The sequence below is a fragment of the Lissotriton vulgaris genome, unplaced genomic scaffold (assembly GCF_964263255.1).
Source record: "Lissotriton vulgaris unplaced genomic scaffold, aLisVul1.2 SCAFFOLD_1139, whole genome shotgun sequence".
Taxonomy (NCBI): Eukaryota; Metazoa; Chordata; class Amphibia; order Caudata; family Salamandridae; genus Lissotriton; species Lissotriton vulgaris.
Genome location: NW_028241234.1, coordinates 236933 through 309021, shown reverse-complemented (window position 1 = coordinate 309021; position 72089 = coordinate 236933). Strand labels below are relative to the sequence as shown.

At 46.1% G+C, this 72089-nt stretch overlaps 1 protein-coding gene across 1 annotated transcript; it reads left to right on the top strand.

Annotated features, from left to right (window-relative positions):
- The first annotated feature begins 18831 nt into the window (after positions 1–18831).
- On the top strand, positions 18832–56466 carry LOC147672009 (lipocalin-like). Its single transcript, XM_086948056.1, has 7 exons — positions 18832–19226; positions 27634–27773; positions 32764–32840; positions 38971–39084; positions 40519–40620; positions 47855–47881; positions 56276–56466. Exons 1-6 carry the CDS (start codon positions 19131–19133, stop codon positions 47875–47877), a joined length of 552 nt encoding a protein of 183 aa, XP_086804182.1. The 5' UTR covers positions 18832–19130; the 3' UTR covers positions 47878–47881; positions 56276–56466.
- The last annotated feature ends 15623 nt before the right edge of the window (positions 56467–72089 follow it).

Genomic DNA, 72089 nt, shown 5'->3' with positions numbered 1-72089 from the left:
ATATTTGCCTTGCTAGTAAAGTCCCTAGTGATGTGCACTGTGTGTGCCAGGGCCAGTAATGCAAAGGTGCACGGAGAAGGGAACTCAGGCCTACAGTGTAGGGCCTGCGTGCAGTTTGCTACTTTAGCATGTTGTCCTGACAAGTGTAACCACTTGCCAGGTCTTACTTTCCCTTTTTCATACACATTGGGTACCCCCTGGGCAGGGTACAGTGTAAGTAAAAGGCAGGACATATACTAAGGAGTGTGTTATGTCCTGACAGTGAAAAACACTCCATTTCGTTTTTCTCTGCTGAAAGGGCATTCTGCCCATAGGATAGAATGGGGGAGGTTGGGTGTTTGGGTAGCCTAATTTCCTGTAAGTTTATAATGGAGAGGTGGGGGCACTAGAGGGCGAACACGCAGTATGGCCGCACTAACGTGAGGCTCCTGCTGCCTGGAACTATAATCCTTAATTTATCCTATGCAACTGGCTCGTAAAGTTGCAGCGAGTACGCCAAACTGTTGAGCTAAGTGACCTTCACCCTCTGTGAAAAATTCGTCCCGAATGGACGTAGTTTGACCTCAGCGCCGAACCGAGTAAGAACTGGCCAGAGGTAGCGCTGGAGCGGAGTGGAGGTGCATAATGGCATGGAGGGCTGGGCAAGACCGCGGCCTCATAGGCGGCGACTGGGCTGCAACTGCCGCGAACAGCAAGGGTAGAGCGTGACTGATCTGGGAATAGCTGGAGGACCGGCGGGCCCCTGAGACGCAGAGGAAGACAGAAGGCTCTGGCAAAAGGTGAGGGGACGGATGGAAGCGACACCGGGGCAGAGGTGAGGGGCCCGCAGAGCCGACGGAGCATGACCCTGAGGCAGCAGACAGCGTGATAGAGGGATTTGTCTGCAGAAGCTACCTTGGGACTCGCGAAACCACACAGGCCGGTGTGCGGTAATACCGTAAAGCGGGGCACTGCTTGAGGTTACACTTGGCTGTGGAAATGGAGGGTCTGGACCCCCTAGGGCCATAAGGAGACTGCGCGTGGTGCAGCAGGCCTTGTCGATGTGGTGTGACGGGCCGCCCCCATTCCCCCCCCACTGACACACCGGCCAGAAGAGTAAGAAGCACATTGAAGGGGTACCCAGGGCCGCCCATCCGCAGCGTGCAGAGCAGGCGCCATATGAAGTGCTTTGGATGCCCAGTACGAGATGCCATTTTGAGGTAGGAACAGGCGGGCCCCCAATTGGAGCGCGAAAATCAGCGCGGAGCCAGCAACGGTAATGGAAGCGGGCACCCAGTGGGAGGCATAGCCCGTAGTTGGGAATCGTTGGCGATAAATAGCAGCTATAACAGCGCAGAGTGTGCAGGGTGACCAATCACTTGCACCCATCTTTCCTCCCCTTGCCCCAACGACATAGGGCGGACACATAGTGGAGATGCAGCAGGGGACGGGGAACTCCTGAACAAGACGGGGCCCTGGCCCTGCAACAACCGGCAACTGCCTTTGAGTGAGAGAGAGTGCAGGATACTGAGCTCAAGGGAGCTGAACACGCTCTTGTTTTAGAGGCTGGGGATTGGTGACCTGAGGCGACCCTGCTCCCCCAAGTTGGATTAAGCATTAATCGCTGGAAGGCCGGGGGACCACCGGAGAAGAGCACCTGCTATACTTGGGGCACTGCGCTTGTGGCACGATGGGGAAACCTGATACAAGACAACCCAAATTAAATTTTGAATCAGCGAAGAAAACAAACAGGTCCGCACAAGAAGATCAAGATCATGAAAGAGGGGAGGGGCAAGAGACGGCGCTACCACACAAACCAAAGACATGCACAATATCTTGCAAGAGATGCGGCAAAGTTTTGCAACAGTAGTGGACAAAGTGGATCGAATGTCGTCTTGGATGGATGCCATAGCCCATAAATTAGATGTGCATGAGGAGCGCATTAAAGAAACTGAAAGAAGCATATCTGATAATGATGATACCACCGCCAGTCATACAGCACAACTCTCGCACATGGATAAGCTTTTGAAAATAATTGCAGCTAAAAACGAAGATTAAGAACCCCGCAGCAGGCGTATTAATATTCGGGTGATAGGAATTCCAGAATCAACCAACACTGGCAGGATGGAGGAGTATGTAGAAAAAATGTAAGCATGGGTTGAAAATTCGTTCCGCTCGCGGAATTTGCGGATTTTCCGCGATTTCGCGATCCGCGAATCTCTCGAAATCACGGTAAAATCAGCGAATCAGCGGGGACGAATTTTCAGCCACGCACTTACAGGGTTACAGCAGCAGGTGCAAAAGTTGAAGCTTATTTTTTGTAACCTTTTACAAAAGGGTTACAAAGAAATTCACTTAATCTTGGGCGCCTGCTGCTGTAAGCCTGTAAGTGCTTCCTGGCGCCTCGTTGCCTACTTGCAAATATTCTCTGACCCTGCTCTGACCCTTGAAGCAGGGTCAGAGAATAGTTACAAGTAGGCAATGAGGCGCCTGTCACGAAAATTAAACCTCAATAGGAAGCACTGACAGATATAAAAACAAGCATTTACAATGCAATAGGTCTCGCATTAGGAAAGTTTGAGCTATTGGTCTTGTAAATGACAATTTTTTTTATTTATGTGTGGGTTTTGAAAATAGGTAAATTAAAAGCTTTGTCATTTACAATGCCAATATTTATAACTTTCGCAAATGTGACACCTATAGCATTTGTAATGCAACATGTTTTGTATTTACGTGACTTAGATGTATTTATATTACAAATTACAATGGCTTTTAATTTTTTTAAATAATTAATACTTAAATAAAAGTGATTTTATTGTATAATGGCAATAGCTTAAACTTTTGTCAGTAACGTTTGTGAAGACTATGTTCAGTGTATTTTATTGTGACGAAAATCCAAGAACAGAAGTGAAATAATAACATCTTTTTGTGACATTTGTAATAAAGCTTGAAACATTGAGAGAACATATTTGAACCAGTTGTTGTTGAACGGTTGCGCAGATTGATGCTGGGGTGGCGCTGAGTGGTGCTGTGGTGGTGCTGAGTGGTGCTGTGGTGATGCTGAGTGGTGCTGTGGTGGTGTTGAGTGATACTGGGAAGGTGCTGAGTGATGCTGGGGTGGTGCTGAATGGTGCTGTAGTGGTGCTGAGTGATGCGGTGGTGGTGCTGAGTGATGCTGTGGTGGTGCTGAGTGCTGCTGCTGAGTGATAATGTGGTGGTGCTGTGTGATGCTGTGGTGGTGCCGAGTGATGCTGTGGTGACGCTGAGTGGTTCTGTGGTGGGGCTGATTGGCGCTGTGGTGGTGCTAAGTGATGCTGTGGTGGTGCTGAGTGATGCTGTTGTGTTGCTGAGTGGTGCTGAGTGGTGCTGTGGTGGTGCTGAGTGATAATGTGGTGGCGCTGAGTGATGCTGTGGTGGCACTGAGTGATGCTGCGGTGTCGCTGAGTGGTGCTGGAGTGGTGCTGAGTGGTGCTGTGGTGGTGCTGAGTGATGCTGTGGTGGTGCTGAGTGGTGCTGTGGTGGTGCTGAGTGATGCTGTGGTGGTGCTGAGTGGTGCTGTGGTGGTGCTGAGTGATAATGTGGTGGTGCTGAGTGATGCTGTGGTGGTGCTGAGTGATGATGTGGTGGCACTGAGTGGGGCTGTGGTGGTGCTGAGTGGTGCTGTGGTGGTGCTGAGTGATGCTGTGGTGGTGCTGAGGGATGCTGTTGTGGTGCTGAGTGGTGCTGTGGTGGTGCCGAGTGATAATGTGGTGGTGCTGAGTGATAATGTGGTGGTGCTGAGTGATGCTGGGGTAGCATTGAGTGATGATGTGGTGATGCAGAGGGCAGAAAGGCACAAAAAGCAGTCTAACAAAGGGCAGAAGGGCAGAAAAACAAGGGAAAAACGAGTCTAACAGAGGGCAGAAGGGCACAAAAACAGTCTGACAGAGGACAGAAGGGCAGAAAAACAAGGGAAAAACGAGTCTAACAGAGAGCAGAAGGGCACAAAAAACGAGTCTAACAGGGGGGCAGAAAGGCACAAAAACGAGTCTAACAGAGGGCAGAAGGGCACAAAAAACGAGTCTAACAGAGGGCAGAAGGGCATAAAAACAAGGGAATAAGAGGGCAGAAAGGCACAAAAAACGAGTCTAACAGAGGGCAGAAGGGCACAAAAACAAGGGAATAACAGGGCAGAAAGGCACAAAAAACGAGTCTAACAGGGGGCAGAAGAACAGAAAAACAAGGGGAAAACGAATCTAACAGAGGCCAGAAGGGCACAAAAAACCAGTCTAACAGAGGACAGAAGGGCAGAAAAACAAGGGAAAAACAAGTCTAACAGAGGGCAGTAGGGCACAAAAAATGAGTCTAACAGGGGGCAGAAAGTCACAAAAACGAGTCTAACAGAGGGCAGAAGGGCACAAAAAATGAGTCTAACAGAGGGCAGAAGGGCACAAAAACAAGGGAATAACAGAGGGCAGAAGGGCACAAAAAACGAGTCTAACAGAGGGAAGAAGGGCAGAAAAACAAGGGAAAAATGAGTCTAACAGAGGGCAGAAGGGAAAAAAACCGAGTCTAACAGGGGGCAGAAGAGCAGAAAAACAAGGGAAAAACGAGTCTAACAGAGGGCAGAAGGGCAGAAAAACAAGGGAAAAACGAGTCTAATAGAGGGCAAAAGGGCACAAAAAACGAGTCAAACAGAGGGCAGAAGGGCACAAAAACAAGGGAATAACAGGGCAGAAAGGCACAAAAAACGAGCCTAACAGGGGGCAGAAGGGCACAAAAACAAGGGAATAACAGGGCAGAAAGGCACAAAAAACGAGTCTAACAGAGGGCAGAAGGGCAGAAAAACAAGGGAAAAATGAGTCTAACAGAGGGCAGAAGGGCACAAAAAATGAGTCTAACAGGGGGCAGAAGAGCAGAAAAACAAGGGGAAAACGAGTTTAACAGAGGGCAGAAGGGCACAAAAAAACAGTCTAACAGAGGACAGACGGGCAGAAAAACAAGGGAAAAACAAGTCTAACAGAGGGCAGAAGGGCACAAAAAACGAGTCTAACAGTGGGCAGAAGGGCACAAAAACAAGGGAATAACAGAGGGCAGAAGGGCACAAAAAACGAGTCTAACAGAGGGAAGAAGGGCAGAAAAACAAGGGAAAAATGAGTCTAACAGAGGGCAGAAGGGCAAAAAAAACGAGTCTAACAGGGGGCAGAAGAGCAGAAAAACAAGGGAAAAACGAGTCTAACAGAGGGCAAAAGGGCACAAAAAACGAGTCTAACAGGGGGCAGAATGAATCCCGTCCTGCGTGTTTGTCCACGAAGATGCCACCTTTTTGTACAATACCTCTACTCAACTGGAGTACTTTCTACTGTCTAATCAGTAATGCACCCTCGTTGGCTAAATGTATAGGGGCACATTTACAATAACTGGCACATCCCCAGGGATGCCCCAGTTATTGTGCGCTGCAGCTCCGCCACCCATGGTGGGCCGCATTTAACGGCACAGATGCGTCACGCATCTGTGCCGTTAAAGCAGCGCATTGCTGGAGCTGCGTCGCAAGCGAGTCGCAGCTCCAGCAATGCTCTGGGGGGCCCTCACTCTACAATGCTACGTCAAGCCTTGCGCCTGCTTCAAGCAGGCGCAGGGTTTTGACGCAGCATTGGCCTAAAAGTGACTGAGTGAAATTTTGTAGATTTCACTCAGCCACTTTTAGGAGGCGTTCCTGCGCATGAACGCCCTCCCCTGCACCGGAATGCCTCCTGATGGCGCAGGGTTTTACAACGTGACGCATCTCTCAGATGCGTCACGTTGTTAACCCCTTCGCTGCTGATGACGAGCTCAGCTCGTCATCAGCCACGGGTGGCGTGTGCTGATGACGAGTTGAGCTCGTCATGTAACGCGGCTTTTCGCAAATTGCCGCACAGCGCAAAAATCGCTGCAGCAGCGATGCGGTTAATACCCAGCACCATGGCGCATCTTTTGTGCTGCCGCTGCGTCACAAAAGTGACGCAACTGCGGCGCAAAAGAGGCGCAAGCTGCTTTTAAATCTGCCCCATAGTGCTTTTACTACACTGTAGCTGCGTAAAGGGCCAGAAGATGTGTCTCCAGTGACCATGTGTGCCTGTGCCTGTGTTACAGGCACACATGGTCACTGGAGACACATCCTCTGGCCCTTTACGCAGCTGCAATGTAGTAAAAGCACTATACATTCACCCAATGAGGGTAAATGTAGCCAGTCGAAAGTACTCCAGGGCGCGATTTCGCGGGAAAATTCACGAATTCGCTGATTTTTTGGGCGATTTCCCGGGGAAATCCGCGAATTCGCAAATTTCGCCCATGCTTAAAAAAATGTTACTGGCGGCTATTGGGCTGGAGGCATTTTTCACTCAATTAAAAGTCGAACGGGCCCCACAGGTCCCTTGGGCCGCGGCCAACGCCAGGTAACCTTCCAAGACCCATCACCGCACGTCTGCTGAATTATCGGGATCGAGATGTGGCCCTTTGAGCAGCAAGAAACAAGCAGACTCTGACCTTTGACGGCAACACGTTCTCGATTTACCCGGACTTTACACCCATAGTACAGGGGGTGAGGTGCAAGTTTATCGATGTAAAGAAAAAGCTAAGAACGGCACAAATTGATTATGCACTATTGTATCGGGCGATACTGAGTGTTACACATCAAGGGAAGCAGCAATTTTTTACTAACCCACAGCAAGTGGAGGATTTCCTCCGCACAGTGAAACGTGTGCACCGGAGTGGTGGAGGTCATGGGTCTTAACAACAATACTATTCCACGGGGGCCGAAGAAAACTCGCAATGATATTGGCACGGAGGTCCCGCCAGGCTTCTCAAGATGATCGTGTTGGGCTTGTTGAGTATGAGTGAACTCAGTGGCAGAACATAGGGGAGATACTAATAACTGCACCGGTTGTTTATGTAGCAACGCATTCCAGGCTCCCCTCCCACCCTGACAGAGCCCGGGCGTAAAAACAGAAGAGGGCTTTAGGGGGAGGAGTGACTGTGTTGCCGTCTGGAGATGACCCCCAAAGGGTATACCCCTATAACTGAACACAGCACATGTTGTGCAGGGGAATTGGAGACCTACCTGACTCAGGTGGGGACGAGGGAGGGCAACGAATACTGGCAAGATTGGGTTGCTTCTGTGGGTGGAGGGTGGTTGGGTGGGGGTTGGGCAGTTTGGTTTTTGAGACATTTTGCATTGGTGTTTTGCCCCAGGGGGCGCAGGAGGGATTTGTTGGGGAATGTTGTGCAGCATCACAAGTACGCTACAACAAACGTATATGGTGGCAATCCAGGTTGCGAACACACCGCATGGTTAACATTCAGTACACGGCTAGAATTCGGAGAGTATGGCTGAGGCGACCTTAGGTACACTAAATATCATCACATGGAACGTGAGGGTACTGGGGGATCCCAGAAAGAGGAGGCACATACTATCATACTTAGACAGGCATAATGTGCACATTGTGATGTTACAGGAGACACACTTTACACGATAAAAGCCGAACACCTTTGCCAGTAAATGGGCGGAACAAATAATTTTTTCGTCCTCTTCCACATACGCACGGGGCACCGCGATTTTGATAAGGAGGCAGGTGCCATTCCAGCTGAGGGAAGCCTCTTGGGATTCGGAAGGCAGATACTGTCTAGCGTGGGGACGGTTGGGTTACAAATCGGTAACGTTGGCCTGTTGCTATGGACCCAAAACAGATGAACCAGGTTTTTTTGACATGCTTTGGGCCAAGATATTTGAGGTGGACTCTACCCATGTCCTCTGGGTAGGCGACTTCAATGTTACATACTGTCCCAGGATGGACAGGTCACAATCGGCACCGCACCACTACACTAAAGCGCAGGCGGTAGTGAGAGATATCATGTTAACCTATCAGTTGACCGATGCTTGGAGGTACACACACCCGCAGGCACTAGAAGGTACACATTTTACAGCGCATACGCGCTCCTGGGCTAGTTTGGACTACTTTTTGGTATCCAGAGGGATGGCACCAGCGATAGCCGGGGCGAGGCATCTGGCTAGGACCTACTCGGATCACGCGCCAGTGCTGCTGGAGCTCTCCTCCTCCAATTTTAATACACCACGTAGTCCTTGGAGACTCCATGCACCCATCTTACTTGACAAAGTGTTCCAGGAGGAGCTGCCGGAGCAGATAAGCGGGTTTTTTAAGCGAAATAAGGACTCGGTGAATAGGGTGGAGGTCATATGGGAGGCATTTAAGGTAATAATACGAGGATATTGTATAGCGAAGGGGGCTGGAGTCCTCAGGGATATACAGACTACATTGCGGAAACTGGAATCGGACCTTAAAATACTAGAGACAGCACTTGCGGGGAACCCGAGGGGCTCGACACAAGCTACCTTTAGAGAGAAACTTACGACATATATGGAAGAGGCACAGAGAGAAGCGAGGTTTAGGGGTAAATATTGGGTGGCCAGGAATTATGGAGAAGGAGATAGGCCCGGGAAGATTCTGGCGCAAAAGGTGAAGCAGCCTTGTTGCTCTATGTAATGGAAGTGGAGGATCTGGAGGGGGGGACCTATCGGGACACAACCAATATACTTAACACATTTTTGAGTCATTACAAAAAGCTATATACCACTACCAGAATAAATGTCCTCAGCTTGGATGGCTTTCTTGGGGTTGTGGCCTAGGCGGGGCTTAGTGACGGGCAGAGTGCCTTTTTATGCGCACCATTTGAGTTGGATGAGGTGAGGGAGGCCATAATGGGTCTGCAATCTGGAAAACCCACAGGCACGGATGGGATCCCAGCAGAATTTTATAAAACATATATTGATTCAAAGGCCCCCATTCTTAGAGAAGTGTATGAGGATTCACTGGAAGTGGGGCCTCTGCCTCCTACCATGAGGGAAGCACTCATACTATCGCTGTTGAAGCCGGGAAAGGCGCCCGAGCATTGCGATTCTTATAGACCGCTCTCACTGCTTAACGGTGATGCTAAAATCTTATCTAAACTCATTGCAACGCGGCTGAGCCTGCTGATGGAGAATTTGATCCTACCCGATCAATCGGGCTTTGTGCCCGGGAGAGTTACCTCCCACAATTTAAGGACGCTCTTTGCAGTTCTGAATAATGTGTCGCAGAACTTTCCTCTAGCCGCAATTTTTTTAGACGCCACTAAGGCGTTTGACTCTATAGAGTGGGATTACATTTTCAGAGTGATGCTACGGATGGGGTTCCCACCTTTGTTCCTATAGTGGATTAAACTGCTATATTGCTTGCCAGTAGCAAAAGTCCCTGTCAATGGCCACACCTCACAGTCGTTCAACATAACGAGGGGTACCAGGCAAGGGTGCCCTCTCTCCCCATTACTTTTTTGCTATCGCTGTGGAGTCGCTTGCGGCGAAACTGCGACAACACCATAATGACAAGGCCCTGCAATGTAACCTGCGCCACATACTTATATCCCTATACACAGACGATATCACCCTATATATTCGGGACCCACAACACAATTTGAATCCGATACTTCGTGAGTTCCTAGTGTTTGGGCGGCTCTCGGGTGTCCAGATAAACTGGGGGAAGTTTAGCATTTTCCCGCTAACGGCGGCCACAAATCGCTTTTCGCTGGACTATCCCTTGGAGTGGTGTGAGGAGGACTTGAAATACTTAGGGATCAGAGTTACCAGAGATAGGGAGGTACTTATGAAGATGAATTATGGGAGGCCATAACTCGGATGGCAGACAGCGTTACACGGTGGGCAGCTTTGCCCCTTTCCATGGCGGGACGTGCATCTTTGATAAAAATGGTGATACTCCCCCAGCTGTTGTACCTGTTTCTAAACATACCCTTTTACCCGGGTGTAGATTTTTTAAGACACTTAGATCGGAGATGATATGCTTAGTATGGGGAGGTAAACAACCCAGATTGAAGTGGGAGGTAATGACGCGCCCTAGTCGCAGGGGGGATTTGGCATACCGAATTTCAAGCTATATTTTACAGCAGCTCAGGCCCACTATGCGCGGTTTTGGGTAAAACAACCGAGGTATATGCCAAGGGTAGCAGTGGAACACTGGCTGGCACACCCCACTCCAATAGAAGGTGCACTATATCTACCTGTAGGGAACAGGGATAGACAGCCCAAAGCCCTTGCATGCACGATAGCAGCATAGCAGCGTATAGGACGCATGCTGGACGTACCTATGTTAGATTCGCCGTTACTGCCCCTTACTTACCACCCAAGCATGCCGCTGCTACAGGAGGCTGTTTTTTGTGATTTTAAGCATCTGACCCATATCAGCACCTGGGGGGACTTGTACAGTGATGGCCAATTTCGCACTTTGAGCATATATTTCAAAATGCACAGAAGACACCACTTGATGTCTCATTGTATATTAGGCTGAGGCAGGGGATATGATCACTCACTCCTGAATTCCCGGAAGAGCCACAAGAGTTGGCCCCACTGCAGCTCATGCTAGGGAGAGCTACAGCTAAGTGGCTGGTTTCCCTGATATATAAAACAGTACACACGCAGAGGGAACTACCAGCCACACTATCACGCACATGGTGGGATGAGGAACTGGGTATAGCCCTAACGGATGAGCAATGGGAGAGCTGTTGTCTGCAAATCGAACGTGTGTCGGCGAGTAGCAGACTCTGGATAGTGCATCATAAGTTCTAACATAGGCTATATTACACCCCGATTAAGATGTGCAAGTATAAGCTGAGATAGGATGACAGGTGTGATAGATGCCGTATTGAGGGGGCAGATTTCCTACACCTAGCGTTGGAATGCCCCGGGGTCAAAGATTACTGGGACCAAGTGTTTAATGCTTTGCAATTGATGATTGATACAAATGTGGAGCCTGCTCCCCTGCTGGCACTGTTGGATTATGTCAAGCCCCTGCGCGCTGAACATCGTAAGTTTGTTGCCATGGCACTTCTAATGGCAAAAAGGAGGGTGGCTTGCAGGTGGGGCAGGGGGCAAGCGCCTAAATTTAAGGAATGGATTGATGACCTGAGAACTTGCCAAGAGAGACTTACGACTTATGCAGAATTGTTATCCGTGGCCTCCAGGCCTGGTGATATTTGGGCTCCTTTGACCAGCTACCTGATTGCCCACCCGAGGGATTTGGACTAGTGCTTTTCAGGACCATACGAATTAGACTGAAGCATATGTACTAATACCAGGAACTAGGGGAAGGTGGGGGGATTTGGAAGCGTTATATTGTATGGCCATAATAGCTACTCGTTGCAGGGCTGAACAGGCACTTTCAAACGTATACGTATGTATATGGTTGGAAGTATGTGACTGGATGAGACACAAGGTGGGACAATCGTAGCTGGATGTAGTAATGGATAGCCCAGGTGCCCCCTGATTACTATTGTAAACTCTGTAATGTTGTACCGAAGCCATAATCTATCAGTGAGATTTCGGACTGTATGTGCTGTGGGGGTGAACCCGAACTGTACTCAATATGGATGTAAGATGCTGATGTTATAATTTGTTAAAAAAAAAGTTTATAATGGAGAGGTGAAGTTTAGTATGCATGAACTCACAGTGTCATAACACATCTTTCTATGAAAATGGTTTTGTCACCGTGTATTCGGAAACCACTCTTTTAGAAAGTGGCTGAGTTTTGTTCTTTAATCATTTCTGTGTGCCTCTGCTGAATGTGGATTGACTGTCTGGATATGAGAGGTGAGAGGAGCTGGGAGAGGTCTTGACCCAGGGAGAGGTTGAGATGGCACCAGGCTGCCCTGCATCTGGAGAGTAGGGGGAGGAGAAGCCCGGGTTGGTGAAAAGGCTATAAACCAATTGACCGATCTCCTGCTGAGTGATTAAGGATCGAGACCCCTAGTATCAAAAGGAGAAAGGTGACACTGTGAGGGAGACACCCAGAACTGATTTAGGGAGGGGTCAGGGACCCCTGAGCACAACAAACTTCAAAGACATTAAGGGGTATAACTATGAGAGCTGAAACCCCTGGATTGAAACAGAAATGGATTGAGACTGAAAAAGCTTGGACCCATGTTGTGGTCAAGAGGAACCTCTGCTAAGGAAGGAGCAACTGAAAAGACTGTTGGGGAAAGACCAGCCCTTGCTTCGTGATATGGGGCTGGTCTGCAGTTTGCTGTTCTAACCAAGGAAGAGGCTGTTGGGACTGTGCTTGGAGGCGCTGGGTCCCCCTGCTTGATGGAGACTGTGCTTTGTGCTGTGTCTTGTAACCCCAAGGGCCCGAGTGAGCTGGCTCCCTGTTTGGAAACAAAGGAACATAAACGTTTCCGGAGAAGTGTGAAGCAACGTGGTGGGCTTGTGTTGTGGCAACTTGAGACCCTCTGAAGGTGTGCCCTGTCGTCTTAGACACATAAAGGAGGATTGAGACTCGGACGCGCTGGGTGTGTGTCGTGGTGCACAGGAAGCACAGCTGAAGAGCGCCTGGCCAACTTGGGCATCGCAGGTGAAGTGAGTCTCAGACACGCTGGGTACGTGTTGTGGTGCACCGCAGGCATTAGTTAAGAGCGCCTGGTCAGCGGGTGCACCAAAGCTGTAGTGAGACTTGGACGTGCAGGGTGCGTGTCGAGGTGCACCACAGCTGCTGGTGAGGAGCGCCTGGTCGGCGTGTGCACCTGAGGTGGAGTGAGTCACGGGAGACAGGGTGCGTGTAGTGATGCACGGGAAGCGTTGGTGAGGAGCGCCTAACCAACGTGTGCATCGGAAGTGGAGTGAGTCTCCGCCGGCCCACAAGGTGCGGGTAAGGGTGCATCGAAGGCGTCGGTGAGGAGCGCCTGGTTATTGAGTGCACCGGAGAAGAAGTGAGGCTCGGACATGGTGAGCGTGTTGTGGTGCGGCCAAAGGCGTTTGTGACAAGCGCCTGGATATCGGGGCACCGGAGTTGGAGTAAGTCTCAGTAAAGCAGTGTGCGTGCTTTGGTGCATCCTGGGACTGTGGAGGAGATCGGCTGATCATCGTCTGCACTGGAAGAAACTGAGTCCCTGCAGCCCGGTGTGCGTGTCTTGGTGCCAACTGAGACTGTAGGAAGGAGTGCCTGTTGAGCATGCTCTCGAAGTCAACATTGAGTCCCATCAGAGTTGTGTGCATGGCTTCGTGCCAGAAGAGACCTAGAGGGTGGGGTGGTGAATGTGCACCCGCAGTAAAAGTAATCTCAGGGGCGTGGGGTACGTGTGTCCTGCAGCCGCCTGAGACCTTCCTAACAGTCGCGACCCGGACCGGCAGCCCTGGAGGGGCTGAGCTGCCCGGCTGACCAGCTGATGCCCATTGAGAGAGTTCTGCACGGAAGACCCAGTTCAATGAAGGAGGAGAGGAGAGTGGGGTCGCGCCCCTGGGTAACGTGGATTACTACCTGTGCGGGGTGCGGGCTCAAAGGGACACTCTCTCGGCCTCTGTCTTTTTGACGTCATGAGCCTTTGCTTCAGCTCAGAGTGGGGCCCATACTGCCGAAAAGAGGACAGGACAGGGGCCAAAGTAAAAAGCTGTACTCTGTGTCACTATTGAACCATGAGGGGGGGCAACTGTTATCGAAGAGGCTGATTGTCGTAATACACATTGTCAATATTGCTGATAACGAACTGCCAGACTGTCTTAGGACGCCTGACATTATTATTGCCTAACGAAGTACACGATTGTAGCACTACTCATTGCATTATTTCTCCCTTGCCAAGTACTAGAGTGCAGTGGCCCGCATTGCATTATTTCTTTATTGCAAAGTACATGATTGTAGCGGCCCGCATTGCATTATTCCTTCATTGCAAAGTACGTGATTGGGGTGTGAAGCATTGCATTATTCCTTCATTGCGCAGTACATGAATGCAGTGGTACGCATTGCATTATTTCTCCCATTGCAGGTACAGGGGTGTATTGTTACGCATTGTATTATTTCTCCTGTGCCCAGCACAGGATTGTACCGTTACGCAGTGCACTATTGTTTGTCTATCACAGCATGTGTGATTCTAGCATTCTAGCATTGCGGTGGTTGGGATTTGAACCTACCAGCCAGCTGAAATGAATATTACCCTTTATTCTATGAACAACAATGGTAGTAGTGTATATGCCGATCGCACATCATAAAATTGTAAGTATATACAGGGCTTGTGAATGGAGTTTCCGATTTATATGTCGTAACAAGCAATAAGATAAGTTAAGGTGCCCCTCAGGATATCTAGCACCCCACTACCATGGGTGCAAAAAGAAACTGAGACCTCAAGGGTCCAAGTGTACCAATATGTGACAAAATGAATCCCGCCACTCTAGAGTATTTCAAAATTACAAATATTTCACCATAATAAGTTTTTCTAACCATAGGGCAAGGATATAATTTCGTCAATTTATTTCATACAAAAGAGGTTATACATGTAAACTAAAAGCATCACTTATAGCAATTTTAGACAGGATCGAATACATTAAAAATAAATCCATATAGATGGCATAAAATTTCTGTCTGCCTGTCAGCCTATTTTTGTATACGCTCACTTGGATTGATGCACGTCATTCCCTATTTTGGCTTATGTATCGTGTGGTCTAATCGTATGTCTGTTTGTATAAGGTTATACTCGTTTTTATAAAACTCGTTTGGAGTCCATTTGTGGTGTCACCATGGGGTTGCTGTGGGCATTGTTGCACACACAGAAGACTTGTGCCTTGGAGATAGGCCTGGCTGCTTGTGCCATGCTTCTAAGGGGGTGAGTAGGGCAATCTCAAACAGTGTCCTTACTTGGCCTAGCATTGAGTGGGGAGCCCCGGGTAGAGCACTTGGTGACAGTAGTGCGAGACTGGGACTCCGGCTTCCAACAGTCACCCCTCTAGCAGGCCTTTGCAATCCTGAAGGGAAGGTGCTTGGTTCTAAGTGAGAGGGTGCCCCTGCATGAGCAGGACACCCCTGCAGACTACGGAGTCCATTCTCCTGGTTTGTCAGTGAAGCAGTCATGTACTATATAGAGGGGCACAGTGTAATTATGCGATGACCATCTCGAAAACGGCTGCAACAAATCCTATCATGTTTGGTATCAAACATTTTGGAATCATACCCCCAGTGTTCCCGGTACCAGCCTTCTAGACCTGGAAAGCACAAAATAGTTGCTGCTGACCAGAGAAACGATTCTGCCCTCCTGATGCTGAGCCAAGCTCGAGCAGAAGAAGGCAGAACAATAGGCATCCTGTCACAGAGAGGTGTGACCACCTCCCAGACAGGATTTAGTGTATTGGGGTGGGATGGGTGGGCGTGTAAGAGCCACTCAGTCTGTATGAATGGCACATTTGCTTTGCCCATTCTTAGTCCAGTTCAAACCAGTCCTCGGAGCCGTTGGCTCTCACTGTGGTGCAGAACTGGACAAAGGACATGGGAGTAACCTCCCCCCTGTCCAGGCCCTCCCCTGGGAGGGTCCTCTGAATCTTCCCAATGCTTTCCCAAGGGTATTTAAGGGCTTACCTGGGTGTAGGTCCCTAGATTCATCGTGGGATAAGATTCCGATCGGATACCATTACTCTTCTACTGTCTGGGCAGTCTTTACTTCGCTGGACTTCGTTTGAGCCTGACTTCGTCTCCCTTCTAGTCTGCTGCAACGTCTGTGCCTGTGCATCATACAGGAACCTTTCAAGGTCTACAAAGTATCAAAGACACTTGAAGGAATCTCCCTTGGATTGAAGGAGTCACTCCCCTGCAGTCACAGGCACTGCAACTAAGTTGACCGGTCTGCTGATCCTGAGCTCCTCTGGACTCCAAAGGCTCTGCAACACAAGTGATGGTTTTCCACAGCTCCCAAGGCCTACCCTACACTCTCACCAAGTTTGAGGAAGTATCCCTCCTGGGGGTTGCAATAACCAAACCCCTGTGCACCGTATCAACTTGCAGTTGCAAAGGCTTATTGAATTCTTTCCAAGGAGATCTTCGGGCTTCACGAAGCCCCAACCTCGAACACTTCCAGTAACCACAATCTTCAGCGACATCACATTGTGTGCATCATGGCCTGCATCTTTTGTTTGGTGAGCTGCTTGAAGTCCTCATGTTTCTTATGGGTTTCCCTGATTGCTCATGCCTGCCCTGACTACCCTGCTCTTGGTGAGTCCCCTGGACCTTGCTGGTCCCGACGTTGCTCCTTCTTCGATTCCTGCGTTGGTTGCACTTGCCAAGACTTTTTGGTGTTCCCACCGGACATCGATCCCTCAGCACTCAACATGCTTTGTGGGACAGCTTGTGTACAGCTCCTGCTCCTTCTCAGTGTTGCCTGGTCCTCACAGCTGCAGAGTCAAGGTCCTCGTCCTCCATCCTCTAACACCCGACATCAGACGGCATTCGTCTTCCAAGTCTCCTGGTCACTCCTGAGTGACATAGACTTTGTCCCCTCTGCTTGCAGGTTCCTCTCATCTAGAATCCACATTTGGATTCCACCGGACACTTCCTCCTTCTGCAACAGCGACACTTTCCTAAAGTCCCCCATTGGGTTCTACGGCGGTTTCCAACACTACTTCACACGTATGCACCCGGCTTCCCTGATGTAGGTAACGTGGGTACTAGGGTATTGACGGTTGGGTGGCTCTCCAACCTTTCTTCTTCTATGGAGTTTCTGCAGGGTCCACTGGGAAGGGTCTTTAATCTCTAAAAATCCAACCGCGACTTACACGTAGAATTGAAAGGAGCACGCAGTCGTGTTCCCACACTGCACACGCTCTCCGTGGGGTCCCTATCTACTCACCTTGGGTGGTTCCTTGGGTCTCCAGCACTTCTGCGTCCTCTCGAACCTGTCTTGATCCGAGTTGTGGTTCTTATACCACTTTCTTAGTATGTGGTTTGGTCCTCCCCCCCGGAAGCCCACTGTGTATTTCGTGCAATTTACTGTGTTTCTTTGCTGAAGTATTGTGTGCATTGTGTTTATATCCATGTAGGAGATATTTGAACGTACTAGAGGAATATGTCTCATTACAACGAATGCGTTTTTCACGCATTCCATTACAACACAGTCATTACAACGACCGCATTGTTTCAACACAAGCCATTACATCGCAAGTCGTTACAACCACTTGATGTAGGGGGCGCGCTGGATTTAGGAATAGTATTATTTACTATTCCTACTCCAGTTGTGCAACAGCAGGGAAGGTGTTGGATTTACAATCCAACACCAGTGCACTCCCCTACAGCAAGTCGTTGAAACGGCTTGCGATGTAATGGGTTGCGTTATAACAACGTGGTTGTTGTGGCGACCACATTGAAATGGAATGCGTTGTTTCCCATACTACAGAGTATTATATAATAAATACATATTTTTATAAATACTTGGTGTGGTTCTTTTCAATTAATCTGTACTTTAAAATTGCATTCTGGTAAAACAAGCTGCTTTACATTCATTCTGGATTAAACCTGAAGGCTGCTCTCCACAGCTACCACTTACAGAGCTTTATAAGGTTGTCTGAGACCTCTTAAATCACCATAAGGGTTGTCTGGACTGGTGCAAGGTGCCCACGTTCATTAGTGGACATCATATACCAAGCCAGCTTCTCTCAGGTGATCACATGTGTTCTGGTCGGTGGCTTTAAGTTAATATGAGATTATTAGTGGTGTAAAGTTTTAACCATACCATAGGAAATGGGGGTAGTGCAGGGTTGGATGGTAGGGCGGGCAATGGGCCGGTATCTCAGTTGCAGCTCTGGGCCGTTTTTTTACCCAGCATGTTGGCAGATTTGGGCTGTGTGTGCTGGTCAGATCTCTGAGTTGCAGGTGTGGGCCATTTTTTTGACCAGCGTAGTGGCAGATTTGGGCTGTTTCTTTGCTGTACAGATGCCGCCAGCGGCACAATGGAGGCCTGAGAACCTTTCTGGAGGCGGGTGAGCCTTCATTACCTCCCTTTTACCAACAGGGTGGAGGTGCCATTCCCCGTCTCTCTCTGTGCTGGCCCATTAATGTATGCAGATTGAGTAGGGACAAGGGTCTGAGCAGAAGTGGCCTCACTTATATTCAGGTGTGGGTCGCCATTGTAAACTAATCCGTGCGCAAAGAGTCCTGGCAACATATGCATTTTTCTATCTCAGTGAAGTGAGAAAATATGCCTCTGTTAGAGAACCCCCATCCTTTCTTTTCATATTCAAAACACTGAAGCAGTGTTTTGTGAAAAGGCCCTAATACGCAAATGTGAGCCACTTTTTTTAGGGTGCCAATTTTTGATCCAATCCTACCCTGGGGTAGTGACAGGATATGGCTTGACAGGTTTAAAACTGGGTTTGGAAGGCAGAATGAACAGCAAAGAGGCTAAGTTTGGTGAGCTAGAAAAAGGCGGTGTATGGAAGACTGGGATAGGGGTCCACGTGGAGGTATGCGCTATTCCGTAAGAACTGGTGGAGCAGAAGGATAAAGAAGGGGGTGCAGGGTGGGGAGAAGGCGGGTCTGAATTAATAACGGAATGGTGGAATAGTAAGACAAGTGGGGTTGTAAGGTCTTGTAGAGACGGGTAAGACAGTAAAATTTAAAAGTAGTTAATAGGAAAAATGCGAATGGCGGAGCCATTAGAGCTAAAAGGGGGGTGTTTATTTGTTTGGAATGCGGGTGTGAGGGGTAGAGTTACAGTGAATACAGTGTGTTCGTTTGTAGCGAGGGACATTGCTGTTGTGTAAGGCAGAAGGCCGAGGATGCAGTGTCAGCTTTACCATCACCCCCTAATTAAAAGCGACCTTTATCAAAACCTCAAAAACAAGTCCCTGTGGCCTGTCAACACACAAGCGGTGGGGAGGTGGACGCCGGGGAGGACACCTATTATTTTATTTGAACGTTTATACAACTGTACAAATATTCTAGAGGTACCCAGCCAGTAGAATGTTATTCTGCCCTGCCAGCAGCTTCCTCTCTCTCCCGCCCTCCCCGAGGGGGGGCAACTCGCCCCAGAATTTGTGCATTTCAAGCACTCTGAGCCTGGAACTGCCCAGCGGCTTCTGGGGACGGGGGAGCAGGGCTCGTCTGCAGCTGGAGCCGGAGTCACGCTCAGTGGGGGGTGTTGTGCGCGCTACGCCCATAAATAGGCGCCTGCCACAGCCTGGCCCCGTCAGACTTCAAGCTCTGTCGGCTCGTGCAGGCTCCGTTTCTATCGTTTACTGACTCACAGCTCTTCCCGAGGCCGCAGACCTCTCCAAGGACCCGAAGCGCCATCCCTCGCAGTATCCGCGCGCCGGACAGGGAAACATGCAGGCCACCGTACTGAGCTTGGGGCTGGTCCTTTTCTGCTGCCTGCAGGCCTACGCCGAGGTGTCCGTGCAGCCGGACTTCCAGGATGATAAGGTAATTACTGCTTTAGTGCAACCTACACACTTAGGTTGCTTTGAGTTTTTCTTCCTCAGTGTTCTGTGGATTTTCCAGCCATATCTCGAGACAAACATTACAATATTACAATATTGATGGTACGGCTTGGAGTCGAAATCTAGCTGTAAAGAAGTTTTTTGTCCTCTGGAACTTCATGGAATATTAAAAAAAATTCTGGGCGCTTCTAATTAGAATGAGGCAAAACACGAAAACGAAGTGACTGACAAGCAGCAAAAATATGATTGCTTGGTAATAATGTCAACCGCGATATCATGCATTTTTTGCAATTTCTTACATTTGAAAACCAAAATAAATCTTCTATCCATAGTGACACTTCTGGGTCAGTTTGTCTCAAAACACAAAAGTAACATTTTGTGGAAGTTCTCTGTAGTTAGCTGACGAAAGGGAGATGAAGTCAGCTGCTGAAGACCCCATTGTGGTGGCTGCAGTTTAGCATCTCTGCGGCTCTGTGATGTATACATATGTATATATTTGAGCTACAAATGGGTAAGCCTTTCGTGTTCTAACTGTACCCTCTGAGGACATCTCTGCACAATTATGTGATATATAGGCAACGCATGTGTAAGCCAGCACCTATTTTTTAGTCTGGCCTAGTTATCTCACCAGCCTCATATTTTTCAAATATTTCATAATAAAAATGTGCGAGTACATATATATGTATATATATATATATATATATATATATATATATATATATATATATATATATATATATATATATATATATATATATAATATATATATATTATAGTTAGGTCGGCATAGTTGGGGGTTGCCACATGGCAACCCCTAACTATGCCGACCTAACTATAATAAAAACGGACAAATTCAACATTTTGCTTACACGCACCACAACATACAGCATTGGGCAACAGTTCGCCCACTTCAGCCCTTTGGCTCATTTCGCTGTGAGTACCAGCACTTAGCTCAAATGCACAAACGTAGTCCAATTCTGTACTCTTAATGGTAGACCGATCTTTGCTTTTATTTAACTTACTTTTAATTTGATTTTTGCAACGGTTTATTTTTTTACAAATATTTTTGCAATTGTAGGCACGCCACCTTTACATGAGGTCATTTTAACTTTTTATTATGTTTACACTTGAAAATGTCTGGTAAATGTGCTTGAAGAGAAGAACTAACAAACACATTATAGGTTTGTGGAAAAAAAGAACTATTGGCTTAACCATGCCTGTTTATTTTCCCCCAGTTTTTAAATATTCCTTTACAATGCAAGAGTATTACAGCACGTAACAATCAGTGGTTAATGTATTCGGAGGAAAAAGAGCTGTAATGATGAGAGGTGAGAGAAGGGAGGACTGGCCAGGGTAATGAACCACGGATGAAGATGGTTTATTACAGATTAAGCATGTAGCAGAGGATGTTCTACTGCAGTAAACGATGACGTCAGTAGAGAGGAATAGGTTTGCTTGCACAGGCACAGTCCAGGAGCATCTGGACAGGTACAGGGGTATTCAGTATGGGTGAAAGTCACACCATCTCTCTTACACTCCTTTGGGGAGTCTTCAAGATCAGCCAATCAGAGGTCTTTGGATGTGAACTATAAGTGCCTCCAGCATGCCATGCACTTTGTGGCCAAGGATGAAGACAGGGATGCTGCTGTACACTGGGCTGGCCCTTGTAGGTAAGCGGTGCCGCTTTGTCACAGTTGCTGGCAGGTAAGATGTCTTTACTGTATGGCATAAGACGTGTTTAGCAGCGCATAGAGGTTGCTGCTTTTCTTTGGAGTTGCTGGATTGCCATTCTACTATGTGACAGCAAGTAGTAATAATACTGACCTGTGTAGTAGTGGGTAGCTAACCTGGGAACATGCATAGGCTGCTGCGGTACTGCTTGACACAGGTAGATGGAGTCACCCTGCTAAGGGTTGACCAGAGGATGCTACTTTACCATGTAGACCCAGAGAGGGGATACAGCTATATTGTGGACGTAGGCAGAAGACGTTGCTTTTTATGTGGCCATTACCAGGGCATACAGCTTTTTGTATGCATGCTTTCTTTTTATGAGTTAATGGCAGGTAGGAGAGCATGCTTTACTATAAGTCTTCAGAAATGTGAAACCGCTTTCTATGAGAGCAAGGAACAGACCCTGCTTTGCAATGAGGCAGATGAAGCAGTTTACTTATGGAAGCAGGCTGGGATTCCGCTTTGATGTAGGAGAATGTGAGGGGAGGAGGGTGCAGCTGTTCTGTGAGACCAGGCATGGGTGGAAGATACTGCTTTCTTCTGGGAGCACACAAGGGGATGCTTCCTTAGAGCATCAACTGCAGAAGCCTGTAGCAAGTTTGTCTAAACCTCCAGAAGTAGGACCATGTAAAGCCAGCATTGCAAATACTTCACAGGATGCCTGCAGAGCAGAGAATCAAATGTAAAGGTCTCTGTGTGATTCATAAAGCATACTGGAAGAGAAGTCTGGGATATAGGCAGCGCGTTGTTTCCCACTATAGCCCAAGCTGCTCTCCAGTATTGTACATCGCATCGGATCACTCAACAGGCCGTTGAGAGTCGAAAGAACAGGCGCAGATCACAAGGACGTTAAGGCCCAAAGCTGTGGAACACTGACCCAGACCTCGAAGGCAGAACCCAAACATATGCACTTCAGGAAACTCTTACTGTACTGGAAGGGGTGGTGGCAACTGCCCAGCTGCCACTCCCTACTCACCACTACTAGTCAAAGATGTTTATCATACTTCTGGCACATTCATTTATTTTGAGACACAAAACCGCAGCCTTTAGGAGACAAAAATGCTACATATTTGGCTGGGAAATAATTAAACAACAATATTTATACATTTTCAAAAGAGCTATAACCCCTAATTAGAGTGTGTCTGGTGATTTCCTGAAGGTGTCCTCGAGTTTATAGTCCCTGATAGCTCCTTGCTACCCCTTTGGCTGCCGTGGGGTTTAACCAGCACCCTTCCCCAGACCCTCTTCTAATCAGCAGGTTACTACCAATGCCATGAACCCATCAGCTAAGGTGGACACTTTCAATTTTATATACATTAACTTTAACCTTTCATTGATTTCACCTGGTCCTCTCCTGTATACTGGTCAAGTTAGTGCAACCAGGTGTTTCTCTGGTACTACCCCTCACCTACAATAGTTACAGCAAAGCAACGACAGAAGAACAGCTGGAACTGAATGGGTGGTGAGTGGGTAACTTGAAAGAGCCTTACTGCTTAATGTCACCTTCAGGATCAATAGGACTACGATGTCAGTGCAGGCCATCATCTGCGGACTGCATGGGCGTGGATGGTGGGGCATGGTGACACTATTGTGACCACACCATCTGAGTAAGGAGGGTGGAAATAACTTGGGGATGGTGTTGCCACCCGGCTCAATAGAAGCACCCCCAGCTCAATGACTCCCCTGTGGGGCAGAAAATCCCAATATTTTCAGACTAGCTTTGACTAGATCACAGAATTGGTGGTAGTTGGGGAGGAATATTGTTTAGTGTTCTGGCGTCGTAGACTAGTGGACTCCTGAGGTTTCATGACAGATCTTCTAGTAGGATACATGTTGTCCATTAGTCAATTAGTGCAATGTATTTATTGTTGTATGATGAATTTTATAACAATTTTACATTGAGACACATTTCTTTGCTTATACTGTCAATATTCATCAAAACCTCTCACCTATTGAATTGTGTAGGTTGTCAGGCTGATGTGCAAAGTTTAGAATGTTTTTATTATTTTTAATAATTGAATCATTCAATATTTTGAATGTTTTGTATATTTTTAGATATTTATGACATTATGAATATTTATTGCGGATTTTGCACTCTTGCACTACCAAATATAAGCTGTATATTCATAGGTTCACTGAACATATTCATAGTGTAACTTCTATGTTTATTATGCTTTTCCCACGTGCCATTTGCACTGTCACTTCTTGTTTCTGGATGGTATGGACGAGAAAGACTGGTGATATATATATATATATATATATACTAGCAGCCCGTACAGACGTTGTCTGGTTATGAATTGCTGCCGGCCAGTAGTATATTGTTTTGTAGCATTTCTTATCTGTGACAGGCCTGTGAAACGCTCTGATTCACAGTGCACTGCTGATGCACTTAAGAGTGCGCGTTCAGTAGTGTGTGAATTTGAGTTTCTCTACTTTATTTTTCCTTGCAATATTATATAGCGCAAACTCGACAACATGGCATGAGCACAATTTACATTAAAGTAGAACACATTCATTTGTGGTAGGCACGGGGAGACAAAGCGATTTGCCTGGAATCACAGGATGTTGAGCTGATGCCGAGATTCGAACGTAGCTCCCCAGCTCTAAAGTTCGCAATTCTAGAACTTGTGGCGCAAGGTGTGTCTAAAAGTGTATGTCGGTGCTGGCCATCAATGAGAAAGACCTGTGGATTTTTCAAATCGGTGGTGAAAAAATATGAGTATGTTGCTGGAGATGTGGGCCGCCGTGCCACCAATGTACTTACCGGGAGAGGGTAAACACCCATTATTCCACAACTTTCTTTCCGCATACCATCACTCCGCATACTTTCATTACAAAAGTACCATGACTCGGCAATGCCATTAAAACGCATGGCATTACATTTTATATGCTTTTACCACGCATACATTTACAACGAAATTCGTTGTAAATGCATGAATGGTAAAAGCATGTTTTTTTAAAATGTCTGGATAAGGTAAGTATTGGTATAGGGGTATATGTTTTGGGGTACTGAGGTATATGTTTTGGGGTGTTTGGGTATTTTAAGGGTTCACATATAGTTTTGGGTTATGGGGTACAGGGGTAGTTTTAGGGTTTAGGGATAGGTATGGGTTTTGGGGTACAGGGGTATTTTTAGGGTTCAGGCGTAGGTTTGGGTTTTGGGGTACAGGGGGTATTTTAAAGGTTCAGGGCTAGGTTTGGGTTTTGGGGTACAGGGGTATTTTTAGGGTTCAGGGCAAGGTTTGGGTTTTGGGGAACAGGGGTATTTTAGGGTTCAGGGGTAAGTTTGGGTTTTGGGGTACAGGGTTATTTTTATGGTTCAGGGGTAGGTTTGGGTTTTGGGGTACAGGGGTATTTTTAGGGTTCAGAGGGTAGGTTTGGGGTTTGGGGTACAGGGGCCCTTTAAGGGTTCAGGGCTAGGTTTGGGTTTTGGGGTACAGGGGTATTTTAGGGTTCAGGGGTAGGTTTGAGTTTTGGGGTACAGGGGTATTTTTAGGGTTCAGGGCTAGGTTTGGGATTTGGAGTACAGGGGTATTTATAGGGTTCAGGGCTAGGTTTGGGATACAGGGTTATTTTTATGGTTCAGGGGTAGGTTTGGGTTTTGGGGTACAGGGGTATTTTTAGGGTTCAGGGGGTAGGTTTGGGTTTTGGGGTACAGGGGTCTTTTAAGGGTTCAGGGCTAGCTTTGGGGTTTGGGGTACAGGGGTATTTTAGGGTTCAGGGGTAGGCTTTTTCTTCAGTATTTCCAATTTCTAACACTTGGGTTTTGGAACATTTTATGCATCAGTTTTTGAAAGACTGCTGCCTCTGACGCTAGTCCAAATGGCATCCTCACAAATTTGTAACACCCGAACGGTGTTATGAAGGATGTGAGGTGGCTGCATGTGGGGTGCAATGCTACTTGATGGTATGCCGAGGATAGGTCCATCGTGGAAAACCACTTTATTCCTTTGGTTTTGGTCAGCATCTCGTTAATGTGTGGCAGGGGGAATTTGTCAACCAGTATGTTCTTGTTGAGCTCTCTGAGGTCCACGCACAACCTCACCTTCCCATTGGGTTTTTGTGCCACCAATAAGGGGGATAGCCATTCCGCACTTTCAATGGCCTTTAGTATGCCTCCTTTCTCCAACCTCTCTAGTTCTTCTTGTACTGCTTCTCGGCATCGAAACGGTATGTTTCTGGCCTTGTTGCTCACCGGTTTGGCTCCTTCCTTCAAGTGTATCATATGCGTGAACTTTTGTTAATTTTCCTATCTCCCCACTGAACACTTCCGGATACCCTCTCTTCCATGCCTCTCCCTCGTATCCTTGTTCTGTGTCCGTAAGCATCACCTTCTCCGCTCCTCCCGGATTGAGTTGAATGCCCAGGGCAACTTGGTCTTTTCATCCGAACCCTTTTTCCAACACATACAGCTTACAGTCGTCTTGGCATCCTTTGAATTCAAACAATAAAGGACAATATCCCAACATGGGTATCCTTTGTCCTGTGTAGGTGGCCTGTCTCAAATCCATGGGATGTAGCTCCTTCCTTATTACCTCTTGGAATTCTTCTTCCCATACCTTTCTCTGCACGATCGTGATGGGTGATCCTGAGTCTGCCACTATGTCAATCATCACTCCTCCTATGTTCATTTTGTAGTACCGGTTTGCTGGAACCTTTGCAGTCCACATCCAACACTTGGTCTGCTATGTAGAGAACTTCTTCAAGGTACTGTTCTCCTCCTTGCGCCTCTGCTTCGTCGCCGCTACCTTGGTCGATGTACTTGACTGCTGCTCCTCTGGGTTTTCGCCTGCTGACTTTTTCGTAATGGCCAAATATGCCGCAGAACGCACACTTCGCGCTGAATGCAGGACACACTTTGTCATTGCCCACATGTGATGTACTACCACACCTGTAACAACTTGTCCTCTTCTCCCCACTCGTCTTCTGCGGAACTCCCACATTCTGCTGGTTTCTTTTCGAGTATTAGCTTCTGGGTGGTCCCAATTGTTTGGGTTTGTCCCCTTTGCTGTTCACCATCACTCTGCATACTGTCTGTTTGCTCCCCGTGTCCTTCCTGGCTGCCTCCGAGGCACCTTTTTGACAATTCCGCTTTCTTCACTAAAGCCCATACCACCTTGAGGGGCGCATCTCCATTTACCCACAACTTTTCTTGTACTGCTGTGTTTGACGTATGCATGATGATTTGATCTCTCACCAGTTCATCATGTAGAGCACCAAACTTGCATGTTAAGGCCAATTTTTGTAGCGCTGCGACGTATTCGTCAATAGTCTCGCTGCTCTCCTGCTTCCTCTGGAAGAAATTGAACCGATCTATGGCCACACACACGACGACTGGTCTATAGTGCGCATCTAGATCTTCTATCGCGTGTTGGAATACGTCTGTGTCCGTCGCTTGCCTTGTTATCTTCACTATGTTGTCGTAGACTCTTATACCTTCCGGCCCTAGATTGTGCAGGAGTATCTTCTTCCTCCTTGGGCTGGAGTATTCTGCGTCGCCCTCTTCCTCTAGTGCCGACAAATAATTGAGAAAGTACCTCTTCCAGTCTTTTGGGCAGGAATGGCACCATGCTGGTGAGTAATGTGGAGGGTGTAGCCATCCTTTCGTTGTCCCTCGGCTGAGCTCGGGCTTGCCCGTTGTCACTGGGCGGGCTTCCTGGTGCTTGTCTTTCTTCTCTTCCTCCCTCCTGGGTCTGGCTGCCGTCTTCGCTGTCTGATGCCCCTCTGGCGTCCAGGTTTGCTTCCCGCCTTTTCTCCCTGGTTGGGTTGTGAGCTCTCCCCTGGACCAGTCCGCCCGTTTGGCGCTCTTTGCTTCTGTCGAGTGGTTCAGGTTGCGGTTGCCCCTGGCACCCTCGCGACTGGGAGTGTGGAGCGTCGCCTAGCGCTGTGTGCCCCCTTCTGATGTGCTGCCCGAGGCTTCCTGTTTCTGCTCGCAGCTGGGCTTATGCGTTCCCTGGCGTGCTCCACAGCTACCTTGCCCCCTTGACCGGTGTTTGTCCTCGTAGTTGTGTATTCACTATGGGCTTGAACCTCCGTTTTTCCTTTTTACCTCCTTTTCTTTTTTTCTTGTGGATTCTCGACGTTTGTCAATCCCACTCTCGTCGCCATTTGTGGAAGTGGCCCTCACACCATAAATAACACACTTAGACCGAGGTGTGTTTAGAATACTCTTTATTTCCTCGGAGCGCCGGGGAAAACGCTCTCGCTTTCGTCGGGCTCCGCTGCTATCTAAAATGGCCGCCCTTCCGGTTCCAGTCTCCACCAACCAAGCAACACTAGACCGTCACCACCGATGGTCTAACTGATGCACACATGATACAGTAGCGGGCTCACAATAACCTAGGTTGTCCGTAGCAGCGTCCAAGTGACTGACCAGGAATCTGTCTAGAAAGCACTGCTGCATGCCCTCATTGGACAGACACGGCTGTCACTCACTTTGCCTTTCATGTGGGACTTCCGTAGCTCTGCGAATGTGCGAGTAAAAATTTCCCTAAAGACAATGATAGAGAGCACAAGTATGGCTCAGTGGAACTTGTTGCATCAATGCATTATATTTACTTGCTTACTGGTCAGTTTTGTATTTGATTCTGATTTGAAGTTTTTTTCCAATCAAAACAAACCGCGACAATGGCTCTAATTTTACTTTTAATTATCCACAGATTGTGGGGAAATGGTTCAGCATAGGCCTGGCGTCCAATTCTAGATGGTTCCTGAACAAGAAGGACGCCTTAACCATGTGCACCTCCATCATCACTCAGACTGCAGATGGCGCCCTGGAGGTCTCCTCAACCTACCCCAGGTAACCAAAACACCTTCCAGTGTTAATCTGTGTGTAAGAAGTCAACGTGAAAGCAACTCTGTGAGCTGAGACAACCACAGTCACAAGCCACTAACAAGCATTGGTAAATGCAATATGTTTCGCCTGTTTGATTAATAATAAGCTGTTTTTGTTGTAAATTGTAGCTAGGTGAGCAGTTGTGCAATATAAGTTACTGAAACTTCATTAAAGTGTCATGATTTGTTTATTGAGAAGGGTAATATGTTGTGCTGTTACTCGTTCCTGCTGTGCAACCTGGCTTAAAGTAAGAAAACAAAAAGTGCTCTGACGTGTCCAGTTTTGACTGTGTTATAGCATTTATTTACTTTAAGCCATATTCCACAGCAGCTGAGCTGCTGTGCAACATGTAACATAATATTGAAAAAGCTAATATATATTGAATAGGCGAAATCTATTGGCTTTGGCAATGCCTGGGGTTTAGGGTGGAATATGTAATTATTTTAGTATAGAGATATAAGTAGAAGTTGAAGTGGAAGTTGAAAGGATTTGTTAAGCGCACGTTGACCAGGCGGTTTATTGGTGCTGAGGACAAGTGTAAAAGGAGAACTGCTCACTCACTGAAGGCTTGTGAAAACAGCCAGGTCTTCAGCCTTTTGCAGAACTCCATGTAATGGGCAGTTGTTCTGATAGTAAGAGGTAAAGAATTCCAAAAGGAAGGGGCCAGATAAGAAAAGCTCAGCCCACCATGTTTTTTCGTTTTGAAGCTAGGGATATGCAGGAGGTTTTTGGTGGAGGATCGAAGGTCATGAGTTGCGACATAGGACTTGAGTTTGGCAGATACAAACACATGGGCAGAACCGGCTAAGGCCTTATAGATCAGGCAGCCCACTTTAAACAGAGAACGTTCAGTGAAGGGTAGCCAGTGAAGGGATTTTAGAAGAGGGGTAGTGTGATGATATTTGGGAAGTTTGTAAACTAACCTTGCCGCTTGGTTTTGGATATGTTGGAGACGGCGAAGCTCGTAGGCGGGTATACCGACATACAGAGCATTCGCGTAATCCAAACGCGAAATAACCATGGCTAGCAAGATTAGTTTAAGCGCTTCAATGGAAAAAAAGCGGGAAATTTTGCGTATGATGCGCAAATTAAGAAAACATGAGGACACCACAGCGCTAACTTGGTGATGCATAGAAAGGTCGCTGCTGACCTTAATGCCTAGGCTTTTAACAGTATTAGAGGGAGTGGGGGAAGAACCAAGGGAAGGGGGCCAGAAGATGGAAGACCAGGGACTGGGAGCGCCACCGGTGAGTACCAGCGCGGTCTTTTCTGGGTTGAGCTTAAGATGGTTCGAGCTCATCCAGTCACTGATAAAAGTCATGATAGATTGAAAATTGAGGATAGAAGAAATAGAGGAAGAAATATTAAAGAAAGATCATCGACATAGTTAAATACTGTGACATCCAGTTTGTGAAGGGCCAAGATAAGATGGAGGATATAAAGATTGAAGCGGAGGGGAGAAAGGGAAGAACCCTGGGGGACACCACAAGTGATGGAGCAAGCAGTGGCTGAAAAGCCAGCTAACTGAATGGCCTGCTGACGGTTCTCCAAGAATGAGGAGATACAAGCTAGAGAGGATCCCCGTAGGCCTGCACTCTTGACACGGTTGCCCAAAATAGCGTGGTCGACCATGTCAAATGCAGCCGAGATATCCAGGAGAACCAAGGCCTGAGAAGAGTTAGCATCGGAGCCGCATCTAAGTTCGTCAAGAACAGTGAGTAGGCAGATGTTACCTGCATCTCGATATAATGCTGTAGACTATGTTTTTGGACACAAATGTGTGATAATCATGCATGTTGTCGAAATTATGAACTGATGCCAGCTGGGAGCTCTGGTATCGACTGTAATATTTTGTACATGTAGTCAAATGTGATTCAATAGTGCACATTTGCCGATTTTGTTTTGGGGGCTTACAAATGCAGAAAAACATAATATGAATGACCTGCAGCACGTTAGGAATATTAAAATATATTTCTATGCAATAAAAGGGTGCCATTGGCGTGAAACATGACCCACACTCTGCTCTAAAGCGAGGGAGTACCACTGGCTGCATTATTCCAGCCTGCCCAGGATTAGAATTATGGTACACTAAGCAATATTAGGTCGAAAATGAAAGGACACTTGTTTCACGCACTGTGCACGACCATGTACAGCAGAAAACAGAACAAAGAAGCCTGTGATTGAAGCATTAAAAATGTCTTACTGGATCTGCTGCAAAAATATGTTTTGAACAGGACACACCATTTGGAGTTTACAATTTTTTTTGAGCGAGTGGTTCAGCAAGTCAAGGCTTCCTCACTTTGAATTCTGTGACTTGCAGTCCTTGCATTCCCAAAGAACAACCCGAACTGGATGAGCTCCCACGCAAAGTGGGCATACCCTGTGCGATTCGCCCCATCGAAAGCACCCAAATCTCCCATTTGTTACACTCCCCCCAAAAAGCAAACCAGGCAAGTAAGTGGTCTTCACTGCGTAATCTTTACTTTGTTGACACAGTCAACTCTCGACCATCTTTATTAAAATTTCAACTCAACACACATTGATAAAGGCAATAGGCTTGTGAAATATACAATTAAGCCCAAGGTTGATATATATTGTATTTACATTCTAAATTTCCAGAACCACACTTGATGCGTGTTGCGCCTGCAGACCACAACTAATTATTTTGTGTGTTGCGCCAGCAGGTCACAGCCAATTCTGCACAGCTCCCCTTTGGGATAACTACCCGTCGTCTATCCCCTCGATGCGGCCACAAGAGCACTGCTTCGCGTCTTTCTTGTGCGCCAGCTCCCTCAAAGTTGCTTACCACAAGCGCTGGCATCTCGGGTTGGGCCGGAGAGTCCAGGACCACTAGCAAGTCAGCCCCCTCTCCCGCCAGCTGGAGCCCCATAAGTCCAATTGGTCGCACACTGCTCGTCCTACCAGCGTGTTACCCCAAAGCATTGTGGTCCATGAAGCATCAGCGGGTGCGCCTCTGCCAGAGTCTTGAGCAAAAATCACTGTCGCGTTGGCCATCCCTGGACACGTGTTTCGAGGTTGTTACCTCTCATCAGCAGGGAATAGGCATGTATGTAGGGTCGCTGCGTAGGCTGTGGAAAAATGTTCTCAGGTCCGGTACCGCTCGTGGCAAGCAGGTGCGTAACCATGGGCTCGTCAGCCCCACCGGCTCAAGGGAGCCTGAATATAAACAAAAGTCCAATTGGTCGCACACTGCTCGTCCTACCAGCGTGTTACCCCAAAGCATTGTGGTCCATGAAGTAAGCATCAGCGGGTGCGCCTCTGCCAGAGTCTTGAGCAAAAATCACTGTCGCGTTGGCCATCCCTGGACACGTGTTTCGAGGTTGTTACCTCTCATCAGCAGGGAATAGGCATGTATGTAGGGTCCCTGCGTAGGCTGCCGAAAAATGTTCTCAGGTCCGGTACCGCTCGTGGCACGCAGGTGCTCAAGGGAGCCTGAATATAAACAAAAGTCCAAGGTTGATATATATTGTATTTACATTCTAAATTTCCAGAACCACACTTGATGCGTGTTGCGCCAGCAGGCCACAACTAATTCTTTTGCGTGTTGCGCCAGCAGGTCACAGCCAATTCTGCACAGCTCCCCTTTGGGATAACTACCCGTCGTCTATCCCCTCGATGCGGCCACAAGAGCACTGCTTGGCGATTTTCTTGTGCGCCAGCTCCCTCAAAGTTGCTTACCACAAGCGCTGGCATCTCGGGTAGGGCCGGAGAGTCCAGGACCACTAGCAGGTCAGCCCCCTCTCCCGCCATCTGGAGCCCCATTGACAGCCCGCCCTATTTGTTCCAGGATCAGACAGTCCCCGCCAATCCGGGGCCCCAGCCATTTCTCTTGCCCGGGACCGTGGACCCCGCAACTCCTCCGACAAACCTCTAATCTAAGGGATGGGTGGGTGGGTAACTCGTATGTGGCTCCGATCCACCAGACACTGTGGTGAAGGGACAAAGAGGACTTCCTCCTCTTGACCCCGGCCTTTCATCCCCGTTGTTCTAGGATGGTCGCCAGCTCACCTTGGAGACGCCCCTCCGACCTTCCCTGTCTCCTGGCGATGCCCCCTCTTCCCCCTTGACCCTCCGGACCGGAAGTTGTTGACTCCCGCCCGAGGTGCCACTAAGGGCCCCCAGCCCCTAGGCATGGGGGCGGGTGGAGCTGTCATGAACTTGAGAATATTGCCAATGCTGCATAAGAGTGCCTATATGAGCAGTCTGGAACTGGAAGCAAGAGCCACCACGACGTGCATTGGCTCTTCATTGCACCAGAGCAGTGTCAAATGGACACCAAAGGAAAAGGCCGTTAGAAGCGAAAAAGTGCACAACACATAAACAAACCCTCTGAAATCTAAACATTATCCCAGGACCAGATAATGTCTGCTGCGGATTCAAGCAACATATTGTGGGAGACGGGGGTGGGGTGCCCCATTCAAGCAACATGTTGTGGGAATGTGTATTTTAAATGTAAATTGTGTGAATCTTCTAAATAAAATTAATCATATGAGTAAAATTTGTTTTTGATACTGTTTAGGATAGATGAAGAAAATAAATGAAACTTAGGTGCTTGGACATTTCACTGCAGGCAAGGCTAAGTGATATGTAAGAGGAGCAAGGCAGAGTGGTCACAGCGTAGTAAATAATGCTAATCTTATGGCTTTGTTTTGGCTTCAAACAAGGACAACAACGGATTATCATTACAATTGAAGTGTAATTATGATAAATAAAGGTTGAGTACCTCTCTCGGTTTGCGAATGTCATTGGTTGAAAGCAAATGGTAAACAAAAACAATTGTTTTGATTTGTTACTCGAATGTAAGGATTTTAATTTTATTGCAGCCGTATTGTTCGTGAGACTGTCTTATCCAGATGGAGCAGGAAAGATTTGTATTAAGAGGTAAACGTAGTGCATTGATCTTTTCTTTCTTATACTTGCTCATACATTTTAGGGCTGACCGGTGTGAGACCAGAAGCATGACATTCATTAAGACGGAGCAGCCTGGCCGTTTCCGCGCCACCAGTCCACGTAAGTGTCCGCGTGAGAATGGAGAGTGTGACACACGCTCAATAGAATTCGGTTCCTGGTGCACCAGCGGGGCCCACTGTGCTCTGACTGGTATGAGATACCAACAGTATTGTATGGTATCTCAAGGTGAAGTTTATGAATAAGGCGCTATGGGGCATATGTACAAGCACCTACCGCCACCACAACGTCACTATTACCGACGTTGTCGTGGCAATAGGAGCTGCGCCTTATTTACAATAATCTTGTATCGTGGCTTAACACTGCCTTGTAAATAAGGCTCCCTTTCACGCTATTTTAGTGTAAAAGGGGTGGGAGTTGGTTTAGCATTGGGCGTTCCACCGCAAAACCCATTTATTTTTATGCTGCCCCTTATGTACAAGGTTGACTCATATAGGAGGCAGTGCCAAAACTAAGACCAGGTAAATCCTGGTCTTAAGTTGGCGAAATGAGGAGAAATGCATTTCACTTCTTGTTTTTGCTTTTGCCATGTGTGCTGCCTTGTGCAGCACACATGGAAAACGCAAATTGCCATGGGTTGCATATGTACAGAAAGGTGTCTCTTCCTGTACATAAACAATCTTTAAAGAAAGATGCAATTTTGTCACTTTTATGTGTGCTGCATGAAGCAGCACACATGAAAGTGAATGAATGGCATTTTAAGATTGTTTATGTGCAGGAAGGGGCACCTTCCCACACATAAACAAACCTCCCCTGCATGCAGACACCCTGCACTATGGTGCAAGGGTGCCTGCATTGGTGCTAAGTTGCTAAACTTAGCACAGTCGCAGGGGGAAACACAAGGCTGCACCACAATCTTGTATATATGGTGCAGACTTGCATTTCACAAGTGGCAGAGAGAGACGTTAAGCCAGGAAGGCTAACACCTCTCTCTGCCACTTCATTGTACATATGACCCTCAGTCTTACATTCATTGTATTTCTGCACAAGTGATTGGACTGTGTTTATTGTGATTCTAACTAAGGAACTATAGTTTTCACTTGTGCAGTTTTCACCGACTTAGACACAGTCTCAGATCTAAAGTCATGGTTTTATGCGTTCTGGCTTTATCTTCATGACCATACATGCCAACATTTGGGAACATCTTTGAGGAATAAGTGAAGAAATAAAATCGTGTGAATTTAGTTTCCCCATTAACTAAGATTGGAATGGAGGAAGTCTCTTGCCTAAATCGGAAGTGGTGTCATGTATGCAGACCCCGGTACTGACCGTCCATGTACAAGAAGATCTTCTAGCCCAGGTTTGGGATGGACTCACTCCTCAGATGTAAAGGGGTCTTATTGCAGGAGGACTCTACAACCAAAGCACAAGGAAAGCATCCTTCATAGCAGAGGTTTACGGACAAGTATTGAACAGGTATAATGAGGGCTAACTTCCCAGGAAGAGGAAATGCTTACTGCCTTGTTACTGAAGCCACTAAATGCTTGGGTGCACTAGGGCCCCACTCTACAGGTAAAAAGGGAGCTCACTGATCATATACTAAAAGCGACCACAGCACAGGCAGAGAACTCTCTTAATACTAATAAGTAGGAGTGCATCTCTGAAAACCACTGCCCACAGACTGCTGGAGTCCACAGCCCAGGTGTGGGAGGAGCCACTTCTTGGGTACCGGTGGAGCTTGCTTCCGGGGCACAGGGTGTGATTACTGTCCTGAACGTTTTGGGGTGATCCATCAAGTGGGGACCGAGAGCCAGAGGGTGCTTAAAACCATGTTTTCCCCATGTTAATTTCCATAGGACCTTTAGACACAGCTACAGCTGAACTACTGAATAGAATTACACCATATTTGGCAGAAAGGTAGATTTTAGTTCAGGGATGTTCCTTTTTGTTATTTGGTGTAAATCAGTTCAGCAGTTTTGAACTTACTTAAAGAAATCTCCAGTTGTGTATCTATAGAGACGCGGTGAATTCGTGACCCCCTCCCAGTCTTGTGCTGAGATCTGATTGGCTGACAACACTTCAAATCAGGAAGTGTTGGCAGCCATCTTGTGACTCAGTTGAACACCCTTACCCCCTAGGCCCCTAGGCCCCTAGGCCTAGGCCTCGGCCTCTTGGTGTGGGAGTGGTCCCACAGGCAAGGCCAAAAAAGTTTTTTCAAAAAACATTTTTGGTGGGAGTCGCGCTGGATTCACAGCTGCACTAAAATGTTTTGAAATAATGAAGCATGGGCTCCTGCGCTTTGTTTGTAATAGGCCCCTGGGTGGACCAAATCCAGAGAGTATGGTCAACTTCTAATTATAGGAGGGGGGCATATGGGGCCCCCCTCCTAGAGTATTTATATACACTGTAGACTGCCACCTCCCTAAGGTTTATTTTAGTATAGGGGGCCACGCAGGGGCCCGGGGAACACCACCCCCTGGGGCAATTTTGTAAGAAATAGGGGGCCTCACGGACTCCCCATGGACCACTACCTTCCTCGGGCCATTTTAAATGAATTTGGAGGGGCTTCACGACCCCCACCTGTGCTGGGGACCACCACCTCCCCGGGCTTAGATATTTGTTTTGGGGGCCTCAAGGAGCCCCCTGGTGACAGGGACCACCACCTGCCGGGGCTAAAATACCAAATTGGGAGGGGGGATCGCACGGCCCATCCCGAGCCTTTATGGCCATGGGCCCGAACACCTTCCCGGGGAGGCCCTTCTAAGTAAAAGGAGGGGGGGACTCAGCCTGCCTCCTGGAGACAGTAATGGCCCTGGGGACCACCACTGATCCTGCAGTGTACCGGAGTGCCCACCCCTCGGACATTGCAGTTTGCTATGTCTTGGCTGGAGCATTACTGCTTCCTCAAAGCAGAACTGAATTGCGTTTGAGCAGCTCCCTCTGTCCAAAAGCAATGACGGTACCTGCAGGATGCAGGAAGCCTGCTGGGACAACAGGGCTCTTCAGGCTCCCCCCCCGGTCCCCAACAAAAAAGACTGGGTGCCTTGGGTAGGACCAGGGCACACAGTATTGTGGCCAGATCCTGGGAGATGGAGTCCCCAAGGCCAAACTTAGCCCAAGAGGGGGTTGCCTCACCTCGCCTCCCTTCTTTTTAAAATAATTTTTTTAAAGGGTCTGGCATTGGGGGATGGGGTCCCTGGGGCCAAAACGGCCCGGGGAAGGGGTGGCTGTGCAGCCCCCTTCCCCAAAACAAGAAATGGAAGAGAAAAAAACACCCAGCAACTTGCTGGAGGCCCTTTCCCCTTTTACGCCATTGTGCAAAAGCACTTCCTGGTGCGCTACAGGTTGGGGGATAAAGTCCCCTTGGCTGCTGAGAGTCCTTGGGGTCCAACAAGACCTCCTGTTACCTTCAGTACACCCCACACAATGGAATTGCTGAGTGAGAGGTCTTTTGAGGCCACACCCCCTTTCTCTACCACTCTGCAAATTCGCCTCCTGGCACGCTGCTGGTTGGGAGATGAAGTGCTCTTGCCTCCTGAGGGCCTCAGGACTAAAGTGAACTTTTCCCCCCAGCCAGTAGTGCACCAGGAGGCGTGTTTGCAAAGTGGTGGAGAAAGGGGACATGGCCTCTGATGACCTCTCAGCAATCCACCTGTGTGGGTCTTACTGGAGGTAATAAGAGGGGTAGTTGGACCCCAAGGACCCTCAAGAGCAAGGGTACTCCATCCCCCAACTAGTAGTGCACCAGGAGGCGTGTTTGCAGAGTGGAGGAGAAAGGAGGCACGGCCACTGAAAACCTCTCATCAAACCCACTGTGTGGGACTTACTGAAGGTAAAAGGAAGGGTAGTTGGACTCCAAGAACCTTTAATAGCCAAGCGGACTTAATTCCCCTACTAGTAGTGGCCCAGGAGGCACGTTTAGAGAGTGGTGGAGAAAGAGGGAATGGCCTCAGCAACATTTCTGCAATCCTACTCTGTGGGACTTACTGAAGGTAACAGGAGGGGTATTTGGCCCCCAATGACGTCCTTGGAGGCTAACTTTACCTCCTATTATCTCCAGTAAGTCCCACACAATGGGATTGCTGAGAGGTCTTCGAAGACCATGCCTCCTTTCTCCACCACTCTGAAAATGTGCCTCCTTGCACACTACTGGTTGAGGAATGAAGTCCACTTTACTCCTGGGGGACCTTGGGGGCCAAGAAGCCCTCCTTGTACTTCCTGTAAGTCCTACACAGCGGGATTACTTCGAGCTGATTGGAGGCCCAACCCCCTTTCTCCACCACTCTGCAACACAACTAATACTTTAAAAAAAACTAGAAATTTGTTGAAAAAACCAAAGGTAAAAGTCACTTTATATTTAGAAATTAGCATTTCAAAAACCTTAGAAATTCCTCTTAAAAAGCAAAGGTTAGAAGGACGTTATAGTTGGGAATTAGCATTTAAAAAAAAGTAGAAATTCACTGAAAAAAAACAAGGTTACAGGGGCATTATAGTTAGGCTCAGATTTCACTCGTACCAAACCAGTGAAACTCATGAGTTAAAGTTACACAGCTAACTACAACTCGCGCCCCCGCAATTCACTGCGTATGACCCCACATATTACATCACTCATCACATGGTAAGTGACATCAATAATATCATCACCGATGACATCTCAAATGACATCACTGATGACATCATCCACAGAATCTCTGACACACTGACACACCCCATATAACCTTTCATACACCCACTCCAACTTCCACACTACTATTCTCAACCCCATTCACACACTCATACTAGTAATTACATACCCCCTCACTGATTCATAGATCCGCACATGCATTCACTCACTCACCCATAAAGCCACTCATAGACGCACTCACTCACTAATACAGCCACTGACATATCTACTCATATATCCACTCACCCACTGTCAGTCACCCATAGAGTCAATCACAGAGCCACTTACTCACCCATACAGCTACACAAACACCCACTCACTGACTCATACAAATACTAACACAAACCCATTCACCTATACAGTCACTGACACAAGCACACACTCACCCATACAGCCACTCTCAATATCACTCACTAACCTATACAACCACTCACACACCAACACTCACCTATACTGGCTTTCACATATGCAGTTAGTCACTAATATACCACTGACACATCCACTCACTCACTGACACAGCCATACACACACTCAGCCACCCAAACAGCCCCTCACACATGCAGTCACTATCCCATACAGCCATTGACTTGCCCACTCACTCATCCATAAGGCAGTCACACCCCCCTCACCCATCCACACAGACACACATGCAGATACCCGGACAACCAATCACTCACCCATACAGCCACTCATGTACCCGCTCACACACCCATACAGCTACTGGCACACTGATACAGACACTCACAGTTGTTACTCACCCATACATTCACTGAGACACATAATCACTCACTTATGCAGTCAGTACCACACCCACTGAATCATCCTTATGATTCACCAATACACCTTGGTGTATATATATTTAACACTCATAAGCTTTTTAAAAACACACAGTCAGTGGATGATGCCATCAGTGATGTTATTTGAGATATCATCATTGATTGCATGAGTGATGTCATTGACCATGTCATGAGTGATGTAATTTGTTATTCATAAGCAGTGCATTGCAGGGGTGCAAGTTATAGTTAGCTCACTAACTCTAGCTGCTGAATTTCACACAAATGAAATCTGAGCCTAACTATGACGTCCTTCAAACTTTGTGTTTTTTCAGTGTATATAATAACTTAACATTTTTAATTATCCAGCACAAGACACAATTTATGAACATGGCATTTTAAAACCGTAGAGCAGGTTGATAGTCCCTGCCCTTCAGGAATGTGTTGTACCTTCTTCCAAAACACAAATTGTTACCCTTCAGTATCTAAAAGAGGTTCTTGGTGTTCTGATAACCCTCACATGATTGGTTTGTCAAAATGGTAAGGCATCACTAGCAGCAGAATATATGATATACTTAGCAAAATCTTATTTTAAATTTTAAAATAAGAGATTCATGTTTGAGCAGTGGCACAGTTACTATTTCTCAGTGGCATTTCTCTGAGTGGACTAGATCCAGTTTGCCAGATGACGGCCCTTTTTGGGTACCATATACATCTGTGTGTTTCAGCTGTTCAGTTTCATGCTTTACTTTTTCTATTTCCATTTATTCTGTCATTTCCTTTATGCACTTTGCAGGCTGGGGGAGCGAGCATGATATCCGCATAGTTTCCACCAACTATGACGAGTACGCTTTGGTGTACAACCGCAAGGCCAAGGGGACAGACTTCTTCACTATGGTGACCCTCTATGGTGCGTATCTAAGGAAGGATTGCAGTTTATCTGTTTTCCCGCTGGAACCAATCTAATGTGATGTTACATTATGTTAAGTGTATTTGTATAGCGCATTCCAATTATTTGTACACCACCACATACTGGGAATCTGAATGCCTTTTACGGGTCTGGCATTGTCCGTGATCAAAGTCCAAGTAGTCAGCCGAACTTCTATTTATTTGTCTGGAGTGTTGCTTAGAGGCTGGTAATATTGAATTGCGGCTGACCAAGAAGGCTAAAGCATGTTTAGCAACTGATGACATTTATTGTGGATTGCAAGATCCTGTTATGAATCTGCATGGGCCATCATGTGTATGGATTTGTGTGCAGAGGGATATTGCACTTTATTTCATTCAGAGTATGGTTGCCCATTGCTCAAATTCAGAAGATGTTATGTTTCCAAACGTCTTTGCGTTTTACGTCGCTTTGATACCATTCTATTGCCCACATGCATCAATATCGGCTTTTGCGATTTCTAAATTGCGAAAAATAGCGATTCGCAATTTAGAAATCGCAAATCCTATGCATGATTATTTTGTAATTTTTTATGCAATTCGGTAAAAATTGCTATTTTTACCGAATCGCATAAAAAATGCGAATTTCAAATTGCGAATTCGCAATTCCCATTCATTCCTATGGGCCAAAATGCCCATAGGAATGAATGGGAATTGCGAATTCGCAATTTGAAATCGCAATTCATCAATCCATTTCAAGGGTGGAGAGGGGGGTCCAAATGACCCCCCCCCTGCACCCATGAAATGCACTTTTACCTATAAGTTACATACACACATGTCCTAAGGACATGTGTGTCTGTAACGTAACAGTTTAAAAAATGCATTTTTGAAAATTTTTAAACAATTTCGCAAATTACCACGAGGTTCAACCTCGTGGTAATTTGCACTTGCAATTTGTAAAATCGCAAATTTTTTAAGAATGATGCATTGCATTTAAGGAATCGCAAAATTGTGATTCCTTAAATGCAATCGCATTTTAGAAAATCGCAAAATTAGCGATTTTCAACAAAAACAAATGATGCATCTCAAAAAGCATTTTTGGAATCGCAAACGGCCGATTTTAAGGAATCGCACCGTTTGCGACTCCAAAAATGCTTGATGCATGTGGGCATATGTGCATGAAATTGTGGTAGGACTACGTTATCTTCATTAGGAAGGATGATATTTAGAATGGTTAGAGAATATAGATATGTCGGTATAGCTTAAATGGACGTGCAGTTGAGTTGGCAAAGACTGAGCCACCATATGGCTTGAAGGCATGTTGCACGTTTGATAGTTTCAGGGGTTTTGGTTAATGTGTATTTATGTTGTAGTGTGAATGTATCTTGACCTGAATGTGTGGTAGAGGTTTAATTTACCTACGATCATGATTCTTTTGCTTTTCTATTTCTGATTGTAGGAAGATCAAAGACCCTTCGCCCTGAACTGCTGGAGAAATTCGAAAGATTCTCCCTGGACCAGGGACTTCCCCAGAGCAGTATCATCACTCTGCCGCAAACTGGTAAGAGCATGACCCATAACCGATTATAAGTGTATATGGCCTTCGGGTGATCGCATCCTCTCCATGATAACTGTTTAATGCAACAGGAAGCTTCATCCAATGTAGTCTCTTTTATTGTGGTTCATCAATCACTGTGAGGGATCCTGTAAAATAAACTTGTTCTCTCTAATCACATTTATTTCATGGTAATCCCTCGGTATTGGGAAAGAATTGTAAACCCTGCCTTCCCAGCCGTTATTCCTCTTACATAGAAATGTTTTGATGCCTATAAAAGCCAATGCAAGAGCTCTATTTATTCTGCTCTGATCCTGTGTCCTCATTGTTTGAGGATGTTCTGCATTTCAAGACTTTTGCAGTGACATTGTGAGTGCCAAAGATAGGCTTGTAAGTGACACCGCCTACTGACTTACACATGCCAATGTGCTGATCAGATTTTCCACTAAAAAAACACTTGTCTGAGATTCAGGAGTCTTCTAGGTCATGGCTAATCCAGCAGAAGGACCTTATACCATTGTGTGTAAATTAGTGTTGCCGCAAAGAGACCAGTGATGCGGCATAGAAATATGGACAGCCACTGTCTATATCACCCCAAAGAAAATAACAACTTACCTCTGATTCTATACATGACGAGCCATATCCTTCTTTGCAGAGGCTGTCAACATGTTTACCAAAATGTATCAAGGTGGCCATGTTTCTACTGAAGCTGCACTTTGACTACTAAGTCAAGTTAAGAAGGCCATCACCTTTCGACCAGTTGACAAACTAAAGAAGACCTGTTCATAAAAGGCTCTCTAACCTGCTGTCTGAGATCCTGATGCCCGTTACCTTAACAACGGCACCCCCCTCAGTCCATAGACTTCATGTCGATGCTTCTCGGGTTGGCATTGATGCCTGGCCTCCCACTACTGGGGAAAGATGCGTGCTGTGATGACGTTCATTTAAGCAATACTAAGGTTAGGTACAGGCTAACTTGCTTTGAATGTACCAGTGAACTCTGAATTAAGGTCACGATCTCCCATTCTTACGCTTTTGGAATTCCAAATTCTGGGTTGCATGCATCTGAAGGAAACCATTTCTATGTCTTTATAATTTGCCTGTAGAACAATAACTCAGACCTCATTAACAGTGAAACTCAACATGATTAAGGTATGGTTGGTTTAGGCACTATTTCTGAAAAGTGTCTCCTTTCCTAAAATGAAAGGGATTTGGATATTTTTATATGTTGCTCTAAAGGCTTTAAAATTCTTCAGATATTGCAGTTTGTTGCCCAGAATCAAAGTACCTCCTTCTCCTGGGGCAGGAGTAGGAGATGGTTGAAAGGAAGGAATGAAGGAAATAAGTGATGGACTGCCACACAAGTAGCTGTCTCATGAACAAGTGCAATCACTGTGCTCTAAAGATGCAGAATTCAGGGCTGGGAGGCCCGAAAGAGGGAACCTTCATTAGTGTAAAGGAGGACCTGGGTGGCAGTCCATTAAAAAACAAAGATACTGAGACTTTACATCAGCAATAATTTAACATATGCATTTTGAAGGCAACCCCATAATTATGTTGTAGATAACCGGGTGTCCATAAGACATGTAGAATTATAAAAGCAGAGCTGTCAATAACAGGGTTGTTTTTCAATGACTGGTTCCAAACTGACATTGAAGAGGCAACAATAGGAACGCATAAGTTGTATGATGTCATTTGTAATAGCCCGAGGTGAAAAGCTCCCCGTATTAACAGCGACTCGTACAGTTCTATGCCAGCTATGTCCAACGCCTTAAAAAAACTTCTCTTCCCGATTTTGCTGGTACTATGGCACAAGTGTAGCGCAGCCATGAGGAGTCATGCACATGGAGCAGCCATGAGGAGTCATGCACATGGAGCAGCCATGAGGAGTCATGCACATGGAGCAACCACGAGGAGTCATGCACAGAGCAGCCATGATGAGTCATGCGCATGGAGCAGCCATGAGGAGTCATGCACGGAGCAGCCATGAGGAGTCATATACATGGAGCAGCCATGAGGAGTCATGCACTTGGAGCAGCCATGAGGAGTCATGCACATGGAGCAACCACGAGGAGTCATGCACAGAGCAGCCATGATGAGTCATGCGCATGGAGCAGCCATGAGGAGTCATGCACGGAGCAGCCATGAGGAGTCATATACATGGAGCAGCCATGAGGAGTCATGCACTTGGAGCAGCCATGAGGAGTCATGCACATGGAGCAGCCATGAGAAGTCATGTACGTAACAGCCATGAGTAGTCATGCACATGGAGCAGCCATGAGGAATCATGCACATGGAGCAGCCATGAGGAGTCATGCACATGGAGCAGCCATGAGAAGTCATGCACATGGAGCAGTCATGAGGAGTCGTATACATGAAGCAGCCATGAGGAGTCATGAACATGGAGCAGCCATGAGAAGTCATGCACATAGAGTAGCCATAGCTATGAGGAGTCATACACATGGAGCAGCCATGAGGAGTCATGCACATGGAGCAGCCCTGAAGAGTCATGCACATGGAGCAGCCATGAGAAGTCATGCACATAGAGTAGCCATAGCTATGAGGAGTCATGCACATGGAGCAGCCATGAGGAGTCATGCAAATGGAGCAGCCATGAGGAATCACGCATGTGGAGTCGCCATGAGGAGTCATGCACATGGAGCAGCCATGAGGGGTCATGCACATGAAGCAGCCATGAGGGGTCATGCACATGGAGCAGCCATGAGGAGTAGTATACATGGAGCAGCCATGAGGAGTCATGCACATGGAGCAGCCATGAGGAGTCATGCACATGGAGCAGCCATGAGGAGTCATGCACATGGAGCAGCCATGAGGAGTAGTATACATGGAGCAGCCATGAGGAGTCATGCACATAGAGTAGCCATAGCTATGAGGAGTCATGCACATGGAGCAGCCATGAGGAGTCATGCACATAGAGTAGCCATAGCTATGAGGAGTCATGCACATGGAGCAGCCATGAGGAGTCATGCACATGGAGCATCCAGGAGAAGTCATGCACATAGAGTAGCCATAGCTATGAGGAGTCATGCGCATGGAGCAGGCATGAGGAGTCATGCACATGGAGCAGCCATGAGGAGTCATATACATGGAGCAGTCATGAGGAGTCATGCAAATGGAGCAGCCATGAGGAGTAACACACATGGAGCAGCCATGAGGAGTCACACACATGGAGCAGCCATGAGGAGTCATATACATGGAGCAGGCATGAGAAGTCATGCACATGGAGCAGCCATGAGGAGTCATGCACATGGAGCAGCCATGAGGAGTCATATACATGGAGCAGCCATGAGGAGTCATGCACATGGAGCAGCCATGAGGAGTCATTCGCTTGGCGCAGCCATGAGGAGTCATGCACATGGAGCAGCCATGAGGAGTCCTATACATGGAGCAGCCATGAGGAATCATGCACATGGAGCAGCCATGAGGAGTCATGCACATGGAGCAGTATGAGGAGTCACACACATGGAGCAGCACGAGGAGTCATGCGCATAGAGCAGCCACGAGGAGTCATGCACATGGAGCAGCCATGAGGAGTCATGCCCATAGAGCAGCCCAGAGGAGTCATGCACATGGAGCAGCCATAGCCATGAGGAGTCATTCACATGGGGCAGCCATGAAGAGTCTTGCACATGGAGAAGCCATGAGGAGTCATGCACATGAAGCAATCAATCAATCAATCACTCAAAGACATTTGTAGAGCGCAGTACTTACCCGGAGGGTCTCAAGGCGCTTGGGGGAGGGGGGGTGCTGCTACTGCTCGAACAGCCAGGTCTTGAGCTTTTTCCTGAAGGAGAGGTGGTCTTGGGTCAGGCGCAGGTCGGTTGGGAGGGAGTTCCAGGTCTTGGCGGCCAGGTAGGAGAAGGACCTTCCTCCTGTTGTCGTTCTTCGGATGCGGGGGACGGCGGCGAGGGCGTGACTGGCTGATCGGAGATGGCGTTTGGGAGCGTAGAAGTTGATGCGGTAGTTGAGGTAGCTCGGGCCTTGATCGTGTAGGGCTTTGTGTGCGTCATACCCATGAGGAGTCATGCACATGGAGCAGCGATCGCCATGAGGAGTCATGTACATGGAGCAGCCATCGACCTGAGGAGTCATGCACATGGAGAAGCCATGAGGACTCATGCACATGGAGCAGTCATGAGGACTCATGCTCATGGAGCATCCATAGACATGAGGAGTCATGCACATGGAGCAGCCACGAGGAGCCTTGCACATGGAGGAGCCACGAGGAGTCATGCACAATGAGCAGCCACGAGTAGTCATGCACAATGAGCAGCCATGTGAAGTCATGCACATGGAGCAGCCATGGAGTCATGCACATGAGCAGCCACGAGGAGTCATGCACTCGAGCAGCCACGAGGAGTCATTCACATGGAGTAACCATGGCCATGGTTATTCATGCACATGGGGCAGTCATACCCATGAGGAGTCATGCACATGGGGCAGCCATACCCATGAGGAGTCATGCGCATGGGGCAGCCATACCCATGAGGAGTCATGCACATGGAGCAGTCATGAAGAGTCATGCACATGGAGCAGCCATGAGGAGTCATGCACATGGAGCAGTCATGTGGAGTCATGCACATGGAGCAGCCATGAGGAGTCATGCACATGGAGCAGCCATGAGAAGTCATGTACGTAGCAGCCATGAGGAGTCATGCACATGGAGCAGTCATGAGGAGTCATGCACATAAAGTAGCCATAGCTATGAGGAGTCAAGCACATTGAGCAGTCACGAGGACTCATGCACATGGAGCAGCCACGAGGAGTCTTGCGCATGCAGCAGCCATGAGGAGTCATGCGCATGGAGCAGCCGTGAGGATTTATGCGCATGGAGCAGCCATGAGGAGTCATGCACATGAAGTAGACAAAGCAATAAAAATCCCCGCACATGGAGCAGCCATGAGAAGTCATGTAAGGAGCAGCCATGTTGAGTCATGCACATGGAGCAGACATGAGGAGTCATGCGCATGGAGCAGCCATGAGGAGTCATGGGCATGGAGCAGCCATGAGGATTCATGCACATGGAGCAGCCATGAGGAGTCATGCGCATGGAGCAGCCATGAGGAGTCATGCGCATGGAGCAGCCATGAGGATTCATGCGCATGGAGCAGCCATGAGGAGTCGTGCACATGAAGTAGACAAAGCAATAAGAATCCCCGCACATGGTGCAGCCATGAGGACTCATGCACATGGAGCAGCCATGAGGATGGAGCAGCCATAGACATGAGGAGTCCTGCACATGGAGCAGCCACGAGGAGCCTTGCACATGGAGGAGCCACGAGGAGTCATGCACAATGAGCAGCCACGAGTAGTCATGCACATGAGCAGCCACGAGGAGTCATGCCCTCGAGCAGCCACGAGGAGTCATGCACATGGAGTAGCCATGGCCATGAGTATTCATGCACATGGGGCAGTCATACCCATGAGGAGTCATGCACATGTGGCAGCCATACCCATGAGGAGTCATGCACATGGGGCAGCCATACCCATGAGGAGTCATGCACATGGAGCAGTCATGAAGAGTCATGCACATGGAGCAGTCATGTGGAGTCATGCTCATGGAGCAGTCATGTGGAGTCATGCACATGGAGCAGCCATGAGGAGTCATGCACATGGAGCAGCCATGAGAAGTCATGTACGTAGTAGCCATGAGTAGTCATGCACATGGAGCAGTCATGAGGAGTCATGCACATAGAGTAGCCATAGCTATGAGGAGTCATGCACATTGAGCAGCCATGAGAAGTCATTTATGGAGCAGCCATGAGGAGTCATGCGCATGGAGCAGCCATGAGGAGTCATGCGCATGGAGCAGTCATGTGGAGTCATGCACATGGAGTAGCCATGAGGAGTCATGCACATGGAGCAGCCATGAGGAGTCATGTACGTAGCAGCCATGAGTAGTCATGCACATGGAGCAGTCATGAGGAGTCATGTACTGAGCAGCCATGAGGAGTCATGCACATGGAGCAGACATGAGGAGTCATGCGCATGGAGCAGCCATGAGGAGTCATGCGCTTGGAGCAGCCATGAGGATTCATGCGCATGGAGCAGCCATGAGGAGTCATGCACATGAAGTAGACAAAGCAATAAGAATCCCCGCACATGGAGCAGCCATGAGGAGTCATGCACATGACTTCACCTCTCTGAGGCCTCCTTCACCTAGCATTATTTTAAAATTGATATATATCGTGTCTCCTACCACTCACGAGTCCGGCTTGTCTGGAGTGGGTGGGCAGGTATGTTTTTATCCCCTTATTAAAAAAAAATAAAAAATAGCGTCCTGTGACCCTCCCATCCCCTATTAATTAAAAAAAGCATGAGTACCTAGTGTCTGCGATTATCCCTCATCACCCTCAGCTACTCCTCCCCCTACCCAGTTGCAATATAACAAACCCACAAAAATTGGTTCAGCCACCACCCGTAGAACCATAACAGACTCTAGAACCGCCCTCACATTCCTATATGCAGAGAGCTCTAGGCTGAGTATTGTGGGTAACTGATGCCCTCAAGACACTGCACATCAGCAAATGAATTAGAAGATGTAATGAAGGAGCCACGGCATGCACGGATAAAGGAATAAGATGCCTGAATGAGTTTTTTGATGATGCCCCCAGTCTTATTGTATTCTAGCACAATTTGATTGTACTGTGCTTGGTGTTTATTGTGATTCCATATTTGTAACTATGGTTTTACTTCTGCAGTTTTCATCAACATACCCACAGTCTTAACATTACAACTAGGGCATTTTGTGTTATGGTTTGTAGCTGATTTTAATGTATGTTCTTATAGATCGATTTTAGTCCAACTATCTGGTCCATGCCTGCTTGACTAATGAAATTGTTCTGCATTAAGGTCACCACAACTGACCAAATATTTATTACTTTAAAAAAAAACGTTTCGAATTTGTAATGGTTTTTATGAACCACACAAAGTTAATGAACGAATGAACAAAGTGTGTGCCACAGATGATTGATGGCGATTGGTTGGGATATGAGTCTGACTGATACATTATTTACTAGATGCTCCCTTAAACTGGTGACTGCTAATGCTCCAAAGAGGCTGCAAGCACTATACAAGGATACTCCACTTAAGAACACTGGTTTTCCAGTAGGCCTTAAGAAAGACATTAAAGCATTGAATGCATGCATGCCTTTTTATGTAAACAGACAGTCTTTAGCAAGCCTACTGACAATTCATATTTGATGTTTTTCTTTCACAGAGAGATGCATGACAGATGCATAAAGAGGTGGGTACAATCCTATGTGTAGCCAATGCTTGGGATTCCAAGGTAGGACCTCTCAAATTGTATTCCTTGGTGGGAGAAGAAGGATCTATTTTTACCCTGGAAAGCTTTATGTAATTGTAGTCTTTCCTAGAATTCCTAACTACTAAAGTCAGAAATTATGCTTTTACATACATTGAGTTATTTGAAATGTTCCTTTATGCATTTAGAGATTGTCCATTATTTTGAAGCAAATAAATTATGAATCAAATGTGGACTTACCAAACATATCAGTTGTGGATCAAGGTTCTGAAAAGGGAATCGGAGTGAGTGAAGCACATGGTCATGAAGAGAAAAAGTCAGTATTTAACAGTGGCGATTGGTGGCGAATATCATTGGGAGGCGCTAAAAATATACACATAACATCTACACATCTATACACATAACACATACACAATAATATACACATTAACATAAATAGAAAAAAATCATTTACCTTACACTACCCCCCATTGTTCTGCAGTACGTCCTCGTTGTTGTGCAGCATATCCTCCAAGTGTGAAGCCTACACCCAACTCTCTCATGCAATCAAGACGCTGTTCTAAAGCATCTTGATTGGTTTGTAGCGAGCTGGCTCTCCGATCCAAATGGCACTGTAGGCCTGTGTTGCTCTCCAACCCATCTGTCTAAGGCAGCCGGGTTTGAGAGGCTTGGATTGTGCATGTCAGTTTGGCCGTAGCAAGGTAGCCGATCAAACCAACATGCACAATGCAAACGTAAGTGGCCACTCCTCACTGCTGCCAATGATTGGAGCAGTGACGCACTGGCCCTACCCTTGCACTTCTTTTGCTGGCAGAAGGAGTCAAAGACAAAAATGGTAAACCAATCATTTTATTACCATTTCATTTATGATGCTTTCTGCCCAGTAGTGTTGGGGGTAATCTTACCCCCGCTCCCACAGAGGACCCTTCGCTGGTATTGAGGTGCATTTCTCACATTGGTGTCAACTCTTTTATGCTGGTACAAAGTCATGAAAACGGTGTCAAAGTGTTAATATGAGATGTATTTGCACTAGAAACTAGACCTAAAGTAACACAAAGTAGCATTTTGCACTAATTTGCGTCACGGGTATGTCCCTTACGTAGCAGGTGATTATTACCATACAACTACCCATAGTTTTTACTGCAAAGTTCTGTCTACTAACATTTGTACGTAGCGCTTTGTAGCAGAGTATTCACCACCTTGAGGCAAGTGCATATTTGAAGTTTTCTTTTTTCAAAATTTGTCTATCTTTGCATGTGTAGTATACTGTGGAGCACATTTGCAAATTGAGAAAAGTTTAAAACTATGTCTGAGCCTAATATTTTGAACTGGAAGGACTCCCTTACAGTATAAAACTGGTAGGCAGTGAGAGAATTCGCCAGTGCAGGCGATGACTGTAACAGTCCTCGTACCGGAGTACGAGGACGGTGCAACAGGTACAAGGCAGGCTCTGACCAGAAAAGATGGCCAACCCCTTACCGCTTCACTCCTGGAAGCATTGGCTGCAAAATCTAAGCGCATATATGAGAAGGGAAAACCCTCTCGCACTTAGAGAAACACCTTAGTGAGTGTAACACATAGCCTGGATTACACTCCTTTTTAACCTGAACTACACTCTATTTTAAAAAGGTCCTGAGGAAAGCCAGATTTAGTTTAAGGCACTGGCTGAAACATGTCGACCAACTGATGGATGTAGGAGGTAGTAACTCGCCTCCCTTAAATATCCCCAAGCCTTACTTTAACCGCTGACGGGGGCCCAGGTATTAAAATTTAATTTACCCTCGGGTACTGAGACCCTCGCCAAGCCATTTTAACTCACACTTCACTTTACACCTCACACTGCACTCTCAGTGAAATACCAGCTCCGCTGTAATCAGGCGTCGCAGCACACCCGGGACACATTAGGTGTCACTGGGTGGGCCCGATGATGAAGCATGCCACCAACCAGGACACCAACCAGGACTCCCCAACCAGCATGAACTCCCCAATGAGGTGCCCATGACAAATCTAATCAGAGTCCTAACAATATTGGTCATATTTAAGCTAGTCTCTTTTGATAACACAGATGACTGTAACAGTGCCATATCTTGGTGAATGTGACACTATACTCCTCCCTTCCCTTCACGCAACACAGCGGCACAACTATGGTTGCTCCTCTGCATTGCTTCAAAAAATAGTACATTTGGCCCTTCACTTAAAGCATGTGTACACAGAAGAGAATGCCTTATGCCTTGGATGGGATAAGAGACCATGAGACACATGTATGACCGTTTTTAGCCTTCGCAAATTGAGATTTGGGCCATTTGTGACAGATAAAAATGGTTGTAGCATGCTTCAATCCTATTTTGAGAGTCAGAAACCTTTTAATGACTCACAAAATAGGGTTTGCAAGTCGCTATTATGAGGGGACGCCCTTAGCAAGACCCTTCCCATTAGCGAGTCTCAAGTCCATGTACAATTGTTTTGTGACCGGAATGAGGTCGCAAAAGAAACACAGTTTACCACTTACTTCAAGTAGTTGGTAAGCCAGTAGCTATTAGAAAGGGGGGACCCCTTCCCCTTTGTGACTGGTAGTGAAAACGTTTGTTAAGAGCAGGCAGTGATTTCACGGACCACTGCCTACTCATAAAAAATAAAACAAAAATGTTACATTTTTCTTTTTCAAATGCATCCCGTTTTCCTTTAAGGAAAACGTGCTGCATTTAAAAAAACAGCTTTATTTAAAGAGAAGTCAAAGACTTGATGGTCTGCTGACTCCAGCAGGCCATCATCCCTGTGATTGCTGGCCATTCCCAATGCGTCGCACATTGCGACCTGCCTCTTGAATATTAATGAGGCAGGTCGCTTGTGACAAACGGATTCTGAGACACTGTTTCACATTTCATTTTGCTACTTGCAAATTGTGGGTCGCTAAATATCGCAATTTGCAAGTCACCAAATGAAATGGTCATACATGGGGCCCCATATGGTATGTAATGCTATTTTACTGGTTTTGGTATGATACAGAGACTTCCATTAGTATGTCCTTATAGCGCTGTTGCCTTGGGCACTCCATTTCAGTGTGTGTATGTTACTGGTATTGGGTGGTGCTCGGTCTTTGGTAGTGCCATATTCAATGGGTAGTGTGTGAGTGTTTGATGTTTAGTGTCTGAGTGGTCTGCTTTGGGTCTTTTTTGCTTACGCCATTCTTTGCTTGCCCATTGCCATGAGAATATGGATAGCCTAGGCCTGGTGTTATTGGCTGTAAGACATATGTGAGATGTGCATTGAGGTATTCTTCCTAATGTGTTATTTTGAATGTTTGTATGTGATGTTTCATGGTTGTGAGTGTATTGCATTTCTCTTATTCAGTTTATCTTTCTAATGTAGACTTAGCCAGAATGTTACCATAGCATTGTGTGTTTACATTGTTCCGCATGCTCACACAAGGTAATGCCCATTAATGCAGACTTGATCATAACTTAGGTAGCCTTTCATTTTTTTTTTTTGGGAAGTAGGGTGCAATAGCGACTCCTCCGCTAAGTCAGAGGAGCGTCGCCCCAATACTGTGTAGCAGCGAAATAAAGGAAAAATAAAATGATAACTCAAGGTTATTATCATTTTATTTTGTCCTGCTGCGGCAGCTTTACAGGTTGGGGCGGGGCTACTCTGACACAGGAGCAGGGGGAGTGGTGAGCACACTTTGCAAGTGCGCATGACTGTTTGACCGGTCGTCTGGGGCCGAACAAACATTCATACTCACTTAGCATGTTCACCACTCAGGCTGTATTACAACCTGGAAGGAGAACAAGCCCAGGCTCCCATTCCCTGGCTGAGCTACGAATCGCAGTGCTCGGACCAATCACCACGCTGTATTACAGCGTTGTGATTGGCTTAGGGAGCCTGGGTGTGCTTCATGTTCAGTTCTGGTGGTGCAGTGGGATGAGGAGAGGCTTGGGGGTACCGTAAGTTTTTTTATTATTAATATTTTTATCCTCGTTAACCCCCACCCCCTTGCTCCGCCACCCCGATCAGTGCTGGCCGTGACTGGTAGGGTGTAAGATAGAACATTCTTAATGCATGGTTCGGCGCAGTGATGGCTACTGTCACATTGTCTTACATTGCTATCCAAGACGTTTTAAGAGGAATATTGTTCACATAAATATTTCATAATATAGAGAAGATGCTGTTTGAATCTAAGAGGCAGATATGGGGCTTGGGAGAGTGAATTCTACAGAGTATCTTAATGGAACCCAAAGTCCTCCAAATATGCTTATCATTGCATCACCTTAGCCCTGTGCGGCATCCATTAATTGATTCTTCCCATTTTTATTGAACAAGCTTACTGCTAGGCTTTGCTGCCTTCAACCAGGGATTCAATACACTTGACCAATGACACGTATTGGTTAGGGAGGGACAATAACTAAGACACATCATGCATGCATCTCTGAATGCACCTGTTAATAGGGTGGCTTTAACTTTTTTATAATTCTCTGTATTTGCCTCCATTTCAGGGAGAATCCTGGTCAATATCGAGATCAGAGATTACTTGGCAATAAGGGAGGCAAGTATGAGTTATACGGTTGATGGCTACGTATTGGGTTTGATGGCTAATCCTGGCTCGCCCTGATGGCTTGTCCTCACTGTGAACACTACTGCAGCTGTTGTCTGGAACAGCACACCATATCCCTTGGGGGTTGCGGGTTATGATGTTGGACAAACTAGTTGCTACCTCTGGCTACTGCTAAATTGGGTCATTGGAAAATGTCCCTTAAATACATTGATGTATTTGAACAGGTGCTGCACTCTGAATAATCAGTTTTTATATATTGGCAAACGATATGTGTGCTGTGTCGGATTAGTGCCTGCACACTATGTAATAAACTGTATGTGGCCTGGCGCCTGAAGGCCACCAGGACTCCAACACGCACTACAGAAAATTAAGTACTCCTTTTACCAAGTTGCTATTCACTTTTATCCAATGTGAGTCATCAAAGGTTCATAACATTACAATCGTCATGAAAAATTAAACATTGGGAATTATCTGAATCTACATTACTTTCAAAAAACAGACATATGAATTTATACATTGAATATTACAGAACAATACAATAACACCTGATGCATTTCGGGGCATCAGCCCCTTCGTCAGGGGTCTGTTAAAGAAAAAAGAAGGAGAAAGAAAAAGGAAACCTTATTACTCTTGGTGTCAGGGAGAATCGATGTTGCTAACTATTGCCTTTAATAATGTTGAGCTTACCTCGTTATTGCAAGTGCTAAATGCCACTATATGATATAGTGCATGTAAGAAAAATTCTATAACAAAAAGAAAAAGCGCGTTTTTTTAACCATTATGTATTTGAAGACTTAATGATGATTTTACTAAAAAGTGAAAGAATAAAATAAAATAAAAATATATGAAAATTGTCTTTAAGTTTACCTGATCCTCTCTTGGGTATACAGAATCTGTGAAAAATAATGATAATCACAGGCTGTCAGTTGTCAAACTATTGAAAAAATAAGGCTCATTGAAATGACAAAATATCAGCATCCTGAACGCTGTATCGAGCTCACCTGTGGTTTTCTTAAATGTGGCCTTAATCCGTCAAATCTGAAATATGTAAACAAGTGGATCTTAATTCCTCTTGTCGAATATTACAAAAAGCGGTATGAGTGTTTATATAAAGAAACTCTTTTTACCTGCAGGGCTTTTGATTATAACTTGACCCCGCTCTCTCGCTCGTTGCACAATTCTGCCTGTGAAACGTTAAAACCAATGCACAGGCTTTAGTGACACGCGGATGTAACAACCCTTCAACATTACCAACTCGGTATAGCACATTCGCTTACCTGCGGGTTCGAAGATTGAGCCAGTCCCGCTAAATATTTAAAAGACTCTGCGTGAAAAAAAGGATACACGCGAGTATTAGACAAGCTGTCTCAGCTGGCGGGAAACCTCGCTGATAAATATTCTGAAGAACATTATGAAATGAAAATGATTTTTTATATCATTTGCTACTGCCCGACACGGTCTAGACACTACCTGCATGAGTAGAGAAAAACAGGGTTATGGAAATAGTGAAAAGAAATCCTAGAAGGGAAGCTAAGGAAGAACTATTGATTAAAAAGCCATGGGGCATATTTACAAGGGCTTTGGAGATAAAAAATATCACTCTGTTTACAAGTGGGTGCTAACATGCATAATTTCATGTTAGCACCCTTTTTCCCAACGCCTCCCTTTGTATCTCTAATGAATGGTTTTCGCCAAAAACTAACGTCTGCTAAAATCCAGACTTACTTACGCTTTACATAGGGGGTGGATTATGCTGATGCGACCACAGGGTCGTATCAGCAAGGTTATCGCCGTTTTGCAGGGACCATTGCTGGAAAACCAGCAATGTTCACTACAAAACTGCGATAACTTCGCTATCTCTGGAATTTTTATCGCCCTGGAGAAACACGTTGTTAATAACGCGCTACCAGGGCGATACCTTCCAGAGATAGCCTGCGATGAAAACATTTATCGCTAAGCACGGCCACCGATAATTATCGCTGGCTGTTGATAATATGCCCTGATGACTTTAAGGCTTTCCTGAAAGTGAGAAGGCTCGGACAATTCTTCAAGTGGAAAGGGAGGAAGTTCCATCTTTTGGCTGTTCAGTGAATGAAACTTCTGCCTCTCAAGGAGCTCTCTTAGCCTTGGGAATAATCACATTCTAGGCCAAAGAGGACCAAAGGGTTCAAGACCGGTGGTACCAGTTGAATATCTGTATAAAATTATCTGGACCTAGGCCATTCAAGGCTTTAAAAGCAATGCAAAGTGATTTAAAATCAATGCGTTCCTAATGGGTAGCCAATGGAGCTGAGCCAGAGCTTGAGAACCTGAGTGATTTGGGGATCCTGAGTAGGGCTGGGCGTAGTTTGCGAAGTAGCGCTTCGCAAAGCTACGTGAAGTGCACTTCGCACTATGCGAGCTACGCGTAGCACTATGCGAACTGCGTAGTAGCATGTTCGCACTGTGCAAGATGCCGTTTTCAATGATTGCACAGTGTGGACAAGCATCCGGCACTGTGCAGTCATTGATAACGGCATCTTGCACAGTGCGAGCTGTAGTTTTCTGCCGCTCAAGGAGATTTTTCCTCGAGCGGTAGCTTTCTCAACGCGGACTAGTAGTTTTTCATCCCGAGCGGTCACGAGAATACGCGACCACTCGCAATGAGAAAACAGACCTTCCCGCGTTGAGAATCTCACAGGGAGGTTTATTTTCCACGCTCGCAATCGTCAACTTGATGTTGCTGATCGCAAACGAGGAAAAAGTTTTGCCAGGGTGTCATTTTGCTTGCTCGCGGTCGCCAACTTGACGTTGAGGACCGTGAGCAAGCAAAAAATTACAGCTGCATAAGGAATCGCTATTACAGACTCGCAAAACGGGATTCATGTAGGAATCGCAAAAGTAAATGTGATTCCTAAACATTCCTTATTTGCGGTTAGCAAATTGCTAATAAGGAATAACTCCTTATTCATTCCTATGGGCCTAAAGGCCCATAGGAATGAATGGGGAGTATTCCTTCTTTGCGATTAGCAATTAGCTAATCGCAAATAAGATAGCGATTTCAAGGGTGCCAGGGGTGTCCAAAGGACACCCTGTAGCACCCCTGAAATGCAAATTTACACAGGTGTTGCGCACACACATGTCCAAAGGACATGTGTGTGTGTAACATGCAAAAGAGAAAAATGCACTAAATGCTTTTTTCTATTTTTTCGCAATTTACCACGAAGTCAGACTTTGTGGTAAATAGCGACCAAATATTGCGAATTCGCAATTTCTAATTGGTTGATGAATTGCATTTAAGGAATCTCTATTAGAGATTCCTAAATCCAATTCCTCGCAAATATGCGATTTCGCAAATAGCGATTTTTGCGTTTGGGATGATGAATCCCAAATGCAAAAATCGCACTCGCAAAGGGCCAGATTCTCAGAATCTGGCCCTTTGCGAGCACAATTTAGTTTCATGAATCGGGCTGAAAGAAAGATGAAGAAGCCATATGATAGATGTGCTTATCAAATGTAAAATTTTCATCAAAGGTGAGGCCTGCGTTTTTTGCTTTTGAGACTGCAGTATATAGATTTCCTAGCTCTTGTAGCCACCAAGTTGTAGACCAGACAGATGAATTGTTGCCCAGCAAGATCATTTAGTTTTAAACAATTGTTGGACATCCAATTGCTAATCTCCAACATACAGCTTTTAAATCTGCTTGCTGCATCCTTTAAAATTATGAATTTTTAAGAGCGATCAAATTCTGCTAATAGACAGTTGTTGGAAGATGAAGTATCAAACACGCAAGAGGGACAGGTTAGATGTGTTCACTAATCTTCATTTCCTCTTTCTTTTTTAGGAAACCAGGTAAAACCGGATATCTCTATACCAAGAAGTCCAACCAGGTTCAAGAGTTACTAAAGTTGCAACTCTGCTGTGTAGAAACCAATAGAACTGCAGCAGTGCCTACAGTTTACCATCAGGAAATCGCAGAAGGATTCCTTTCTTGCATTGCTTTTATTGAATAAAATTGTGAAAGAGAAAAAATAATTACCTGTGTATTTTTGTTGTGCTTTGAAATGTGCAGACCAATATGTAGCTTCTCCTATGAATTATGGTTTTAGCTCTGTTAGTAAAGATGGGATACGCCTCTAGGATAGCCTCAAATCCCCTCTCAAAAAATATAGGGACTAATCTAGGTCTGTGAATGAATGTTGAGGGTAAGTGGAGGGAAGTTAACTAAATCTAAGTTGTGCATTTTGCCTTCAGACTAGGCATGGGCGGATTTTGCGGATTGGCAATCCGCGAATTTGCGGATTTGCGAATTTGCGGATTGCGAAAATCCGCAAAATCCGCGAATCCTCGCGGATTTTTTTTTTGTGTTCGCACGGGTTTCTGCAAGTTCGCGAGGGTTTTGTACAATTTCGCAATTGTACAAAACACTCGCGAACTTGCAGAAACCCGAGCGAACACAATGTGCCTACTCATGTATGTGCCTCTTGTGTGTTTAAAAGGTCAGAGAAAGATCAGTTCAGCAGATGAAGAGAAAGAAGCTCCTGGTCACAGGAACAGCACTGGTATTGCGCTCGTGAAAGTCAAGGATGCAAAGTCTATCCAGCATCACAGCTGATTTTCCACGGTAGATTTGGGAAGAAGGCACACCTGTCCAGCCTCGACGACGCTCACGATTGTTTTTGGGCTAATGAATGAGTCACTGAATTTGAGCATCAACTAGTTCGAGCGACCATGTGTGTGTTACTATGCAAGGGCGCAGGGGTCCCTTGAGTGAGCTGTAACTATTTTACTATGGCGCCAGCAAGCTGCCAGCGCCGTTGTAAAATAGTTACAAAGTTAGCTTGCACAGGAAGCACTTAGATAAAATAAAGCAGCACCTGCTTCGTTTTATCTAGGGGTTCCTGTGCAAGCTAATTTTTTTTAACTATTTTACAACGGCGCTGGCAGCTTGCTGGCGCCATTGTAAAATAGTTACATGAAGTGGGGGTTCAACTTTTGAACCCGTTACGTCCGCGGATTTTTTTTTTTGCGGATTTTGCGGGAAATCCGCAAAATTCGCGGATTGCGGATTTCCCCAAAATCCGCAAAATCCGCGGGCGTAACGGATTTCCCGCTCATGCCTACTTCAGACAGAACTAAAGTAAGTTGGAGATAACCAAACAGCCTTCTGTTGATTAGATTGTCTTCTACTCAGACACTGGAAGCATAGTAAACTTAATGTAAGTTGCCTGTCAATGGCCCAGAAAGACAGACAGCTGAACACTGGCAGTCCTCTTTAGGGGGGCAGCAGCATCCAGTACCACCTATATCAGTCATACTCGGCTCACCGTGATTCTCTTTTTTATTGTTTTATGATATTGCTTTTAAGATGTGGTTTGTGGAAGGAAGGTTGCACAAAATGCCCAAGCGAATCAATATAATCTCTCTTATGTATCTGATTTAATCTACCTATCAATCTCCATTCAAGAGGCCAAGGGGCAGCCGGAGGTTACTGGGCCACAACTATGGGGGTTGAAGCATTTTACCTGTCCTGGGCCTGCACTACTGTAGCTTTGCAAACTGGGCCTTGTTAGACCATTTCTACACTTGACTTTTCAGTGATAGTGAGGGTGAGCAGTCACAGACTTCTCAGGGTGGTTAGTTTAGGGATTACTCAGTCTCAAGAATCAATACCACTCCCCCTTGCCCCTTTCCAACAGTACAATAAATTAATGTCCAGCCCAATGATTCTCTTTGTAGAACAGACAAGTACTTTGTTACACACATATATATATATATATATAGAAAACCACGACACAAGCAATTATAGTTGAATACCAGATTCCCTAGTGTGGGGCTTGGTGCTTGTAGGGGCCTCTGCTGACCGGACCCTCCCTTGCTCTAGTGGACCACCCATCTGATACATGGTTACTCTTTTGCAGAAGGTTCTGGGTCTAGCAGTTGAATTAGTGGGTGGAGCTTGTGCTCCCCCTCCGTCTCCCTTCTGATAATGTAGTTCACACACAGTTCCCCCCGGGCACGATCAGTTATTCACCAAGTTCAGGCTAGCAGCAGGTTCGGACCACAGTCTCACTGTCCATTTTCTTCAGGACTGGTCCCAAACGGATGTATGATGTTACAACGCAATCATTTTTATTGCGGTACATTACATTGCTGTTTTTACAACGCAAGTCGTTAAAACAACTTGCGCTTTAGGGCGCTGGACTTAGGAATAGTATGGTTTACTATTCCAACTCCAGCCTACGTACAGTAGGGAAGGTGTTGGAATAGTAAATCACACTATTCCTTAGTCTAGAGCGCCCTCCAGTGCAAGTCGTGGTAACAACTTGCGTTGTAAAAGCAACAATGTAAATGTATTGCAGTGTTCTGACCGCGTTGTACAGGTCGTTTCCCGTCCCAAACCAATTAAACACTTGACCGTGTCACGGGTACAGAGTGTACTTATGGGACACATGGACCACCAGCAGGTGCCGAATCCAGTTGTAGTCGGGCTTGAGTCGTGCCCACCACACAGGCACACTGCTTCAAGGGCCAGTTGGCTCTGACAGGGATTGGTCATGAGGATCACACTGCCTGACCCAGCAATACAGTGATTCTTTCAATGCTTTTGATTCATGGGTCTCTGTCAGATAGACCCTTCACCAGGGGTAATTACTGCAGTTCTTCTACGTTTCATTCCTCACACAGGGTTGGCACTTCCCTCGCTCACAGGCAGGATCCTTTAGTTCCTGTGACAGTTAGTATTTCCTCCTTCAGATCGGACTCCAGGTGAGATTCACTCCCCTCTGCGAAGTTGTATGTCAGTGCTACACAAGCCCTTGGCTGCTTTGTAATCCCTGCATGTGCTGCGTAGCACCACCTCATCTGTAGAAGAGGCCACATGAACGAACAACAATGGCTCACATCTTTCTGATGCTTTTGCAGATGAAGGATGTACTCCTGGTCTGCTTCTTGGAACCGGTTTGAGTCAGTTCCCCTTTCTTGTGTCCTGCCCACGCTGCCTCCCAGGCCTGGCCCATTCTGCAAGAATTCTCTGTTCGGTAGAATAGTCTACAGATGGAGCACCCCTCAGAAAAATACAAAGAGGTGAGAAGAGTCTGCACCCAGCTATTTATGATCTGTGTCCCTTCAAAGAACTCCTTTCCCTGTAGGCCTCACCCTGTACCCCCTACCATCCACCAAATGGCAGCTGCAATCCCAGTCCTTTGCAAACCTTTGTATCAGGAAGGGCCTTGGCACTACAACGAAAAGCCTTTCTTCTCTTTCCTCACCCTAGTGCCTGGTGCTTCCGCTCTCATCTAAGGGATGCCAGCAATCCAAATATGCTGTGTGAAGCAAGCTCTCCCCCATCCTGTACTCAAGCTCAGGCTGTGGGCTCGCAAAATTGAACCCGCATGCTACAACACTTCTACATAGCTCACTGCTGCTTCTATCATACATGCACAACATGGCATGGCACACTGATGCTTGTAGCAAATATATAGCCACATACATTTTGTGTTTGGGAATCTGGGTTTATCTTGAACAGCAGAATTGTAGGTGAATGGACTGGTATGTGCACATTCACAACTCCCAAGTAAAGAAGCCAGATCTATAATTCACTTAACTCTGAATGCTGCAACCACTGCGTTCCATGCATGAAACCTGAGACAGAGACAGTAGTTCTCTCTCACTTAGGAGGATACGCTTAGTGCATACCTCCTGGTTCAGGAATAGGTCCAGAACCTAGCATTGTCAAAGACTGGGCCTAGGTCAGTGCATGAACATGGAATTAGTGTGTGCGTGACCCCAACATATAAAAAAACAGGATCACAGCAGGGCAAGTGACGCAACTGTACATTATGTAGGGAACATTCTCATCCCAACAGACACCCCTCACAACTTGGACTACTTGGAACCTTAATCTACCATTGGACAAGTCTGGGTGTTTGACTGGAAAAATAGACAGGAAAGTCAGTCTGCATACCTGTGGTTCCTTCCAGCCTTGATCTCAACTGCAAAATGTCAGCCCTTTAATGGGATTGACCATTCCAGCAATTTGGGACCCCCCACCCCTCCCTTTCTATTCTCTTTGTACCACAAACTTAGTACCAAACATTTAAGGCGGAACCTTCACAAAGCCCACACTATAGCAAAACACTCCTTTTTTCCCCAGTGGCTGCCAACTTCTGTTTCTAGGGTCACAACCTCCTGCTAATAACAGCAATGGATGCTCTCTCCCTTAGCCATTGAGTTGAGCCAGTACTGCCCGAAACGCCAGTATCTGAGGTATTCGTCTGCCCTCTAAAGGGCTGACTGTGGTCGGTTGCTTTAAGTTCAGGTGCATTGCTTAGTGCTTCTTTCAGTTCTACAAATGCCATCTGACACACCCTAAACTTGAATGATCCTTCTGGATTTGAAAATGTAGTATTCTCCTTGGGGTTTGAATGTGAATTGATCTGCCATTGACCGCTGTTCAGATCAAAGGTGCTCAAGTACATTGCAGCACCCAGCCGGTCCACAAGCTCACCAGATCTCAGAGCCAGATATACAACCGTCTTGGTGAAGTATTTGAGGCTGTAGTAGTCCAGACAGCACAACATTCTTTAGAACCTTTCTTGGGCACCAGCACCTCTGATCTGGTGCAAGGTCTACATAAATGCCCAATCCTTCCCAAGTCCAACATCTTGGCCACCTCTGCGCTCCTGTATTTGGTGACATATGGAATATGTTTTCCCTTTGAGAAGAAGACTACCTCCTCTGTCTATCTCATGGACACAGACAGGTGTTAACCCTAGATTCAGCAAGAAAATGCGGGCACGTTTTCCTACCCCTCCTTACACTCTGTTGAAATAAGGAATTAACTTGGGGACAGGTGTACCTCTCTCACAGTCCTATCTTTCCTGGCACTAGGCTACAAGGCTTATTGTTTTCCTTGACCTCCTCTGACATGGCCAGGATGTTCACTCTGTAATCTCTGCAGAGGTAAGGTGTAAGTAGATTCACATGGAACACCCACCTGGGTTCTCTTGTGGCACTTGTGTCTACTAAGAAGATAACATCTGCACTACTTTGTAGGCCCCATCTTCCAGTGCTCTGGGAAAAATAGACTTTAGCACTGACAACTCAGACCTTCATGGTACCCAGTCAGCATTGACTTCTGGTCATACCATTCCTTCATCTGCGCTTGTCTAGCCTGAAGGTTTTCCTTTGCTTGACCCATGTACTGCACCATCAACTTCTTGAGGCCAATCACATAGTCATTCACCTACTTTTGTGGTGACTCGTGAGTTTCTTCTCACCCCTCTCTGATCTAGGTTAGCAGCCCCCTTCACTGGGTGCCTAAACAAACTGAAAGAGGCTAAACTCAACCCCCTTCTGCAGAATCTCACAGTAGGCAAATAAGAGCCATGAAGTAACATTTCCTCTTGAGGTTTCACATGTAGAGTTCCCATCATGCTCTTTAGGGTTATGTTAAAGCACTCCCCTAACCCATTCGTTTGTAAATGGCATGCTGTGGACCAAGCTTGCTCCCAAATCTCTCTCATGTGTGATGAGGCAAGTTAGTTCCACAGCCGGATAGTACTATCTTTGGAAAACCAACCCTAGAAAAGATGCCTAGGGTAGTCCTACCTACCACCTTTGCAGCTGTGGTTCTTCAGGGTGCTGCCTCTGGATACCTGGTGGCATGATTCCCACAACTAAGATGTACTTGTTGTCTGGTATCAGGGGTCGGTCTAATAGACCAACAATGGCTATTCCCACCAACTCAAATGGAACACCTACAATGGGGATGGTGACCCTAACGATGACTTGATCTTACCTCCCTGACTTTCTAGTCAACTGGCAAGGTGGCCAGTTTCTACAGAACTGCTCTCTGTTTCTGGAAGGTGGTAACACAAAAGACAAGTCAAAGAATGTTTAGGTGAAATTGTGAAAACTAGATGTTTCTCTCAACTCAATACCTAAATTCAGGATGCCATGAACAGCAAGTGGAAAGGTATTTTATATAAAACCCCTAGTCTTAGGTATCCAGTCACCCTTCTACGTGTAGAGTTAAAAACCCGGGTGAAACCTGATTGGAAATGGCTATTAATTACACTGTGCGTGTAAGCCAAGACTCGGCCACAAAGAAGATTCCAGTGCTAGAGCTCAACTCAAGGGCTTGCAGTTGGTGTCAGTGTATAACTACATACCTTACATTGAGAAATGAACAGAGAAGGTCCTGATTGTGTAGATGGTTGCCTTGTGGAACTTTAGCTTTATCCATCAAATTGGAGGATGCCATGGAAAAGGAAAATAGAAAAATACCAGACTCTTGCAGAAAAGTGAAAAACAGAAGCACAAATGGGATAAGACTCTTGCCGGTCTAAGAGATGTTCAAACCAGAGCATTGTAATTAATACCTGATAAGGCCATAAGTAAAAGCAGCCACCTACAGCAAATGATCCTATGCTGCCATCTTTTGCTGAATGACTGATGCTGCATGTCTAAGAGTTCCATACATTTTTATGGAAAGCAAGATATAGCCAGTGATCCCCTATGATGATGTAAGTACAAGGGTATGTGCCTAGCTGATCAAGGAAACTTATCTTAACACCTTAATCTCATATACTGGTGTTTGGGAAAATTAAATGACATCTTGGGTCCCCAAAGTAGGTCACCAAGTCACATTGTTCAAGAAAGGCCTACGGGCCAGATGGGAGAGAAGTGAGTGGGTGAGTGCAAGCCCACATCAGCAAAGCATCTATACTCTTATGGCTTGGGCTTCTAGACAGTCCTTCCACATTGATAGTAAGACAAGGAGTGAACCAGGGAAGGTAGAACTGTGTGATGACATAGACAATTTTCAGATACTGAGGGGCGATTCTAAAGCTTTTGTGTCGCCCTTGCGCCTCGCAATGGGGCGCAAGGGTTATGCAAAAACTAAGTGAGATTTATTAAGCCACTCAAGCCCACCTTGCTTGACCCTGCATGGGATGCTAAATCGCTGCCTTGTATTATTCTGTGGCGTTCCATGGATTTTGGCACATTCTGAGATTTACCATTAGTGGTAGACCTGGGAAAGCGTCAAAATGCTATGCCACCCCAGGTGAGGCGTAACAAGGCGTAACAAGGAGAAATATCTTTAGTTCTCTGCGTTTTCCCTATTTCTATGTGTACTGCATTCTACAGCACCCAAAGAAAGTGGAATGCCTCTCGGGATAGTTTTTGTGCAGGAAGGTCTTGCTTCCTACACAAAAACAATCCTGCCTACAACACAAGCTCCCATGCAACATGATGCAAGGGTGCCTGGATTGGCACTAGGAAGCCAAAAGTGTGCCAGCGCAAGGAATGGACAGGAATACGCTGTATCATGTTAAATACAGCATATTTCTGCCCTTTCACTTTCACGCTGCGGTGCAAGATTGCTTGCTGCACTGTGCTGCGTGAAAGATTGATAAATATGGCCCTAAGAGCCAGATGTAGGTAATTCCTATTTACCTACTTTCAAATACCGAATCATACCAATTCGGTATTTAAGAGTAGGTAAATAGGAAGGGGGCAGATGTAGGTAATTCTTATTTTAGAATTACCGAATCGGTATGATTCGGTATTTACCGATTCGGTAAATACCGAATCGGTATTTCCTATTGATTCCAATGGTCCTTGAAGCCTACACCTATATCTGGCCCTAAGTATTATAAAATGAAACTTACAGATGAAAGTCTTATATAATCCATGAAAGTCTTATATAATCCATGATATGTATCCAGATATCTAGGCACTATGCACCCTGTAGCATCCAAACATTTTTTGCAAAAACAAACTCCAAAATCTAGACTGCCAAAATCTCGCCCTGACATAAATATATCCCTTAAAACTTTACACATACATTGAATTCCTAAATCGAGCCAGACTCACTGCCTGCATATTTTAGCACTGGGTTAATTTACTATTCAACTTTCAGGCCTGGAATATTTAATGTGCTTACGAAAGGCATTAGGCGCAAGTCACATTTTCTGTAAAGAGATGTGTATGTAAGGCTGATATTTGGAGAATATACTTCTTGGAGTCTATCTTTTGGCCAATGCTGTTTCTGCATTCTATGTTTTCCCATGCTACCACCTGATTCAGCCTTAGAGGGGCTCTCACAGAAAGTCTGTGTGCCCTTCTTAAAGTTTTGCAGAGATAAGGGTCTCAAGAGTATCTCATTAATGCACGACTGAAACAATTTCTGTGACCCATAGAGGTGAAGTAAAAGGACAAGGTTCATAAACAACAGTTCTTTCAGGTCCTCAACAGAAACAAGCATTGGCATAGCCAAAAGGTCTCGCCTTTGGAAACTTATAAGTGTTTAGCCATGCAACATTCAATGTTGTTGCACAAAGGATATTGTGCTGGATAACTAAACACATATAAGGTCCCAAAGGCGAGACCTATTGGCTATGCCAATGCTGGTTTATCTTACCTCTAGTTGCACACTGGATCGTAGGCAAATTATTAAAATGTTACGTTTGCGCCACACTTTCTGGTTCTTCACTCTATTAGCCAAGCCTTTCAGTCAAAGTCATGACACGCGAGACCCTGGTAAAGTGGCAGGCTGTGCAAAAATACACTACTGCGCTGTTAAGCCACACAACGGAACTATCAAGTATGCAGTTGCGGCGTGTGTGTGCGTGCAGGAGGGAGGGAGGGAGTTCTAATCCAACCTCTGGAGAAAAGTAATCCAGAGTTTATATCAAGTGGTTTGTGGGAGTTTATTGGAATATACAGCAAAGTTCATGCATTGTGTCACAAGGTGAAGCATAGTCGCTGGTGATTTACAAGTAGCATGTGCCCGTATTACTGTAATTTATGGAAAACAGATGGTCGCGCCGTGCCCCTGCTGCTGACATGCTGGCGGATGAGTAACTGAGCCTGCGTGTCATCTGCTGTGAGTACCTACGGCGGAGCTCGCTGCGCCCAGGACTGACGTGGATGGAGTATCTTCGCATCTGCGAGATTCAAAAGAGATGACTGAAATAGAGAAATCCTCACTCCAGAAACTATCAGGAAGGGAAAAGGAAGGTTACCTTATTGTGGATGAAGACAACATTTTCAGGAATAACAAGTTAACCACAAGCTTGCGCGCCTCTTGCTAAAAGTTAAACAGGAAGCACAAGCAAAAAGTGAGTGGCCGAGAAGTACCTACAGCGGAGCTCGCTGCGCCCCGGACTGACGTGGATGGAGTATCTTCACATCTTCGAGATTCAAAAGAGACATGACTGAAATAGAGAAATCCTCACTCTGGGAACTATCAGGAAGGGAAAAGGAGGGTTACCTTATTGTGGATGAAGACAACATTTTCATGAATAACAAGTTAAACACAAGCGCGTGTGCCTCGCGCTGAAAGTTAAACATGAAGTGCAAGCAAAAAATGAGTGGCCGGGACATGTGGGCGAGGAGTAAGCAGTCTGCTCATTTTCATGCACTGCACTCGTGCTTGTGGCACGCCCCTGATCACTCCCACAAGGTGGATGCCGCCACAAGCATGAGTGTGTGCTTGAAAATGAGCAGAACGACAGCTAAAGGCCCTCCTATGCGACACATGCGCGCTGCGTAGGCGAGACCTAAAAATGCCTCTCAGGTACAAGTGTTTTCTCTGTTTAAGAGACAACAACTCCATTCTTGTATTATTAAAAGTATCAACAAACTTTCTGGTCCATGTCTTCCATCATGGTTGATGGTAGAAACTAGATATTGGTCACACTCGATGTTTCCTCGTTGTACACATCCATCCCGCAGGACAACGCAAGTCCAGGAAGTCGAGGGTTACCAATATCTAGTTTCTACCATCAAAGGGTTGACCTTCGAGCAACTGGATTATGTGCATACTATCTCGCACATATGATTTAGTTATGGGCACCCATGGCTGTAGAAAATGATCAATGAATTGAATCAATGGCTCCAGGATAGACCCACAGCCTGATACTATGGGCCTTCTGGGTGGATTTTCCAATCTTTTGTGCACCTTTGGTAAGGTGTATATGGTCGGTGTCCTTGGTTCCTGCTGGTTCAAAAAGTCATGCTTATGTTGGCTCAGGAAGCCCTCATCAATCCCTCCTTGGGTTGCTACTTCTATGAGAGTCAAGCCCGGGTCCTATTCCCAAGAGGTCCCTAAGGTGACTTGAGAATTAATTACTGCAACTCACCATGGTAATTTTAAAAGATCTTCACGCAAATCCCCACCTTACGGTATGTTAATTCAACCAACAGGCGGCATACCCCCCCTCCTTCCTGCACCACAGTCCTGAAGAAGACCCGCATTGACCCACGAACTGTGCTCACACAGGGTCGAAACGTCAACGGTTTAAAAACCCATTGGACCAGTTGAGAGTATTCCACAACACAAGCCAACAGAAGTGGCCTACTGGAATTACTGTGTTTCAGTATCAAACTGGCCTAAACAATCCCCTCCCCCTTTCCTTCACCCACTTGTACATAAAGTCACCATTTTCATGTCATAATTGCACAACATGTCACTGCGCACTTGAGATCACGTTCACAACATTTGATGCGCCGATCTGCAAATGTAAATTGATTCTTCATTTGATTTTTCACTAATTAATCAAGGGTACCTATGAATGCAATTAATTCATAAAGAATTCTACTTTTACCCGATTTGGTTTGGATTTGCAATATTGTTGTGTGTAAAGTCTTTGAAATAATCAGCAACTAATGAAAACCTTGTAGGAGTAATTCCTATTATTATTAATTTTATGTCTTTGAAGCAATCCGGTTACATACCCGACAGAACCATTGTTTGTGATAAACAGTACTGTCCAGGTTCTGAGGGATACTGGGTTACCCCGTAGCACTTTATGTTAGAGTAAAAAGAAAGGCAGAATTTGCATATTCTGGTATTCCCCAGAGTATTTTTTCCATTTGTAGGTGGTGCATGTTTTATCATGGCTGACTACTGTCCTCTCTATTATCAGATCATAATTTGGAAGCTGATTAATTTACCCAAACCTAAATGTGGGATGTGGCTAACGGCATTTCATGCGTAAAACAGTATAGTCTGTCAAAATGAAGCCCCCGGATTCTTCTAAGTGTATAGGGAGGCTTGTGAGTAGTATCGCAGTCGTGGCCGGCATGGCTCGACTGTCGGGGGTGGGGGTTGCACGGAAGGGAGGGGTTAATTTAAAAATAATTTTAAAAAAACAGGTATCAGGCAGCCAGGCTCCTTTGCCTAGGCCAATCACAACACTACAAGCAGCATTGTGATTGGTCGGGACGTCGCCCAGACAGCAACTTATGGGTAATGGTCTCCGCTGCTTCCTACTCTGCATAAAACACTGTAAATAAAACCATGCTCAGGTTTTGTATCGAGTTTGTTTTTTGATGCGGATCCGATACAAAAACCTATTTGGGATTTACAAACCAACTCAAATGTTGATTTGCGTTGTTTCGTATTAAAATGTAACGGTTGGACTCTCTGCAGGTTCACTCCCAATTTTGTTGCCTTTACCCCTCCTGTTTTCAGAACCTGTTTTTGTTGGCCTTTAGAACTCTGTACCTTTACACTACTAAACAGTGCTGAAGTGCTTGTGCTCTCCCCCTAAAACATGGTGCAATTGGTTTACACATGACTGGTACATCTAATTTACTTGTAAGTCCCTCGTATATGGTACTAGGGTACCCAGGGTCTCTAAATTAAATGCTCCTACTGGGCAGTATCACTCATTTTGCCAACTAGTAAAAGTAGCCACCTTTTAAAACATATCTCCGGCCTGTAATTGCATCCTGTAGTGCAGTTTTAAACTGCCAATTTGACCTAGCGAAATAAACTTTTTTCCAGGCATAAATCTTCCTTTTTAATGCATATAAGCCACCCCTAAAGAGGGCCATAAATAGCCCATAGGGCACTGTGCATAGTATTTAAAAAGTAGGGCATTTGTTTTTAAGTTTTACATGTCCTGGTAGTAATATGTTTTACTACTGCGAGGCCTACCTCTCACGTAGGATAGCATTGGGTTATCTTATTACATTTAATAAGTGCTAACGTTTGATTGGGAGCAGGTAGAAATATAATATTGGACTCAAAGGAATTGCAATTTGAAATCCTCGTTCATGAAAAAGTCTGATTTTAGATCACAATTTTGAAAATGCCACTTTTAGAAAAGTGAAAGATGGACATTTCCAGAATGAGATGTAGGGGTGGACTAGAAGTTTTCCCCACTTGAAGGGATGGCATCCAAGGTAAATGGAAAACTTCAGAAGGGCTGCCTTGTACTTGATAGGACTGCCATGCTGCTTGAGGCCTGCCTTGTTTTTCGGAGGACTGCCCAGCTGCTACCAGAGGTCTGCTCTGCTGCCTGAGGCCTGCCTTGTTCTTCAGAGGACTACCCTGCTGCTTGAGGCATGCCTTGCTGATTGAATCATCTCCTTGAACCCAGGACTTCCAATTATGCTTGTGCGACATTTACCACACATTTACCACACAAAATGTGCCATGCCAATATCACTGGTGATGTTTTTTACTTAAAATAAATAAACAAAACACATCACGTATGGGTGTGACGCAGAATTCAGAATTCTGGGCTGCCCTGGAATTCCGAATGAGAGCTCATTTCAAGCTTCAGGTCCAGTCAGGGCTCCAGGAGATCAGATACATTTGCTCCAATATCCCCCATGTCACTCACTATGCATATATTGCAAGAATGGCAAGTGTACTTCATCCGTATTAAGATGGCAAGGGTATGGGTGACCTCCTGTCCATGTGGTTGACAGATAGTGCAAGGGTCCTGGAAGCCAAATACAATCGACAAAATTGCCATTCCCTGCTCTCGGTGGGGTGGACAGCTCTGCCAAAGCCACAGGCAACAGTCCCGGTGTGCTGACCTGCCGTGTCGTAGAATACTCAGGGAGGGATCACCTGACTGGTGAGGTGGCATGGTATCTGGGGGATGTGCAACAGCCCGCTGTGTCTCAGAGTACCCAGGATAGGCTTTTGCAGGCCAAGGTGGACTACCCTACTTTTTAGAGATAAGAAGCTGTGACCTGTCCTCTGTTGCAAAGTGCCCAGTATGGTGTCACGTAGGCCTAGGAAGGCTCTTGTGCTTCACCGGGATAAGAAGCTCTGACCAGGTCCAGGGACAGAGCTCCAGCTGACTTTAGGGTGCAAGCCCCTGGTCATGAACTTGGATGAGAAGCGATTAGAGTCCCAAATCAGAGCTCCAGCTGGCTGACGGTACATGCCAACGGCCCTGGTATCCATTGTTTGGCCCATCATGTTGCAAAGTGCTTGGAATGGGTTCCCGTTGTTTCTTTTGAAACCTTTTATGTTTCTGTGTTTGAGTAGAACCTCGACCTTTGGTCTCTCCGACCCACATATGTCCGCTCAATGTTGAGTCATCTATGGTGCATTTCCCGCACCTCATATAGTTGATGGTGTATTATTCCCCTATGAATTGATAAGGCTTGGTTCCCAATTTATGGGTCATCCTTCTCCCCCACATTGGACGTGTGGTTATGCAGAAACACTCTCTGTGTTAGGCTCCCTCAACAGGACCATCCACTGCCTTAGGGCTTGATTTCAAGTATGTCAGGAACACTTTATCCATCAGGGTGTAGGAGGTATTTCCTCAGCCACCCTTGCTGGACTATCACCCATAATAATATAGGAGAGTTAGATTCTAAAGACCCCATACCTATATGAGAGATTGGTCTAGAGGAGGTCAGATTGACAATCGATAAAATGAAATATGGTAAGTTCCCGGGACCTGATGGGGTTCCGGCTGATGCATATGAAAAACACACAATGCTATGGGCACCTATATTAACACAGGTCTACAATGCAGCCACTAAAGGCTGCGCTCCTAACACGTGGACAGACAGCACAATCATCCCAATATTTAAGAAAGGCCACAGGGGGGACGGGAGATGCAACCACCCCATATCCCTTCTGGACTCCTCCGTAAAGATTATGGGGCGAATAGTACTTGGGAGATTGGATGCATGGGCCACTGATAATTATCATCTTGACAGACTCTCAATATGGCCTTAGGGGGAGATGGGGACAGTAGAATAGTGCATTAACCTGAATTTACGTATTGGTAAATACACGTTGGTCAAGGAAGAACATATCCATCAGTGTTTTGCAGACCTATGTCCAGCTGTCGATTGTGTAAACCATGCTACATTGTGGGAAACAATGACTGATATGGGCGCCCCAGCTGACTGTTTCATTTTTGTCACAACTATATGCAAGATTAACATCCAGACTAAGGAATGGTTAGGAGGGAGAGTGCACCCCAAGCTTTACGGTGTATAGGGGAATTAGACAAGGCTGTGTCCTTGCACCATTGCTTTTCTCATTATACATTAATGGGATAGACAAACCGTCCAAGAATGGAACACTGACGCTCCGAAAGTAGCCTCCCACCCAACCCCTTTGCTCCTGTATGCACACAACGCAGTTTTAATATCTAGAACTGCAAATGGTCTACAACAACTGATTGAAGCTTTTGTCTCATACATGGAGCAAAGAGACCTAAAATTAAACCTGAGCAAGACGTTTGTGATGGTATGTGGATGGGCTAGGGCTAGGAAAAAGATCCACCGTGTGAGGGAAAATAAGTTGATTAAAGTCCAAAGTCTAGGCATTTTGTTCTCCTACAACAGTAATTGGGGCTCACATATAGACCAGACAAGACTTAAACTAATTCAAATCTATGGAGGCTATCTTTAGATTTTGTGATAAGATAGGTAGCAGACCTATACGTGACATGCTTAGATTATATAGCAGCAAATGCACATCAGTAGCTATGGTTCCGTAGTGTGGGGTAATGCCAATGCAATTACATTACAAACCTGCGAAAATTATTTTTTCTGCCGCATGTTGACTGTACCAAGGTCTACTTCTGTGTATGTCCAACACAAGGAATTGGATGCACCATATGTCGCTGATTTAATACAAGTTATATCTTTATGTTCCTGGTATAACATTTGGTGCAAGGAGGCAACAAAGTTTACCAGGGATATAATCAAGGATTGTTTAGCATTGGAAAATTATAATAAAATTCTATGGCTAGCGTATATGGATAAGCTACTGAAAGAAATTGACAAAGATCTATCATTGATAAAACCTGTAGGAATACTGCCAAATGGCAAAAATGAAACGAATTAAATTTACATGGAGAAACAAAGTCAGGAAAGAGCCAGTAGAGAAGAGAAAAAGTTAAGTGTGTCAAGATACAGGACTAGTATAACATTGTCTGGGCTACCTGAATACCTGGTCAAAGTTACAAATATGCAAGTTAGATTTCACCTGATTAGACTACGACTGGGAACAATTCATGAACTGGTGACATTCTGAAAACACGAAAAATGGTAGAAAATAGTTTGCAGATGTCCAAGTGATGGGAAAACCACGCAGTCTACGATGCACTTTATGCTGTTTTGTGCGTTTATCGAGATATTAGGCGAACATTTTTATGGCCAATTTTTATGGCAAAGAAACTATTCTTCTATAAGGATGCCATGAATTTTATATGTATCCTTGATAATGATTTAGCGTGCCGAGCTGTTGCAGGGTATATTATATAGTCCATAAATAGAAGGAAATCGCTTGTATACTTGGAAAAACTGGTTTATGAAGAAGACTGAAAGATGATTTTAGAGTGATAAAATTTTTTAATTCTGAGATAGTACGA

Excerpts from the sequence above, each read along its gene's own strand:
- LOC147672009 (XM_086948056.1), top strand. The coding sequence starts at position 19,131 with ATGCAGGCCACCGTACTGAGCTTGGGGCTGGTCCTTTTCTGCTGCCTG. Across the intron at positions 27,774-32,763 it reads GTCTCCTCAACCTACCCCAG|GGCTGACCGGTGTGAGACCA; the intron begins GTAACCAAAACA and ends CATACATTTTAG. Across the intron at positions 39,085-40,518 it reads CACTATGGTGACCCTCTATG|GAAGATCAAAGACCCTTCGC; the intron begins GTGCGTATCTAA and ends TTCTGATTGTAG.